This window comes from Martes martes, assembly GCF_963455335.1.
Source record: "Martes martes genome assembly, chromosome: X".
Classification (NCBI taxonomy): domain Eukaryota; kingdom Metazoa; phylum Chordata; class Mammalia; order Carnivora; family Mustelidae; genus Martes; species Martes martes.
Window position 1 is genome coordinate 76823408 of NC_137897.1, and position 72089 is coordinate 76895496.

Below are 72089 nucleotides of genomic sequence, written 5' to 3' on the forward strand. Positions count from 1 at the left end.
AAAATTGCAAGTCTAGGAAACAAAGGCGAACCAGTGCTTTCTCACTATGTGTATCCACAAACTGGCACATGTTCCAGTGCCACAGACTTGTCATGTTAGGCAAGTTATTTCACCACTCAGAGCCCCAGTTTCATCATCTACAAAAGAGAAGGGGATTGAAGGCTTAAAATCCCTTCTAATACACAGTTGAGTCTATGAAATCATTAAGAGTATGAAAAATGACTCTTGAGAAATTTTCAGTTTTCCTAGATAAGAGCAGTTTATGTACTAGATAAAATGTCAAACATTCAGTTCTTATGCTTGATTAAACAAGAGTTCATTAAAGTACTCTGAAAATCATATAAGATGTGGTAAATAGTAATTTCTGGTGTAGTCTTTCCCAAATATAACAACTCAATCTTTGATTCTTCATTTCTCCCTGATTGCAGTTTCCTTCTACAGTTTTGCTCAGTTCATGGGTATATTTTGGGCTCAAAAAATCAGTGAGAGCCATTTAATTTACTCTTTCCTCTGTTTCAGCCAGTTTCTTTAAGATTCATTGATTCCTCAAAGTTAGAAATCTGTATGTGTTGCCTGGTAGGTTACGTGAAAGGTGCCACATCTAGCTTAAGACACAGGTTTTTGGCAAATCCTGGAAGATATGTATGCCCGCCCTCGGTGAAAAGAGGGCAGATCCAGCCGTCCTTTCCTCCCACCCCGGAACTTTGCCTGGGAAAAGCGACGGCTTCAGAAGTCATAGACTCAATAACCTAAGTCTCTTGTTCAGCAAGAGATAAGCAGCCCTTATTGCTAAGTTTGCAATTTCATATTTTCCTATAAACTTCCGATACTTGAGGGTCAATCTGAGCAAAATTATCACTGTAATTACTCTTGTTAAATTCAGGAATAAGGACACTAATTGCCGCAAATTACGCAAAATGACGAATGCGAACATTATTAGGACAGTGGGAACGCCAGCCAATCAGCTAGCTCCAGCAGCAACGGCCCACAAGCCGTGGGTCCCCTACCTGGGGCGGGCGGGGCAAGAGGATCTCGGGATTGGATCTGCGTCAGCGTCGGCGCGCGCGCGCCTCCTCGCGCCGTTGAGTTGTAACCCAACCAATCAGGCTTCAGCAGAGCGCGCCGCTCTGCCTAGGGCAGCCTGGGTCTCTGAAGAAGCGCATGCGCGGGGCGGGGCCCGCTCTTTTGAATCCGGGAGGCGGCGTTCGGATTCCTGAGGCTTTGCGACTGAGGAGTGTGTTAGGTGAGGTACTTTTACTTTTAAAGACCGCGCGAAGTGGGGACTCTCAGAGCAGAGGGACTCTCCTGATTTCTGAGCAACTCTTCTGCAAGATGTGGCAGGGATCGGCCTTTTTCCCCAGCTCAGATAACTGTCCAGTGGGTCGGTCGTCCTGGCCGAGTTTGCTCTCTGTAGTGGCGGTCTGTGAGGGGCTGGGTTTCTGGGAGGCGATGGGACAGTTCAGCTGGATGGGGTGAGAAGCTGCTCTCCCGTCCTTTTTTTGGACCCCAGGAAACTACTTGGAACTCGGAACCTCCCATTGGGTTAGATACACACATCGCTCTCCAGCTCTGGCCTCATGTTCTAGGGACGTGCGATTGAGTAACTGCCATTCCAACGATTTCCTTAGTTTTTCCCATTTGAAGCCAAAACTTAAGTCTTTCTGGGTTCCTCTCTTTCCTTTTCCGTACATCCTGTTCTTTTATCCCGGCCTTGCCCAGTATATCTCCAAAACGTATCAGTCATTTTTTACCTTGTCCACCGCTATCTTAGGCCTACTTCATACTACAGTCATATTTCTTCTGGACTGGTGAAGGCTTTTAAATTTTAACTAATTATTTTTTAAAAAAGATTTTATTTATTTATATGACAGAGACAGCGAGAGACGGAATACAAGCAGCCGCTTAATCGACTGAGTCACCCAGACGCCCCCTGACGGATTTTTAAAAAAAACCTTCAGGGCACCTGGGTGGCTCAGTGGGTTAACTATCTGCCTTCCGCTCAGGTCATGATCCCAGGGTCCTGGGATTGAGCCCTGCATGGGGCTCCCTGCTCAGCTGGGAGCCTGCTTCTTCCTTTCCCACTCCCCCTGCTTGTATTCCCTCTCTTGCACACACTCTCTCTCTCTCTCTCAAGTAAGTAAAATCTTTTTAAAAAAATAAAAAAAAATAAAAATAAAAATTCGTCTGTTTTCACTCCTTGATTCCCAACATTCTGTTCTCCACACTGCAGCTAGAAAGTCTTAAATCAGATGGTGTCACTCCCCTCTCTCACACTCCTCCCACCCTACCCCCATAAGTTTCAGGAGATCAGAGACCTTGACTGTTTTATTTTATCCCTAGTAACTAAAACTGCTTTGCTTTCGATGATGTTCAATAATTATTTACTGGATAAATGACTTAATTAATGGGGAATGATTCTGTTGTGAGAGTCCTTAGTTTGGTCACCAGTTTGACTTTTGAACTAAGCTGTTTTAACTTAGCACTCATGAAGTGGAGAGTGTAAAAGATTAAAAACAAAATCAATGGGGGGTGGAGGAAAATAGTAGTGAGTGGAAAAAGTAAGATTGAATGTATGCGACGGATTCGTTTTGGACTTGATTTTGTGGTAGAGCCATTTTAAGAGAACTTGCTATGTTGCTTGTGCTTGATTTTTTTCCACAAGAAGTCCGGTTCAACTGGTGAATATTACCCTGGAGAGTTGTTTCTCCCTATTCCTGTTTAGGTCAAGGGCTTCTGTGAAAGTTAGCCTTTTTGTTGCCTGGATGGTTGTTAGGGTTTTTGTGTTTGTGTGAGTCTGTATTGTTTGTATCCTAGGTATTGTGTACTAAATGTTGGGAATACAAAGTGGATATGCTTCCTGTCTTTGTGGAGTAAAAAGGGATGGTTTGTTTAATGGTAACTTGGCACTTGTTTCTGTATAGAGTATGTGCAGTAATGTCATCTCAAAAGAGAGTTAAGGACTCTCAGGCTCAAAAGAGGACTTCGCAAGTTAGTGATAGTTATCAGACTAATCTGGCGGGGGAAGAAAAAGAAGACCTGGATGACTCAAAGTGCAGCTTGAATGATGAACAAGACAGTCCACCAGAGGATTATGGACATGCTGATGATCAAGGAGAAGATGCTCTGCAAATAGCAGTGAGATACTTTGAGAAGGGTAAGACAGATAATTTTCCTTATGAAAGTTCTATTTCTGTAAAAATGTCCTAGACTTTTTCTTATGGATTTTTAAAGGAAAGCATATTTTTGCTCAATTCATGCTTTTCTTTATTTAATAGGCATTTATTGAGTGCTTCCTAATATCAGTATGCTGGGTACTGGGGATACAACAACAAAGAAAATTCTTGGCAAGGTAGTTTCCAAGCTGTTGCACATTGGGATTATCTCGGAATCTTTTTTTTTTTAAAGATTTTATTTATTTATTTGACAGACAGAGATCACAAGTAGGCAGAGAGGCAGGCAGAGAGAGAGAGGGAGGGAGGGAGAGAGGGTGGGAGGAAGCAGGCTCCCTACTGAGCAGAGGGCCTGATGTGGGGCTCCATTCCAGGACCCTGGGATCATGACCTGAACTGAAGACAGAGGCTGTAACCCGCTGAGCCCCCCAGGAACCCCTTATCTCGGAATCTTTAAAAAACACTGATGCCTGGCATCTGTAAGACATTCTGATTTTATTGGCATGGAATGCAGTCTGGGCATCAGGATTTTTAAAAGGCTCCCTAGGTGATTCCAATTTGCAGCGAAGTTTGGGAACTACAGTCCTAGTATTGAATCTGCTTATAGTCTAAGTTCAGTACTTTTAGTTAGTTTAGAGCAGAGATGCCAGGACATGATTCAGTTTTCCTCACGGAAGGTGCTGTTCCTCTATTGCTGTTAAATTTTCTAGAATTTTAAAGGCTTTGAAAGGTTTTGGGGAAGGCATTTTTAACATAGATCTATTTGTTTAGCAGCACCTGGATGACTCAGTTGGTTAAGTGTCTGGCTCTTGATCTTAGCACAGGTCTTGATCTCAGGGTTGTGAGTTCAAGCCCCATGTTGGGTTCCATGGTGGGTGTAGACCCTACTTTTAAAAAAAAGCTATTTCTTTTAAGTATCCTAAGTTGTAACTGTTGGGGTTGAGGACTGAAAAAATTTTAAAGGTCCCACTATTTAATATTGTTCCTTTTTCCAGATTCTGCTAAAACTTCACAGAGTAAAGATAAAATCTTGGAAAAGCACTTGAAAACTGTGGAAAATGTGGCATGGAAGAATGGGTTAGCTCCAGAAGAAATTGATGTTCTATTAAATGTGGCACTCAATGGCAAATTCGGTATGATAAGGGGATATATTTGTCATCAGTTTGCTATTAATTTTGCCTTCCAGACTTTGAAATAGATTGTTTATTGGAATCAGTTGCAGTACTTTATTTGTATTATTTTCTTCATAAGACCAATCTGGTAAGATCATAAAGTGGGCCTTTTTTGTGTTTAAGTTATCTTATGAACCAGAAGTTTCTGTGTACATATACTGAGAATGGTTAGTTATTACATGTCTTTACAAATAGAATGTATAGACTCTTGTCACCAAATACATGGGAGTCATTTTTAGTATTTCTCTTAAGAAGCATAGATAAGACAGCTTAAGAGATCACTTAGTCTCTTTCATTGCTTTTAGGATCACTTACTATGGCAAGTCCCTTTTGAAACTGTCTCCATTCCATTGTGTTTGACTTTAACAGTAAAGATGCTTTTTCTTTTGTGGAAATGCTTCCTTTCCTGTTCTAAGTGCCTTGGGGAGGACTTAATGGAGAGGGAGAGGTTCTTAGAAAGAAAGAACACCTGGCCAGTATTCTTATTATTTATTTTTTCAGACTCAGAAGGTATTTTAGGCCTTGAACATCTATCCTCATTTTAAAGGCGAGGAAACAGAGACCCAGAGTTGTTAAAGAGACTTGTTTAATGTTAGAGCTAGAACTGGGGAGCTCAGATCTCCTAACTCCCCTTCTAGTGTTTATACCGCATCATACTGCTACTGGGTTTTCTACTGGTTATTTTTTTTTTGAAATATTAAGACATCTATCAAAACTTGATGCTTTATATACTCTTTCCTGGGTCTTGCATATTGGGTTCTTTTGTGTATGCCCTAACATCATGTTTTGCAGGGGTGTGTGTTTTAAAGCAATAACACATTACTAGCCGAATTCAAAATATGACTCTCAGGTATTTTAGTTCTCTACTTTTACTAGATTAGTTCTGTGTGTTTTCCTACAAAGTGAAATTTGAATTGGCTCTTATAAGTGGTTTCAGATTGTTTGGTTCTGTTATCTTCCCAGGAACCCATGTTTAACTGATGAGTGTCTATTGAGAATTTTCTCCCTTCTCTTAAAACATGTATGGGATATACAAGTGTTTTATATATTGGAATTTCTCTTTTTTGATATCTCAGAAATGAATGGTTAAAAGGTTTTCATGATGTTTGCCAGGTCTTGTGGCAAATGCATGCTTCAGCCTTGGAAACTTATATATGACAATTTTAAACATAATCTCTGGCTTTTTATTCTAACTTTTCATTTTTCCCTTAAGCTGGAATTGATGATGTCAGATAGGGCCCCCTTAATTATTTATCTCATTTTAGTTATTTCTGTGATATTTTCCGTCACCACTGTATCTTTACCTGTAGATCTTTTGCTAAGTTGAAATTCATATTCAGGGACAGGTGTGTTTGAAATGTCATATTAAGTACAAAAGGACTTCAGACACTTTAGAAGTTAAAAAGTCACTGGGAAGTAAGTATTGAGTCTGTATTGAATTCACCCCTTGAATTTGGTACGTGTGTGAAGTGTTAGTGGTCAGACTGTTTTAAACTTTAGAAGGGTTAGGGGATGGGAGTGGGGGAAAAAAGAAAATGAAAACAAGAAACCATGATGGAATACAGAAGTTTTTATTCTTATGATTCATTACCTGCCATCACTTCTTTCTTCCTTCTCTGCAGAATGATGGGGTAGAAATTGAGAATGTATGTAGCATGAGCAAATTTAGAGATCTAATGTACAGCATGATGATTATAGTTAATAATACTGTATTGAATACTGGAAATTTGGTAAGAGAGTAGATTTCAGGTACCCTCACCACACAAAAAATGGTAACAACATGAGGAGATAATATGTAAATTAGTGTGGCTGTAATAATCATTTCCACTATGTATATGTATATCATATCATCACGTACATCTGAAATATAAATTTTATTTTTCATTTTATTTTATTTTTAAAATTTTTAAAATTTAGTAGCATTTATTGAGTCTATAATATATAGCATTGAGCTAGGAAATCTGGAACATCCTACTTATCCTTGACTGGATAATAACAGTAGGTACAGTTCCTTGGGAAATTACTATCTCATAGTCAGTCATAGGCTGAGTGATGAACATTTACCATTTCACAACCCTAGGAGGTAGATACTTTATCCCCATTTTACTTATAGAAAAGCCAAGGCTCAGATGCCTGAAGAACCTTGTCTAAGATCACACAGCTTGTCAAGATGTGTAGCTAGAATTCTTTTCTTTTCTTTTCTTCTTGATTTTAGGTAGGTTTTTTTTTTTTTTGTTTTACGTTTGGCAAAGTTTATTCATTTTTCTTTTTAAAGATTTTATTTGTTGGAGAGAGAGAGTGCGAGCATGCACAAGCAGTGGGAGCAGCCGGCAGAGGGAGAAGCAGGCTCCCTGCTGAGCGGGAAGCCTGATGCGGAATTTGATCCAAGGACCCTGGGATCCTGACCTGAGCCAAAGGCAAACGCTTAACCTACTGAGCCACCCAGGCTTGCCTACACACTTTTTATTTCAAAAATAAAAAAATAAAGAGGAGTCTTTACCCTCAGGGGAAAAAAAGATGTGTATAAGATGTTTCTGAGAATGCTACTTGCAGGCAAAGTTAAGATCAGTGCTATTTCAGTGAGTGGATGTGATCATCATGCTATAATACGTATAAAACAGTGTTTAAAGTCACATATATTTCTAAGAATGCTACTTGCAGAAGTTGAGAACAGTATTATTATAGTGAATGGATGTGATCAGCACACTGTAATGCATGTAAAACAGTGGTTAAAGATGCATGGATCCAAGATGTTTTTAAGAATTCTATTTGCATGAGAAGATGAGAACAATGTTTTTTCAGTGAGTGGTTGTGATCACCACATTATAATGTAAATGAAACAATGCTTACATACCAAAAATATTGATGAGATATACATTTAATTCTTGAAGACTTAATAAGCAGAAATTGATATAGGGTGTATAAAAAGTTATTTGCAACATCACTTCTATTAACAGGTGGGAGAATACCATGGAAGCCCAGAGAGTATGATGGAAAGATTGGACCAGTATAAAATATTATTACTGCTAGCTAATTCCAAGTATAGCTATTCCATTCTGCTATCCTCCCCACTTTTTGGGAGGGATGGAGAATACAAATATATTTATTTAGTTTATTTATTCTTAAATGAACCAGCTCATGCAAGATGTCTGTCAATAGTTTTAAATAAGTCAGAATCTATTGTGCCATTAAAAAATAATAACAAAATAAGAAATAATCTTGGGGTTCCTGGGTGGCTCAGTTGGCTAAGCATCCGACTCTTGGTTTTGGCTTAGGTCATTATCTCAGGGTCTTGGGATTGAGCCCCCTGTCAGCCTCTGCACTCAGTAGGGAGTCAGTTTGAGGATTTCTCTCCCTCTCCCTCTGCCCTTCCCCTGCTCTGGGACATGCGTGCTCTCTCTCCGAAGTAAATAAATAAATCTTTAAAAAAAATCCTTGAAATTTTCTTGAGACTTTTTTTGAAGTATAATTCACATACCATAGAATTCACTTTTTTTTTTAAAGATTTTATTTATTTGACAGAGAGAGAGATCGCAAGTAGGCAGAGAGGCAGGCAGAGAATGAGGGGGAAGCAGGCTCCCTGCTGAGCAGAGAGCCCGATGTGGGGCTCGATCCCAGGACCCTGAGACCATGACCTGAGCCGAAGGCAGAGGCTTAACCCACTGAGCCACCCAGGCACCCCTGAATTCACTCTTTTAAAGCATGCAATTCAGGATATTTTTTAGCATATTCACAGAGTTGTACAACCATCACCACTCTTTAATTCCCAAACATTCATCATGCCAAAAAGAAACCTTGTAGTCATCCTTCCTTTTTAAATAGAAATACAGAGCCTAAGAATTTGCTTTATTGTTATATTAGAACTTAAAGATACATTTTTGTTTGAAACTGTTTTGTAAAGATGATAAGAGATATCAAATACTACTTTTTTATTGCCTTCAGTATAAAGTGAGATTTTAGGACTAAGTGAATAATAGTAAAGGAACAACCAATTTTCTAAAATGTAGTTTAATTTGGAGTTTGCTTTCTAGGGAGTGCTGTAAACACTCGGATATTGAAGTGTATGATTCCAACAACTCTAATATCAGAAGATTCTGTGGTTAAGGCGGTCTCCTGGCTTTGTGTGGGCAAGTGTTCTGGTAGCACCAAGGTAATCTTTTTAAACAGTTTGATGATAAGCCCTTCAGAACCACTTAAGGGCTGGTAAGGAATAGCCACTTACGGAGTAATGGCAGTGGCCTTTTGTGCAAAGGCTGTAGTTTTGGAACAATATAGCTTGATGCAGGGACTTTGCTCAAGCAGAAATTTTTACTGAGAAATAAAACCTATTATCCTGCTTTTGTGCTAGAAGCTTCTAAAACAGCCCTGAGTGGGGAATTAAGCTCTCTCCTGTGCCAGTTATATTTCTCTAAAGATAAGCATTTTGTCTCTCAATAGGTACTTTTTTATCGTTGGCTGGTTGCAATGTTTGACTTCATTGATCACAAGGATCAAATTAACTTGCTCTATGGCTTCTTTTTTGCTTCATTGCAAGATGATGCACTGGTAAGTAAAAACTGGACAACATCATGTATCAGTCAAATGGCATGTTCTTGTATGTTGACTTACCGTGTATACTTCAAAGAGCCACACAATGCATTTTTCCTTATTTTAAAATACATCAAGCATATAGAAAAGAAGAAAGCATAACGTAACAAACACCCTTGCACCTCTCATATTAACAAATAAAATGTTTTTATCATATTTCTTTATATCTTCTTTTAAGGAAATAAAAATGTTACGGATAGAATTGACTCCACATTGGAGTCTCTGCTAATTTAGAGCAATGATTGCCATCTTTTCTCTCTAAAACCACTTCAACAGGTCCTATGGGTCACTTATTCTACATTTTCTTGATTAACGCTGTAAAAACCTCATCAGAATTAATGAGAAAGAGAGGATTGCTTTTGATGAGATGCCAATGGGCTGATTTTGATTAAATAGCATAATTATTCCCATTGAAAACATTAATAACTCTAAGAAATCAATCTACTGTCCACCTGGAAGACTTTCAAGGACCATCAGTAGTTCATAGACCATGTGAATCATGGTCTATGAAACTGATGTTTTCATTCTGTTTCTTACATTGTACTAGGTGCTGTAGAAGACTCGAAGTGCTGGGGCACCTGGGTAGCACAGTTTCATAGCAATATCAAGATATTATCTGGTATTTTCATTGAGTTGACATTTGCACTGATAGCGCTAAAGTAGTGGTGAATAAAACTGCTGGTGCCTTAGCAAGAATCAGGGCAGTGGGGCCAAACTGTATTAGTGGTCATTTTATTCTTCACTATAGTTTTTTTTTATATATAGTTTTTTTTATAGTTTTTTTTTAAAAAGCTAGTTTCTCTCAGTGTCCCAAATGAAGCAGTAAAAATTCATTAATTTTATTAAATTTGAGCCTTTGAGACATGTCTTTAATATTCTGTGTGATAAAGTGGGGAGTATAAATAAATCCCTTCTGTATACTAAACTGCAGTTGTCCTCAGGAAAAGCACTTGTGTTATTGAGTTGTGAGCTAAACTAGCTGCTTTCTTCATGGAATACCATTTTTACTTGCAAGAATGACTGACATATAAACTATGATTATCCAGACATGGGTATTTGGCAGATGTTTTTTTCAAAAATGAAAAGCCAGCCTGTCATTTCAAAGAAAACGACTCAGTATTTGTTGTCAGTGATAAGATTTGAGCTTTCAAGTGAAAATTATGAGTTTGGAAAATTTGTATCTACCACTGTGAACTTGACAACTTACCAATACTTAAACTTTTCAAATGAAATTGGTAACAGTATTAATGAATGTGATTTTTAGATATTGTATAATGAAATGTGTCAATATTTGGAAGGTTGGTGTAACTTAATGAACCAATATTTTCCAGATGACCAAGTATGATGTTGTAAAATTATGCATGGATCAAAGATCAATTCACAATGAAAGATATATCAATGAATTTTATGTATGTATGTGTATATTTATTTAACATTGTTTTCAGTAGACTTTAATTTTATATAGCAATGAACTGTAATGGAATACTACAAAGAGAGTCCATTGGTAAGGTTTCAGATACTACATTGTGGCTAACCCTTAAGAGACTACCATTTATCAAGACTAATATACAGTTTTCTGAAAAAGCTACTAAAATATTGCTTTCTTTTCCAATTAGACCTATCTGTGTGAGGCTGGATTGTCTTCATGTACTTCAATTAAAACAACATAGCAGGTTTAGTGCTAAAGCAGAGAATCCAGCTGTATTCTATTAAGTCGGAAACATTAAATAGAATTTAGAAATGTAAAACTATGTTACTCTAGTCATTTTTTTGGAAAATACAGTTTTTCATCAAATATGTCATATTAACATGTAATGGGTTTATTATTTTTTAATGGATTAATAAGCATTTTTAAGTTTCTCAGGGCAAATTGGGGGGGAAGTTATAAAGGAAGAATTGACAGGATCTGATCACTAAACTGGATTAAGGGAAGGGTCAAGAGATAAAGATCTGAGGTTTTTAAGTCAGTATGGCCCAGAATGATGGTATCTTTGACCATAAAAGGAAGTTTGTGAGAAGAAGGTAGTTTTGGAAGGCATATAATGTATTTGGATTTAGATGTACAAAGGTCACGGGGTATCCTGTAGAAGTTCACTTAATGAATATTTATTAACTGTGTACTATGCCTGACAGTGAATTTAGTATTGGGAATGGAAATATGAGTAAGCCATAATAAATAATTTATGTGAGGCTTATATGCCAGGTACTAGGTGCTTTATATACACAGTTATTTTATCAACTCTAAGATGCCATCAGTTATAAGATTCATCTTTATCTTATGAACCACTACAAAATAGTACTGTCATTGAAACTCTCAGATGACATCAATTATAAGATTATTATTTTCAGAGATGTTAAAATGTAAAAAAAAAGTGTTAGACTATGTAAAGTATTTTTTTTTCTGGTCCTGGCATTCTGAAAGTTCTTTATGTTCTGACACCAGTATTCTTTAAAAATTATTTATTGAGGCTCTCCTGGCTGGCTCAGTCAGTAGAACTCAGTAGCAGCTCTTGATCTTGGGGTCGTGGGTTCAAGCCCCATGTTGGGTGTAGAGCTTACTTTTTAAAAAATATTTATTGAGCACCTACTACTTTCTGTACTTATGCTGTCCAGAATGGTAGCCATTAATTTCATGTGACTAGTGAACAATGGAAATATGGCTGGGCCAAACTGACATGTGCTGTAAATACAAAATACACACTTAATAAAATGTGGTTTTAACCCATTTAAACCTCTTGAAACCTTATGAAATATATACTTCTATCCCTATTTTATTTTATCTTTTTAAAGATTTTATTTATTTGTGAGAGAGAGAGAGCACAAGCAGGGGGAGCAGCAGGCAGAGGGAGAAGCAGGCTCCCTGCCGAGCAAGGAGCCCAATGCGGAATTCAGTTCCAAGACCCTGGGATCATGACCCGAGCCGAAGGCAGACGCCTAACCGACTGAGCCACCCAGGCGTCCCTAACCTGGAAAATCTTTTAAATGTAGCAGGGGAGAAGATAAGTACAGTGTGATAAATCCTATGATAAAATGCACAGGGTTCTGTGAGAGTATAGAGGAGAAGTAGCAAAATAAGACTAGCAATCAGAGTTAGAACTATAGGAATTTAGGGGCACCTGGGTGGTGCAGTGGGTTAATCCTCTGCCTTTGGCTCAGGTCATGGTCTCAGGGTCCTGGGATTGAGCTCCGCATCTGGCTCTCTGCTCAGCAGGGAACCTGCATCCCCCCCTCTCTCACTGCCTGCCTCTCTGCCTAATTGTGATTTCTCTCTCTGTCAAATAAATAAATACAATCTTTTAAAAAAATTTCTAAAAAACTATAGGAGTTTGCTTTCTATAGGAAGAGAGATACCTCTCCTGACAAGCAAAAAGGGTGGGCGTTGATGGTAATAAATGTGTGGGTCAGTAAGGGATACAATTGAGGGATTTCCTGCCTAGTGGTCTTGGTGATATTTTTTTCAATTTTTCACTCAAGTAGGAGGCAAAGTCTTCTGCTAACAATGAGGAGGGGATGATAAAAAATATGTATTTTAAAGATTTTATTTATTTATTTCACAGATACAGATCACAAGTAGGCAGAGAGGCAGGCACAGAGAGAGAGGAGGAAGCAGGCTCCCTGCGATGTGGGGCTTGATCCCAGGACCCTGGAATCATGACCTGAGCCAAAAGCAGAGGCTTTAACCCACTGAGCTACCCAGGCGCCCCAGGATGATAAAATATATTTGAGGAGACAGTATAAATTTTGAAATAGCTCCTGATGGAGATGGGAAGAGGAGATGATTAAAGACAAGTTTTGAAGGCCCAGATGTGATTAGAGAACATGGATATGTGATGTTACTAACATGCAAGGACAGGCAGTCCCTCTAGGGTTGGACAAGGATGCATGAGAATGATTGGGCTGAAGGACCAGGGAGTTGAGACTGAAAAGGGAAGAAGGTGAAGACAGAAGATGGCAGATTGGGAACATAACATACAGCTGAGGATTGGGATGCCTTGGTGATTGTCACGGTATATAGTGGGATTAAAAGCTGGACTAATACGAAATTGTAGCTTTGAAGTTTAAGATTTCAGGAGGGGATGGTTCAATGTAATGACAAGATTCAGAGTGACCATGGGGTGAGAGTTGTTGAAGTAGAGTGAGGAAATGAAGATTACTGGAACTGAAAATTTCTGTTTCCTTATGGATTTGTTGTTGCTACGCATCTACCAATTACTGAAGGAAAATGTTGAAAATCTCCCACGGTGAAGTATTTGTCAATTTTTTTTCAAAGTTTTGTCAATTTTTGCCATATATTTTGAATCTGTTATTAGGTGTGTACACAATTAGAGTTTTCTTACTGTTCTGATGAATCAAACCTGTGATCATGGAGTAACTCTGTTGTTAGAAATGCTTTTTGTTTTAGGCATCCCATAGATGCCTCTTTTGAATAGCATATAACTAGATTTTATTTTTAAATCCTGTTTGAGGATTTTTCCTTAACCTGGAGAATTAGTTTATTTACCTATGTAGTGATTATTGAAATAATAGGAACAAATTCAAATATCTTATTTTTAAAAACTTTTTTTTCAAATATCTTATTTTGAGCTTTCTAAATGATCTGCTTTTTTTCTGCCTTTTCCCTTCTTTCTCTCTTATTTTTGGATTGATTCCCCCTATTCTAGTTCGGAAGTAAGTTATACATCTTGTATAAGTTCTTTTAGCATATTTTAACTTGCTAAATATTTAATGTAAAAATGTACAACAATGTCACTCTTCTTACTATTTTTCTTTTAGCAGATACAGTTATTTTTCATAGAATATGTCATTTATGCTAGCATGTCATGGGTATATTATTTTTTAATGAATTACTAAACATATAAATTTCTCTCAGTTTTAATTTCTTTTTTTAAATTTTTTAAATTTTTTATAAACATATAATGTGTTATTAGCCCCAGAAGTACAGGTTGGTGAATCGCCAGGTTTACACACTTCACAGCACTTACCATAGCACATACCCTCCCCCATGTCCATAACCCCAACACCCTCTCCCGACCCCTTCCCCCCCAACAACCCTCAGTTTGTTTTGTGAGATTAAGAGTCTCTTATGGTTTGTCTCCCTCCAGATCCCATCTTGTTTCATTTATTCTTTTCCTACACCCCAAGCCTGCCACGTTGCATCTCCACTTCCTCATACCAGGGAGATCATATGATAATTGTCTTTCTCCGATCGACTTATTTTGTTAAGCCTAATACCCTCTAGTTCCATCCACATCGTTGCAAATGGCAAGATTTCATTTCTTTTGATGGCTGCATAGTATTCCATTGTATATATATTCCACATCTTCTTTATCCATTCATCTGTTGATGGACATCTAGGTCCTTTCCATTGTTTGGCTATTGTGGACATTGGTGCTATAAACATTCGGGTGCACGTGCCCCTTCGGATCACTACGTTTGTATCTTTAGGGTAAACACCCATTAGTGCAATTGCTAGGTCATAGGGTAGCTCTATTTTCAACTTTTTGAGGAACCTCCATGCTGTTTTCCAGAGTGGTTGCACCAGCTTGCATTCCCACCAACAGTGTAGGAGGGTTCCCCTTTCTCTACATCCTTGCCAGCATCTGTCATTTCCTGACTTGTTAATTTTAGCCATTCTGACTGGTGTGAGGTGGTATCTCATTGTGGTTTTGATTTGTATTTCCCTGATGCTGAGTGATGTGGAGCACTTTTTCATGTGTCTGTTGGCCATCTGAGTGTCTTTGCAGAAATGTCTGTTCATGTCCTCTGCCCATTTCTTGATTGGATTATTTGTTCTTTGGGTGTTGAGTTTACTAAGCTCTTTATAGATTTTGGATATTAGCCCTTTAACTGATATGTCATTTGCAAATATCTTCTCCCATTCTGTTAGTTGTCTTTTGGTTTTGTTGACTGTTTCCTTTGTTGTGCAAAAGCTTTTGATCTTGATGAAGTCCCAATAGTTCATTTTTGCCCTTGCTTTCCTTGCCTTTGGGGATGTTCCTAGGAAGAAGTTGCTGTGGCTGAGGTCGAAGAGGTTGCTTGCCTGTGCTCTCCTCAAGGATTTTGATGGATTCCTTTCCAACATTGAGGTCCTTCATCCACTTTGAGTCTGTTTTCGTGTGTGGTGTAAGGAAATGGTCCAATTTCATTTTTCTGCATGTGGCTGTCCAATTTTCCCAACACCATTTGTTGAAGAGGCTGTCTTTTTTCCATTGGACATTCTTCCTGCTTTGTTGAGGATTAGTTGACCATAGAGTTGAGGGTCTATTTCTGGGCTCTCTGTTCTATTCCACTGATCTATGTGTCTGTTTTTGTGCCAGTACCATACTGTCTTGATGATGACAGCTTGGTAATAGAGTTTGAAGTCCGGAATTGTGATGCCACCAACTTTGGCTTTCTTTTTCAGTATTCCTTTGGCTATTCGAGGTCTGTTCTGGTTCCTTATAAATTTTAGGAGTATTTGTTCCATTTCTTTGAAAAAAAAGGATGGGATTTTGATAGGGATTGCATTAAATGTGTAGATTGCTTTAGGTAGCATAGACATTTTCACAATATTTGTTCTTCCAATCCAGGAGCATGGAACATTTTTCTATTTCTTTGTGTCTTCCTCAATTTCTTTCAAGAGTACTTTATAGTTTTCTGAGTATAGAATCTTTGCCTCTTTGGTTAGGTTTATTCCTAGGTATCTTATGGTTTTGGGTGCAATTGTAAATGGGATTGACTCCTTAATTTCTCTTTCTTCTGTCTTGTTGTTGGTGTATAGAAATGCAACTGATTTCTGTGCATTGATTTTATATCCTGACACTTTACTGAATTCCTGTACAAGTTCTAGCAGTTTTGGAGTAGAGTCTTTGTGTTTTCCACATATAGTATCATATCATCTGCAAAGAGTGATAGTTTGACTTCTTCTTTGCCAATTTGGATGCCTTTAATTTCTTTTTGTTGTCTGATTGCTGAGGCTAGGACTTCTAGTACTATGTTGAATAGCAGTGGTGATAATGGACATACCTGCCGTGTTCCCAACCTCAGTGGAAAGCTTTCAGTTTTTCTCCATTGAGAATGATATTTGCGGTGGGTTTTTCATAGATGGCTTTGATAATATTGAGGTATGTGCCCTCTATCCCTACACTTTGAAGAGTTTTGATCAGGAAGGGATGCTGTACTTTTCAAACCCTTTCTCAGCATCTATTGAGAGTATTGTTTGGTTCTTGTTCTTTCTTTTATTAATGTATTGTATCCCATTGATGGATTTGCGGATGTTGAACCAACCTTGCAGCCCTGGAATAAATCCCACTTGGTCGTGGTGAATAATCCTTTTAATGTACTGTTGGATCCTATTGGCTAGTATTTTGGTGAGAATTTTCGCATCTGTGTTCATCAAGGATATTGGTCTGTAATTCTCTTTTTTGATGGATCCTTGTCTGGTTTTGGGATCAAGGTGATGCTGGCCTCTTAAAATGAGTTTGGAAGTTTTTCTTCCATTTCTATTTTTTGGAACAGTTTCTGGAGAATAGGAATTAATTCTTCTTTAAATGTTTGGTAGAATTCCCCTGGGAAGCCGTCTGGCCCTGGGCTTTTGTTTGTTTGGAGATTTTTGATGACTGTTTCAATCTCCTTACTGGTTATGGGTCTGTTCAGGTTTTTATTTCTTTCTGGTTCAGTTGTGGTAGTTTATATGTCTCTAGGAATGCATCTATTTCTTCCAGATTGTCAAATTTGTTGGCGTAGAGTTGCTCGTAGTATGTTCTCATAATTGTTTGTATTTCTTTGGTGCTGGTTGTGATCTCTCCTCTTTCATTCATGATTTTATTTATTTGCGTCCTTTCTCTTTTCTTTTTGATAAGTCTGGCCAGGGGTTTATCAATCTTATTAATTCTTTCAAAGAACCAGCTCCTAGTTTCGTTGATTTGTTCTATTGTTTTTTCGGTTTCTATTTCATTGATTTCTGCTCTGATCTTTATTATTTCTCTTCTTCTGCTGCGTTTAGGCTTTCGTTGTTGTTCTTTCTCCAGTTCCTTTAGGTGTAGGGTTATGTTGTGTATTTGAGACCTTTCTTGTTTCTTGAGAAAGGCTTGTATCGCCATATATTTTCCTTTCAGGACTGCCTTTGCTGTGTCCCACAGATTTTGAACCATTGTGTTTTCATTATCATTTGTTTCCATGAATTTTTTCAATTCTTTAATTTCCTGGTTGACCCACTCATTCTTTAGAAGGATGCTCTTTAGTCTCCATGTATTTGGGTTCTTTCCAAATTTCCTCTTGTGATTGAGTTCTAGCTTCAGAGCATTGTGGTCTGAAAATATGCAGGAAAGGATCCCAATCTTTTGATACCTGTTGAGACCTAATTTATGACCCAGGATGTGATCTATTTTGGAGAATGTTCCATGTGCACTAGAGAAGAATGTATATTCTGTTGCTTTGGGATGGAATGTTCTGAATATATCTGTGATGTCCATCTGGTCCAGTGTGTCGTTTAAGGCCTTTATTTTCTTGTTGATCTTTTGCTTTGATGATCTGTCCATTTCAGTGAGGGGAGTGTTAAAGTCCCCTACTATTATTGTGTTATTGTCAGTGTGTTTCTTTGATTTTGTTATTAATTGGTTTATATAGTTGGCTGCCCCCTTGTTAGGGGCATAGATATTTAAAATTGTTAGATCTTCTTGTTGGACAGACCCTTTGAGTATGATATAGTGTCCTTCCTCATCTCTTATGGTCTTTGTCTTAAAATATAATTTATCTGATATAAGGATTGCCACCCCAGCTTTCTTCTGATGTCTATTCGCATGGTACATGGTTTTCCACCCCCTCACTTTAAATCTGGAGGTGTCTTCGGGTCTAAAATGAGTTTCTTGTAGGGTTTTGTTTTTTTATGCATTTTGATACCCTGTGTCTTTTGATTGGGGCATTTAGCCCATATACACTCATATACATTGAGAGATATGAATTTAGTGCCATTGTATTGCCTGTAAGGTGACTGTTACTGTATATTGTCTCTGGTCCTTTCTGATCTATTACTTTTGGAGTCTCTCTTTGCTTAGAGGACCTCTTTCAATATTTCCTGTAGAGCTGGTTTGGTGTTTGCAAATTCTTTCAGTTTTTGTTTGTCCTGGAAGCTTTTTATCTCTCCTTCTACTTTCGATGATAGCCTACCTGGATATAGTATTCTTGGCTGCATGTTTTTCTCGTTTAGTGCTCTGAATATATCATGCCAGTTCTTTCGGCCTGCCAGGTCTCTGTGGATAAGTCTGCTGCCAATCTAATATTTTTACCATTGTATGTTATAGACTTCTGTTCCCGGGCTGCTTTCAGGATTTTCTCTTTGTCACTAAGACATGTAAATTTTACTATTAGGTGGTGGGGTGTGGACCTATTCTTATTGATTTTGAGGGGGGTTCTCTGCACCTCCTGGATTTTGATGCTTGTTCCCTTTTCCATATTAGGGAAATTCTCTACAATAATTCTCTCCAATATACCTTCTGTTCCCCCTCTCTCTTTCTTCTTCTGGAATCCCAATTATTCTAATGCTGTTTCATCTTATGGTGTCACTTATCTCTCGAATTCTCCCCTCGTGGTCCAGTAGTTGTTTGTCTCTCTTTTGCTCAGCTTCTTTCTCTGTCATTTGGTCTTCTATATCACTAATTCTTTCTTCTGCCTCATTTATCCTAGCAGTAAGAGCCTCCATTTTTGATTGCGCCTCATTAATAGCTTTTTTGATTTCAACTTGGTTAGATTTTAGTTCTTTTATTTCTCCAGAAAAGGCTTTTATCTCTCCGGAGAGGGTTTCTCTAATATCTTCCATGCCTTTTTCCAGCCCGGCTAGAACCTTGAGGATCGTCATTCTGAACTCTAGATCTGACATATTACCCATGTCCATATTGATTAGGTCCCTAGCCCTTGGTACTGCCTCTTGTTCTTTTTTTTGTGGTGAGTTTTTCTGCCTTGTCATTTTGTCCAGATAAGAATATGTGAAGGAGCAAATAAAATCCTAAAAGGGTGGCAAAGACCCCAGGAAAACATGCTTTAACCAAATCAGAAGAGACCCCAAATCATGGGGGGAGAAAGGGGATAAAAAGAAGTTCAGAAAAAAAATTAATGAAAGAAAACAAATAAAGAAAAAATATAAAAAAGAAAAAAAATATATATGTGTTAGACTGCTGACTAGAACAGCGTCACCCACTTTATTTTGGGAGTATTTTGGTCTCTTAGAAGAAACTACCTCCCAAAATTTTAAAGAATGAAAAATATATATATGAGGGTAAACACAATGAAGGGGTGGAATATGCTTATAAAGATGAAAAAAAATTTTTTTTAATTTCTAAAAAAGGTGTTGATAAAGTGGGTTGTTTGGGAGAATAAAGAAAAAGAAAGTAGAGAAAATTTGCTTGGGCTGGAGACTGGAACAAGCCCGCAACTAGACTTAGGGTATATTTTGATCTATTAGAAGAAGTTGTACCCCAAATTTTTTAGGAGAAAAAGCCTTATGTGTATACAAAAAATAAAGTTAGGTACAATGAAGAATAAAATATGACTATAATAATGAAGGTTCAAAAAAGATTATTATTATTTTTTAATGAAAGGTATTGTGAAGATAAACTAGTTAAAGAACGTTAAAAGAGGAAAGGGTAAAAGTCAAAAAAATTTAGCAGAAAAAAGAATAAAATTAAAAAAATTAATTAACTGCAAGACTAAAGAATCATGGGGAGAAAGCCATGAATTCCATGGTTTGCTTTCTCCTCCTCTGGAATTCTGCTGTTCTTCTTGGTAAGTGAACTTGGTCTTGGCTGGATTTCTTGTTGATCTTCTGGGGGAGGGGCCTGATGTAATGATTCTCAAGTGTCTTTGCCCGAGGCAGAATTGCACCACCCTTACCAGGGGCCAGGCTAAGTAATTCACTCGGGTTCGCTTTTGGGAGCTTTTATTCCCTGAACGCTTTCCATAGAGTTCCGGAGGACAGAAATGAAAATGGCGGCTTCCCAATCTCCGGCCCGGAGGAGCCGAGAGCTCGGGGCCCCACTCCTCTGTGTGCCCTCAGAGAAAAGCGCTCAATCACTCCCGTCTCCCTGGCCTCCGGCTGCGCTCCGAGCTCACCCAGCCTGTGACCAACCGTCTCTGTCTCTGGCACACAGGCCACCTGCAGTCTCCGAACTCCGCAGATCCCTGAGCTCTTCCAGGGGGTGTCTCCCCGTATCTTGTGGGGTCCCCACTCACAGAGGAGTGGCCTGTGCCACGGATTACGGTTCGAGGTAACCCCGATTTGAGAGCTCACTCCTCGGCTCTGTCTCTGTAGCCAGCTTCCTCGCTCTAATACCTGGGAGCTCTGCGACACTGAGACACCCCCGATCCTTTTGTGACCCCACGGGACCTGGGGCCACGCTGACCCTGCGTGGGCTTCACCCCGGTTTAGCCTCTGGAGCGATGTCCCTCAGTGGAGCAGACTTTTAAAAGTCCTGATTTTGTGCTCTGTTGTTCTGCCACTTGCCGGGAGCTGGCCCCTCCTGCGGTCTATCTTCCCCTCGCTTTGGATTCACTTCTCCGCCAGTCCTACCTTTCAGAAAGTGGTCGATTTTCTGTTTCTAGAATTGTTGCTCTTCTTCTCTTCGCTCTCCTGTTGGATTTGTAGGTGTTCGCAATGGTTTGATAAGCTGTCTAGCTGATCTCCTGCTACCTGATGTCCTCTCAGCCTGCTACTTCTCTGCCATCTTGACTCCTCCCCCCTCAGTTTTAATTTCTAATATGGTTTTTCTTTCCTTTTTTTAAAAGATTTTATTTATTTATTTGACAGAGAGAGAGATCACAAGTAGGCAGAGAAGCAGGCAGAGAGTGGGGGGGAAGCCGGCTCCCTCCTGAGCAGAGAGCCCGATGTGGGACTCGATCCCAGGACCCTGAGATCATGACCTGAGCCGAATGGAGAGGCTTAACCGACTGAGCCACCCAGTCGCCCTAATATGGTTTTTCTTAGGGTGTAAAGGTAGCCAGTATCTTTACCTTAATCTTAAATGAGGCAAGGACCTTAGAATGCTTTAGCTTTGATCACAGCCCTCCCAGATTGCATGCTATTGTCTGGTTTTATTTCTAGCTGGTTCTTCTCCATCCTTCTCCACATACAGGTAAAGTAGGCATCATTATTATCTTCACAGTTTGTGTTTGTTTTGATTTGCCTATATATTTACCAATATCTTTGCTTACTATTTATTTTTGTATCTTAGACCTTCAATCTGAGATAATTTTTCTGTGTAGAAATATATACTTTAGAATATTCTTTCAGTGAGAATCTTTTGCTAGTAAATTGTCTTTGTCTGAAAATGTCTTTACAATGCCTTTGTTTTGAAAGTTGGTTTTGCTGTGTGTAGAACTCTAGGGTAACAGTTAAATTCTCTCAGGACATTGACAATATTATTCCACTGGCTCCTTTCCACAGTTGTTGAGTCAGTCTAATTGTAATCTGTCATTTTTTCTTTTCTTTCTGGATACTTTTTAAGAACAGCTTTATTGAAATGTAATGCATGTATAATACAATCTACCCTCTTAAGGTATACAATTCAACTGGCTTTCAGTATGTTCACATATATATGTAACCAGGAGAATAGTGAATTTTAGGACATTTTCATCACTTCAAAAACCCCAAACCCTTTATCATTCCCCTATCTTCCTATTCAGAGGTTCCTAAATAACACCGAATCTTTTTTCTGTCTTTAAAGATTTGCCTATTTTTAATCTATTTTCTGTCTCAGAGATTTGTGTATTCTGGACATATCATATAAATGAAATCATATGTAGTCTTATGACTGGCTTCGTAACATAACGTTTTCAAGGTTCAATCATGTAGCACATATCAGTGCTTCATTTTTTAACCTGTTACATTTTTTCATAACTTAAAATTTACCACCTGAACTATTTTTTATAATATATATACATTTTAAGATTTTATTTATTTATTTGACAGACAGAGATCACAAGTAGACAGAGAGGCAGGCAGGGGTGGAGGGAAGCAGGGTCCCTGCTGAACAGAGAGCCTGATGCAGGGCTTGATCCCAGGACCCTGGGATCATGTCCCGAGGTGAAGGCAGTCACTTAATCAACTGAGCCACCCAGGTGTGCCTGTTCCCAGGGTGGGCCCTAAGCTTTACCATCAGCTACCCAGCTCCTACCTCCTTTTGTAGCTATTAAAGCTATAAATTTAAGATTTATAAGGTTTGGTAGAAATTTTAGGGAGAGAGCTTGTTCAGTATTCAGTGTTTCCTTTTAAACTTTGTTTTTGGGAACTGCAGTTTCTTTGCTTTCATGCCAGCTCAGAAATGTACTTAAACAACTGGTTACAAGGTTAAAAAAAAACATTGCTGAGTTGGCAAGAAAGGTAGGGTCATTTGGGTTGTCTAATATACATTATTTTTATAAATGGTAGTCAGGTGAGAAGGTCAGTAAGTTCTAAGGCCAAGGTGATTTGTTGATATAGATATTAAAATATTCTGGCATGTTATTGGGATTAGGATTAGAATGGAAGACTGGATCAGATCCCTAAGCCCTGTGTGAATTTTTGGAATTTACTGAGAGGTTAGTAGTGAATAGATAGGGTGTAGGTTGGTTGGAGAAAGTGAGGTTGGGTGGACTAAGGAAGTCTCTTTGTATACAAAAATGAAAGAGTAGTACCTTGAAGTAGCAAGAGAAAGTAAGGATGCTCATCTCTCCTGCTTACCCTGTGATACACAGGAATGGATGAATGATGAGTAGTATGTGATTGACTCCTTAACTTTGACATCTCTCTTAACCTCATGTTTTCCTTTTAAGATTATTTATATATTTATTTTTAAGATTTTACTTACTCATTTGAGAGAGAGAGGCAGAGAAAGAGGAAGAAGGAGAAGCAGACTCCCCACTGAGCCTAGAGCCCGATAAGGGGCTCAATCCCAGGACCTGGAAATCATGACCTGAGACAAAGGCAGATGCCTAACCATCTGAGCCACCTAGGCGCCTCTAAGATTTTTTATTTATTTAATTGAGGGAGAGAGAGAGTAGGGGGAGGGGTCCTTCGTATTATTTTTATTGATAAACCAAATTGCAGAACAGATGAATTCTGTATTTAAGCATACTTTGTAAAGAGTGAGAAATACTAAAAGCATGTTTCCCCCTTTCTTGTAATAGTTTAATAGACTGAGACTGAGATCTTTTAGGTAGGGACTGAGCCTTTTATAACCCAAGAATTAGTAACACTATTCATAGCACTTAGAATGTAGACTTCATAAGAGCAGGCCTTTTTGTCTGTTTTAGTCACTGTGCAATAAATATTTGTTTCATGAATGAATGAATGAATGGAAGATACTCATAAATGTTTGTCAAATCAGTTGCAGTATATTTGAATAGTTTTCATGATGTTGATGAGTTTCTTGCTCAGTTTGGCAAGAGGGAAGGGGACCTACTTTTTTTTTCTTTACCCTTTTTCTGTCTCTCTTAAAAATATTTATTGAGGTATGATATATGTAGAGAAAATAGCTTGTATCATAAGTGATCAGCTCAATTAGTTATCCTAAACTGAATGCGTTTGTATAAATATCACCCTGATCAAGAAGTAGGAAACCTAACTTTTAGAAGTGTTACTTCTAATAACATGCCAGAAGTGTTACTTCTTAAAGTCATTTTCATGTAATTTGGTGGGAGCCTGACTCTTTAGTGACTCAGAAGCAGTGGTTACTATTTGTCAGAAAGGCAATTGTAAAGTCTTAGATGTGTATGATGTGATTAAAAGAGAACGTCAGATTTACTACAATGCTGGAGCCTAGAGCAAGTGATTGTGTGACACTCATTTTATATCCAACATGACAAATTGTGTTGCTAATGGTTTATATCCTAGGGATGAAAGGTTGTGAGTTTTTTACTGATAGTTAACTGTATTTTGTGTAGGATATATCAAACTTGGTCATAGTATATATTCTTCTCTTTTTAAAAAAAATCCTGTATCTAAATTCATGCTTCTTACAAGTATGTCCAGAATCTGAAACCATTTCTAAGTAGAGGATAGGCAATATAGAATGCTGTACTTTGGACTTTAAAGTTTAGATTCTTGATACAAATTTGTATAAAGAAAGTCTTTGCTTTCATTGTCTTCCCTAGTTCCATTACATAATTTACTTTTTTGATATCCTAACATCTAAGGCAAGTGTTGGCAATTTTTTTCTTGAAGTGCCAGGAAGTAAATATTCATATGTAAGGGCCATACTATCTCTCACAACTACTTACTCCACTGGTGTAGTGTGAAAGCAGCTATAGACAATACATAAACAACTGAGACAGTGTTCAATAAAACTTTATTTATAATAACCAGTGCTGGGCTGGATTTGATCCACAGGTTGTTTACTCATCACTATGATAGATTATTTCCTTGTCTGATAAACAGGTGTTCTTAATTTAATGATCTCTAATTTATGGAGGGTTTTTCTTTTATGTTTTATTTTGTGGCTATCCTTTTCTTTTCTGAAAGAGAAATACTGCTACCCTCTGGTCATAAAGATTTTCTCTTATGTTTTTTTCTAGAACAGGTAGTGGTAAACTTTCCCTGTAAAGAGCCAGATAGTAAATATTTTAGGCTTTGTGGGCCATAGAGTCTGTCACAACTCTGTCACAACTGTTACTCTGTCACAACTACTCAGCTCTGCTGTTGTAGTCAGAAAGCAGCTATAGATAATTCATAAATGAATGCCTGTGGCTATGTTCCAGTAAAACTTGATTCACTAAAACATGAACTGTAGTTTGCTGACCCATGGTCTAGAATAAAACCTCAACAAGTGGACCCTCAAAATGAAACGGTACAAAGGAACCAATCATTCAGTAACCTAAGTAACAAATTTGTTGCATGTATGTTATTTGCGAAACAGAGCTAAATGGTTAATTAAATTATGGTATATCCACTCCCTGGAATACTAACATCATTGAAAATGATCATTTGAAGACCAAACAACTTGGGAAAATGCTTTTGTTTTTAGATTTTTTAAAAAATTTATTTGACAGAGAGAGAGAGATCACAAGTAAGCAGAGGGGCAGGTAGAGGGAGAGGGGGAAGCAGGCTCCCTGCCCAGCAGAGAGCCCGATGGGTGGCTCGATCCCAGGACCCTGAGATCATGACCTGAGCCGAAGGCAGAGGCTCAACCCACTGAGCTACCCAGGCGCCCAGGAAAATGCTTTTTTTAAAGATTTTATTTATCAGAGAGAGAGAGAGAGAGAGAGAGGGAACAAGCAGGGAGGAGGAGCAAAGGGAGAGGAAGAAGCAGATTCCCTGCTGAGCAGGGAGCCTGACGCAGGACTCTATCCCAGGACCCTTGGATAATGACCTGAGCCAAAGGCAGACACTTGAGCAACTGAGCCACCCAGGCGTCCCAGGAAAATGCTTTTAAGTGGGGAATCAAGATAAAAGTTTTAAGTTTATGTCATAATAAATATGGACTACTGGAGGGGGGAATACATGAATTTTTGTTAGATTGGAGGATCTTTTTCTGTTTTTCAAATTGTCTGCAATGTTTCTATATTCCAAAAGTACCTTAAAATGGTATAATGAGATACCAATGAACAATATTGGCTTTTACCACTATGTTGTAGTATGAAAAACGGAGGCTTTTAGAACTATTGTTCAACAAAATCCTGAAGCCTTTTTACTTAATCAGTAGAAGATTGACATTTGATGAAAATGTGTTGCCACTCTGTTCAAGATATATTGTCATTTTTCTTTTTAAATTTTTCATATTTTAACAGTGCCCTTATGTCTGCCATTTGTTATATTTACTTACCAAAAAAGAGAATGGTGAGTATTTTCATTCCAGTTGTATTACGTTTACTCTGTAGAATTAGCATTTGTACTGGCCTTTACAAAGTTAACTAGTAGCATTAGTTCTATGTCAAGATTTTGTGGGAATTGTATTTTAGTACTATTAGAGCATCTGCTTACTGGTTTAACTGAACAGGGTGTTTATATTTTTGATGTGTTGTAAGAAGGTGCTATATGAGCCACATAGTTTGTTTTTATTCTGAGCCCCATGTGTTGTACTTTGCTTTACCTTTTCTAGTCAAACCATTTCGGGTGAGAAAACTGCTTGATCTTCAGGCCAAAATGGTGAGTATTAAAAAGCCCTAAAATTGGCCAGTGTACTCTGTGTTACTGGGCTTTGGGGATATAAAATTGAATGAGTCATGATCTTCAAGGAACTTACTGTCTGGGGAGCTTAGTCAATGGAATAAAAAATCAGAGTAAGATTGGATTCAAGAAGGAGTGGTGATGCTTGAGAGAAATTTTAAGGAATTAATATGATTTAACTACGCCAAGAAGGAAGAGAAGGGCAGAGGGAACAGCATAAATACACATAGATGGCAAACAGCAAAACTGTTTAGGGAACTGGGTTGCCACGGCTGGAAAACAAGTGTCAGGGAGTAATTAAAAACTTCCTCTATTTAAGTAACGTGGCTGGTTTGTTTGTTTGCTTAAGTTTTTGTGGATATGGTCTAGGAAAGCATTCCTTTCTAGACACATAAACTTCAGTATATTCCCTGACTGTTATCTCTTGTCCTTACAGCTCTCTTACATTGTTATTTCCACTACACCTGTCAGGTAACAGAAGTCTATGAAGCTTTGAGTATGAAACAGTAGGAAGTTGTAGTGTCTATCCTAACTGCTGGAGTCTGCATGATCTACCTGAAGGCATTCAAATTTAATGAAAAGCACAAACACGTGTGCATATTCATGCTTCTCCAGTGCATGTAACATGCTTTCCTGTTAGTACAATTCAACGATCGTTCTTGTTTCATAGCTCCCTGTTTTGGTTCTATCAGTGCAATATCTTCTCTAAGCTCTCTGAAGATGTCAGTGATAATGTTTCTGTCCAAATTGAATTGTATTTCACAGTAATATGAATGGTGAAGAAGTTGTACATTTTTCCATGTGAACAGCAAAGTATTTCAGAGGACTACTGAAAATTCTTAGCATAAATAAGATCTTATCGATTTGTATTAACTGAAACAGCAGCATATGTTCAAGTTTAGAAAATGATTTAGTACATGATTGTATAAAACTTTTAAACCCAGACATTGAATGTATGACTTCATTAATAACATTTCATATAGTATATTATTAATTTATCCCATTATCAATGGCCATTTATAGAGATGCATTTTCAAAAGCTTTTTAATTCATTTGAGAGAGAGAGAGAGCATAAGCAAGGGGGAGGGTCTGAGACAGTGGAAAAGCAGACTACCTGCTGAGCAGGGAGCCTGACATGGGGCTCCATCCCAGGACCCTGTGATCATGATCTGAGCCAAAGGCAGATGCTTAACCAACTGAGCCACCCAGAAAGATGCATTTATAATTGTTTTAATTAGCTGAATTTTGGTGAATTTGGTTAAGTCCAACAATATCAAACCAAGAAGGCATAGTGTGCTTACATGTAACCCAACATGCCTAGTGGTTACAGGCATAATCTGCATGTTAGAGCAAATAAATTGAATATGTGAATTTCTGACACCTGCAAAGGCATGTATCCCCTCTATACCCATTCATACCCTATGATTCCTGATCCATGAACAAAACAAAATACAGAAATTGTCTTTCTGGAGGCAAACATGAGTGGTGGGAAGTGCAGCAGGCATGTTGTTATCATACATACACCAGGCTCTGTTGAGACCAATCTTTGGAACAGAGGTGGGGAGTTAGCTCTCCCCTGAGGGTTGGTAAGAATGGTTTCTAGGATTCTCCTCTCTGCCCAGCATGAGCCTATATGACTTGGGCTATGATTTTTTCCCCCTATTTCCAGCTTTGTCTCTGCTTCTTCAGAATTCCTTTCTTTAGTTAGTTTGTTCTTTCATAGTAGAGGCCTTCTCAAATGCCTGGCAAACCTTGTTTTTCCGTATTTAATAGTAAAGAACTAAAATGGTGATTGGAAGGTTTTGCATGTGAGCAGGACTTGTTCATTGTAGGATCTTGATGTTTCACTGGGGAGCCCCACAGATGGCTGTGTCACTTTCCCGGGAGAGGAATTCTCTTATTTCCTGCCTAGGGGTTGTATTAGTCTTCTCTAGAGAAACAGAACCAATAGGATGCATGTATAGATATATAGAAGGGTATTTATTATAAGGAATTGACTTGTATGATCATGAAGCTAGCAAGTCCATAGTCTGCGGGGGGGCCAACAGGCTGGAGACCCTGGAGAGCTGATGTTTCAGTTTGAGTCCAAAGGCAGTCTGCTGTAGAACCAGAAAGAGCTGGTGTTACATATACTCTTTTAAGTAGGCTGCTGGAGAATTCTTTCTTGCTTGGGGGAGGCTGGTCTTTTTGTTCTATAAGGGCTTTCAACTGATTGAATGAGGGCCACCCACATTATGAAGGGCAGTCTACTCAAAGTCTGTCAATTTAAGTGTTAATCTCATGTAAAACACTCTCACAGGAGCATCCCAAATAATGTTTGACTAAATATCTGGGCACTCTGGGACCCAGCCAAATTGACATATAAAATTTACCATCATAGGTTATAAACTCGGCTACTAGCCCCATGGGATGTAAGCAGTGAAAGGGGGTGAGGAAGGAATTTGGGGCTGTATTTCTTAATTAGGTTTTCAACCGATCCTGTTTTCTGCCTCTCTTGTACTTCTGCTACCTCCACTTTTCAGAGGTATCTGGTCCCTCAAATTCCTGAGCCTTTTTGAGAGTTCTCAAACCTGAATCTGCTGCTTTTGAGCCTTTTTCTGTTGCTACCTTAGGTTTTGTTTTCTCTGTTTTGCTAAATTCACTACTCTCTGTCCATTTTCTTTTCATTCTAGGCTCTAAAATCTTTTTGGGATCTTTTCATTTGCTGTTGTGTCTTCTCTTGTTCTCTTTGAATTTGTGCTTTATGCCTTTTTCATTCCTTTAGTTTTCAGTGGGGCTTTGGGAGGACCCAGAGTTAAATCCATATGTTCAATATGCCATGTTTAACTGGAATTCTTTTTAAAAAAGAAGAGAATGTTAACTTTTTAACAACTAAGATATGTTCATTTAACTAGACAATAAATTCTAAAGGTCTCTCCTCTACTAAATATTTGCTCTATCAAAAAACATTCCAAGTCAAAACAAACACTGATACTAATTGACAATGAGTACAGAGATTGGAAAGTATTTCAGCATAGATAAACTGGATTATTTTGGTGTTGTTATAACAAATTTAATTTCAAGAAGCTGTTATAGGGGCGCCTGGGTGACTCAGTGAGTTAAAGCCTCTGCTTTCGGCTCAGGTCATGATCCCAGGTTCCTGGGATTGAGCCCCACATCGGGCTCTCTGCTCAGCAGGGAGCCTGCTTCCCTCTCTCTCTCTGCCTGCCTGTCTGCCTACTTGTGATCTCTGTCAAATAAATGAATAAAATCTTTAAAAAAAGAAGCTGTTATAAAAATAAGAATACTGTATTTCTAAGCCCCATTTCTGCCTTCCTTATTTTGTACGGTATTTGATTCAACAAAATTGTAATATAATAAAAGCAGTTTAGTTATTTTCTTGGAATTCATTTTAGTGGTATGCTTTCTCTGGATAGCCGGATATATCTAACACAGGTATCCAGCAGTAATGACTTCTGTCATTATAATATTAATGTTTATATTAAGACTTGTTTTAGTTCTATCAAGCTGCTTAACCACTGCAGTTGTTGTATTTCCTAGTTAATTTTCCAGGAACTATGATAATAAGATTTTAATATTTCTTTTGCCCTGTTTTCTTGGCTTCCCTTTTTGTCTTCCCACCTTTCTGTCTAAATCAAGAATGAATCAACTTTGAGTCCTGAGTATGCTACCAGTGAAAGTAAGCCATGCTAGCAGGTATAAGTGGTAGATCTAAGGCATGGACAGAGAAGAAGAGAGAAAATATAAGAAGTAAAGTAGGAGAAAAGGTCATAAAAGAGAAGTCCATAGGCTGGCGAGGGTAGTTTTATGACCGTTGATTTAAATGTCTGGTTATTTATTCTTTGATTTTCTTTTCTTAAAAAAGACTTTATTTATTTATTCAACAGAGAGAGACACTGAGAGAGGGAACACAAGCAAGGGGAGTGGGAGAGGGAGAAGCAGGCTTCCCACTGAGTAGGGAGCCTGATACGGGGCTCGATTCCAGGACCCTGAGATCATGACCTGAGCCATAGGCAGATACTTAACGACTGAGCCACCCAGGCACCCCTATTCTTTGATTTTCTGTATCATCTTCCTATACCATATCACATAGTAAAATTAGGGTCTGAATATACACTTAATCTCTTTACTTTATCATTACTTTTTTTCCTTATGCCATAGGGTTGAAAATTGAAAATTTTCAATTTTCCTATTTCATTTCAGGGAATGCAGCCTCATCTCCAGGCTTTGTTGTCGTTGTATAAGTTCTTTGCTCCTATGTTGATTTCTGTATCTTTGCCTACAAGGAAGAAGGTAAGGGATTAAGGAGTGGTAAGTCATATTGAGATTGAAATGTGTTATTTTTTATTAAGTTAATTTGCAGATTTGAACTGAAATGTTTATAGCATAGTGTTTTAAGATCTAGTATTGCAGGGATGCCTGGGTGTCTCATTCGGTTAAGCATCTGCCTTTGGCTCAGGTCATAATCCCAGAGTCCTGGGATCGAGTCCCATGTCGGGCTTCCTGCTTGGCAGGGAGCCTGCTTCTCCCTCTGCCTGCCACTCCCCTGCTTGTGTTCTTTCTATCTCTCTGACAAATAAATAAATAAGATCGTTTAAAAAAAGATCTAGTATTGCAGCACTGTTTCTGGAAAGTTTTTTTAGGGATTGGCACTTTGTTTTGATTCTATTTGATGTATTTAATAGATTCTTGATCAGAAAAAACCTAAATGGATTTGCATGGCTGCAAAATGTTTCATAATTAATATGCTTTCAGTTAATGAAGAGTTTGGGATTTTATTTGCTTTGGGTTATGGGTACCTACTCATGTACTTTAATCTAATTTTTTATAGATCTATTTTAAGAATTCAGAGAATCTGTGGAAGGCAGCTCTATTTGCTGTGAGGCAAAGGAATCAGGGACCCCCTCCTGAACCTCTAAAATTGATGTTAGGTCCAGGTCAAGTCCGTCCTGTAAAAAGAGTAAGTATTTAATAGCCCAGATGATTTGTGCAGGTTTCTTTTCTTAAATCCAAACAATAAACATTCAGATGTTTGAAGAGATTATAGATGTTTAAATACATTTCAATTGCCCAGGATTCTATGCAAACCACTTCAGACCTCATTAATTGAACCACCTCAACAATTGCTTTTACATTTAGTTTGTAGTCTGTTTAGTCTATTGATAGATTGTTTTATTGTCTTTCTTCTTTAGAAATGGAATTCTTACTCAGTTATACCAGTGCTAAATTCTAGTAGCTACATTAAAGAATGTGGGAAAAAAGAGATGACTCTTTCTGATTATCTCAGTAGCAATGAATCGTTTCCACTAGAACAGCTTAAAAGCTTCCCTCAACTCTTACAGAACATCCACTGCTTAGAGGTATGTGACTGGACCATGTGCTTATCTGCATTTTTCATTTGATTTTCATACCCTTTATTTTTGTTATATATTTGCTTTCTGATGATTTCCTCGTTGCTATAACCTACTTTTCATATACTTACAGTTGATTGATCTCTCTTTGCAGCTGCCTTCTCAGATGGGTGCAGTGTTGAACAACTCTCTGTTACTTCACTATCTTAACTGTGTCAAAGATGAGTCTATCTTACTGAGGCTTTATCACTGGTTGAGTCAAACATTACAAGAAGGTAAAAATTGTTACTTAAAGCATTAGGTGAATGAGGAAGGAACAAAATAGTTCATATCTTTTATAAGGGTAACAAATTCTAAATAGGAGGAGCCTTTATATGCTGTAACTATTTCTCTGATAATCATATATTTAGAGTTGGTATGCTTTCCTTGTAATTTTAGGAGACAATAAGAAAGGAGGTGTGTTGTTAAGGAAACATTGCTGGATGGCCACCTAAACTCACTGTGTGTCTCCATTTTGATGACCATCACAATCCAAAGCCTTCATCTATATATGTCTAGAAACTTACTGTTCAGGCCCCAGAATCATCAGACTAGTGCTAAACACACTCAGAGAAGACTAATTTATAAGTCAGAATATCAACTTACTATATAATAGAAGTAATTCTTTTTGGTGACCAAAATGTTCATGTCTGCCAACAATAGTATCTCCTCTCTGCCATCAGTATAGATGAGAGCCAAATTAGTCATTAGAAGATTTCTTAATTACAGAATTGAAGGAAAGAGCAATAAGGGAGTTTTTCATCCAGGCCGTAGTAAATAAAGCCTGATCATTGTATTCCTCTAAGGGAGTCAGTTTCTCTAGAGATCATATTTCTGTTGACCGGATTGTTTCTTTCTTGGGTAAGTAACCCCTGACTCTTGAAGTATTTATTTACTTATTTATTTTTAATTTTTTAAAAAGATTTTATTTATTCATTTGACACAGAGAGAGAGAGAGAGAGATCACAAGTAGGCAGAACAGCAGACAGAGAGAGAGGGGGAAGCAGGCTCCCTGCCAAGCAGAGAGCCCGATGTGGGGCTTGATCTCAGGACCCTGAAATCATGACCTGAGCCGAAGGCAGAGGCTTAACCCACTGAGCCATTCAGGCGCCCCGTTTTGAAGTATTTAAAGTTGGTTTTAGTTAGTTCCAGGCTAATTCTCCTTTTCCTGCTCAGTTTTTTTTTTAGATTGGATATGATATAATTAGATTACCAGCTACTAAAACTCATACATGTATAGTCTTTTGGACTACTATGTGACTTAAGCTAATCACATTTATTATATATCAGTTTTACTAGTTTAGTTTTTCACTGTAAGCTTTCCCTGTATCATTAAGTTTTTTTTTTTTTTTTAATTTATTTATTTGTTAGAGAGAGAGTGAGCGAGCACAGGCAGACAGAGTGGTAGGCAGAGGCAGAGGGAGAAGCAGGCTCCCCGCTGAGCAAGGAGCCCGATATGGGACTCGATCCCAGGACGCTGGGATCATGACCTGAGCCGAAGGCAGCCGCTCAACCAACTGAGCCACCCAGGCGTCCCGTATCATTAAGTTTTTGAGAAACATCTCACTATCGCTTCCACCTACCTGTTACAGTCTGTAGTGCAAGTTGGTTAGGGTGTATAAGACTAATTACTTGTTTGTATTTGTCACGTCACTTTAGAGTAGTGGTAATTATATGTATAGTTTTTATTGTCATTCACCCAGATACTTATGTTTAATATTTCTGTTCCAGAGTGCATTTGGTACAAGATGAATAATTATGAGCATGGAAAACAATTTACCAACTTCCTGGACACTATCGTCAGGGCACAGTGCTTCTTACAAGTAAGATTCTACTTTCTTCATATATACTCCACCACTTCTTACTAAAATTTATTTAGATATCCACTGAATACCCTTTGTTGGTGTGTGGCATAATTTGTAAACAGTATTTGCTCAGTTCAAAGCTCGTTATAGATAGAGTTGAGTTGAATTGACGTTTATCTCTGTACTGTTGGATTTGAGGAAATAATTTGTTAATTTATGCAAATAAGAAAGGTCTATAATTTAAGAGAACAAACTGAAGATGTCACTGAATGCATTCAACTAATTGAATTAGCTGGTAACATAGACCTCATAGGTTAATAATTGTGTTCTCATAATCAACAATATTTTTTAATGTTTTAGCCAATTAATTATTTGGCGTACGTAAGTAACCCTAGTTGTACTTTAAGCTGCAGCTCATTTATCAGCACCATCAAGAAGCCTATACTCATTGCCCTAGTCTGGTTTAGATGTTTATTTTATGTGCTTCCTTAGTTCACTGTGCTTACCTGTATCATGGCACTTTCAGTATCTGTCTTTCCACATATTATGAGCTCCCAGCTGGTGGGAACCTTGTCTAACTTTTCTTCCTGTACAAGGGGTAAGCGTGGTAACTGGTACAAAAGAGGTGCATAATAAATTACTAAATCTTAAGGATTTGATGTGAAATCATTAAATTGGAAGTTGGATGTATATTATGGTAATGATAATAAAGGGATACGTTTAGGTTGACTTTTAGGTTTCCTGCTTGGCATTCAGTAAGAAAGGGGATATAGAAGGAACAGGCTTGGAAGGAAAGAATTTTGACTTACATTTTTGAAGATTTTATTTATTTGAGAGAGAGAGCATGAGCAGAGGGAGGGGTAGGGGACAAGCAGACTCACTGCTGAGTGGGGAGCCCAATATAGGCTCGATCCTAGGACCTTGGGGTCATTGAGGTGAGCCGAAGTCAGATGCTTAACTGACTGAGCCACCCAGGTGCCTCAGAAATTTGACTTAAAAGATGCCTGTGGGATATCTGAAAGGTTGTATCCAGTAGATAGTTAGATAATGAGTCCAGAGCTGAGGAATGAGATTTGAGCTAGATATATAGCTTTAGGACTCCTCATGATACAGGTGGTGGTTTTAGCTATGTTGTAGGTGAGATTATCCAGAGAATTCATGTCATGAAAAGAAAGTCTAGGATGGAGTCCTGGTGCATGCCATTCTTTAAGGCTCAGGGCAACACAGGGAAGAAAAAAGGAAAGCCCTAAATCTTTGGTGAAAACATAAGCAGTCTACACACTCAAGTGTTCCTTCAGATGGAGCTGCCCAGAGTTTGGATTTGGTCTATGGCCTCTAAAGAAATTATAGCCCTATTATAACATTGCATACTTTTTTAAAAGGATTTTATTTATTTCTTTTTTTTTAAGATTTTATTGATTTATTTGACAGACAGAGATCACAGGTAGGCAGAGAGGCAGGCAGAGAGAGAGGAGGAAGCAGGCTCCCGGCCGAGCAGTGAGCCTGATGCGGGGCTCGATCCCAGGACCCTGGGATCATGACCTGAGCCGAAGGCAGAGGCTTTAACCCACTGAGCCACCCAGGCGCCCCGGATTTTATTTATTTCTTAGAGAGTCAGTGAGTGAGCAGAGGGGAGGAGCAGAGCAAGAGGGACAAGCAGACTCCGCACAGAGTACAGAGCCTGACACAGGGGCTTGATTCCATGACCCTGAGATCATGACCTGAGCCGAAATCAAGAGCTGGATGCTTAACCGACTGAGCAACCCAGGCGTCCAAACATTGTATACATGACTGCATATACTCCAGAGTAGTACCATTTTATTTATATTTAAAAATATTCCATAACTTGACTTTTTACCTTCTTTCCAATTGCTATTTTATGGTATTTGCGAAGTATGTTGATGAAGATGGTAACGTATCCAAACGTTAATCATCTTGTCCTTTTTGTGAGGAACTCTGGACCTAACCCAAGGCTTTTATTATATTGATGACAAAAAATTTAGTATAAGAGTAAAACAACTATAGCACAGAATAAACAGGTTGTTTTAATTTTTTTTAACTTTAAAACAAATTTTTATTATACAAAGGTTGTCACATAATTGGATATTTCTCTACTTTGTACATAATTATTCTTACTCTCCACAGAAAGGCTGCTTCTTAACTTTTCATCTGGTGATGGCAAACACTAAAATCCTGATTTTAACAGAATAGTAGTAAAAATGCCTCAGTGATTTAAGTTGAAAGCAGTACATTGGTACATGGCTCTTGCACTCAGTTATCAGGAATGTACAAATGTCTTTTTATTCAAAAATACAAAATAAATTATCTGTAGGCATGGACAATGACAACAGTAAACCATTATATGTTGTCAACTGAAACCAGTAACTGATGGTTATAGTGATTTTCTTAAACATCAGCCAGCCTTTTCTTCAGTCATTTCCTTCAACTGATTTCTCTGAAGTTATGGTTGAGGAGCAGAGCATGAGCTTCCTCTCACAGTTCATTAATAATGGTAAAGCACTATTCTAGGAATCAGAACATGCCACTTCCCATACCCCCTCCCATCCCACCCATTCCGCCCATTGCTGGGTCCTTCTCTTCTTTAGGAATTTCGGTGACTACAACTTCTGCTGTAGTTAACAGAGAGGCCACTCCAGCAGCATCCAATAAAGCAGTTCTTACAACCTTTGTCGGATCAATGATTCCTTTTTCCACCATATTCACAAAATCTCCAAGCATAGCATCATAACCAACTTTTTGGGAACTCTGCATAATTTTCTCAACTATCAACGATCCTTCAACACCTGCATTCTTAGCAATGGTCATTGCAGGAATTTTGAGTGTTCTCTTAATAATTTCTATACCAATTTTTTGATCTTCGTTAGCTGGAGTTAATGAATCCAAGGCTGGAATGCACCGAAGCAGGGCACAACCCCCTCCCAGAACAATGCCTTCTTCAACAGCAGCTCATGTAGCATTGAGCGCATCTGTAACTCTGTCTTTCTTTTCATTCACTTCAACATCACTTGTCCCACCAACCTTCAACACAGCTACACCATCTGAGAGTTTTGCCAAACGTTCATTCAGCTTTTCCTTTTCATATTCACTAGTTGTAATATCTAACTGCTCAATGATTTCTTGAATACGTTTTTCAGTTTGAGCCTTGTCACCTTTTCCTTTTAAGAGCATGGCATCATCTTTGGTCACAATGACCTCTCCAACTTTTCCTAAGTCGTGAGGCTGAACATCTTCGAGATTTAGAGTCAATCCTTCTGTGCTCGCTTCGGCAGCACATATATAGAGTCAATCCTTCTTCCCCAAAAACTGCACCACCAGTAGCAATAGCTATGTCTTTAAGCTGGTTCTTTCTATTGTCACCAAAACCTGGAGCTTTGACTGCCACAACCTGAAGACCAACTTTCAGCCTATTCAAAACGAGTGTACTCAGGGCTTCTCCATCAACATCTTCAGCAATTATGACCAAGGGCTTACGGTGAGCTTTGGCAATTTCAAGAGCAGGTACAATGGACTGGACACTAGAAATTTTCTTTTCACTCAATAGAACATAGGCATCCTGGAATTCACATTTCTGACCTTTTGAGGTATTAATAAAGTATGGAGAAATGTAACCTCGATCAAACTTCATGCCTTCAATAATTTCTAATTCATCATTTAGTGTTTTTCCATCCTTTACTGTGATGACACCCTTTCTTCCAACCTTTTTCATTGCATCGGAAATGATGTTGCCAATTTCTTTGTCTCCATTTGCAGAAATCGTAGCAACCTGAGCAATTTCTTCAGGGGTTGTCACGGGTTTAGACTGCTTCTTAAGTTCAGCAATTACGGCATCAACAGCTAACATCACACCTCTCCTGATTTCCACAGGATTAGCACCTTTGCTAATCTTCTCGAAGCCTTCCTTGGCAATAGAGCATGCCAAGACAGTAGCAGTGGTGGTGCCGTCCCCAGCCTCTTCGTTTGTGTTATTGGCGACATCTTGAACAAGTTTAGCGCCAATATTTTTGTATTTATCTTTTAAGTCAATTGACTCTGCTACGGTCACACCATCTTTTGTTACTTTGGGACTTCCCCAACTCTGTTCAATAATCACTGTTCTTCCCTTTGGCCCCATTGTAACGGCTACAGCATCGGCTAAAAGGTCTACACCTTGAAGCATTAAGGCTCGGGCATCTGCACCAAATTTTACATCTTTGGCATAGGCCCGAGTGAAATGAGGAGCCAGTGCTCTGGACACTGGCCTAATTTGGCGAAGGACTGTGGGTAATCGAAGCATTTCTGCGGGGCAGCGGCGGAGCGTGCGCACGGTGAGGCAGGCCATCACAGACGAGTGAGGGGTTGTTTTAATTTTTTTAAAGACTTTTTATTTATTTATTTGACGGAGAGAGAAATCACAAGTAGGCAGAGAGAGGGGGAAGCAGGCTCCCTGCTGAGCAGAGAGCCCAATGCAGGGCTCAATCCCAGGACCCCGAGACCATGACCTGAGCCGAAGGCAGAGGCTTAACTCACTGAGCCACCCAGGTGCCCCTAAACTGGTTGTTTAGAGAGTAGTTATGGACCGAGGAGTATCTTTTCTTTTCTTTTTTTTTTTTAAGATTTTATTTATTTATCTGACACAGAGAGAGAGCCAGAGAGGGAAAACAAGCAGGGGGAGTGGGAGAGGGAGAACAGCCTTCCCGCTGAGCAAGGAACCCAATGCGGGGCTCGATCCCAGGACCCTGAGATCATGACCCAAGCCGAAGGCAGACGCTTAACGACTGAGCCACCCAGGTGCCCCTTGAGGAGTTTCATATGAGTTTTTACTATTGACTTTTGTTATAGGAGGGGTTTTATTCCTGTGAAACATTCCTGTACAAGAGCCTTCCTCTCTGGGATGGCTTCTGTTGTCGATCACAGTTCCTTCAGCTTGTGACCTGGATTCCTTTTAGTAGCTTCTCTGGTATGTATCATGAAAATTTGGGGTCTTTTAACTCAGTGTAATATTAATTAAAGGAATCTTGAATAATCTTTTTTTTTAATTCCTAGAGATGAAACCACTTCTTTTTGACCATCTAGCACAGCTCTTCTTTACATCAACCATTTATTTCAAGGTAAAAAAAAAACTGTCTTGTTTAAATTGAATAGGAAGTATCATTTTATGGCCAGTGGTACATGATTCCAAACCCATACTGAAGTGGTGGTTTTTCAGCAGGATTCCCTTGGACCTGGAATTGAGGTGCTGCATTACTCAGATCAAAGTTAATGCACAGAATTTTCTGTTTTAAAGGTTTTGTTGCATATAATTTTCCTGGACTGTTTTCACTTGTAGCAGATGACAAAGTGAATGAACAGGTGGCAAATTTGTGTTAATAAAAAAAAGTGGGAAATGCTTAACCTTACTTTGATTGTTGTGGTTGATATTTCTATAGATAGACTTATTTTACAAATATTTATTGAGAACCTACCATGTACTAGATGCCCTTCTTGACACTGGGAATACAATAATGGCCAAAGAAAACAAAACCCCTGTGACATTCATATTGTATATTTATTACATACTCATTTTCTGCTAATAACATTGTTCCAACCTTATACGATAAAATTAAAATGTGTTACCATTTTGGGGTATTCCCCCAAAAGACCACTGTGGCTTCCAAGAGTTTTACCCAAGTGAGTTTGAGAACCACTTTGTATGGAATGGTTATTCCTATTCCAGAGGAATGACAATAAAAGCAATGTTTCTTTTGTAACATTGTTTTCACCTTAAATCACTAACTGTTGGCCACATTTACAGGAAGATGTTTTGTCCTGGTTAGTGTTTGTCATGTTCAAATGGCACTTTATTAATTACCTGTTACAATAACTTGGGTTTGAGGTTTATTTATATTACTTGTACTTACTACCTGACCAATAGTATCATTCATGTGACAGTACATACCACTTCTCCAAGCTAATGCATTTTTAGGGACTTCATTTTGCAGCCTTTTGTGATTTTCTTCCTATCTTACAATTGGGTTATTTTTTATCTCTTCTCTTACTCCACCAATCTAGAGAGCTGTTTATCTATAAATATTAAGTCAAACCATACGAAATTGCCATTTTTAAAAAGATTTGTATTTATTTATTTGACGGGGGGGAGGGAGGGAGGGAGGGCAAGCACAAGTAGGGGGAGTGGCAGGCAGGAGAGAAGCAGGCTTCCTTCTCAGCAAGGAGCCCGATGTGGGGCTCGATCCCAGGAGCCCAGGATCATGACCTGAGCCAAAGGCAGTGGCTTAACTGACTGAGCCACCCAGGTGCCCCCGAAATTGCCATTTTTATAGGTCAAAGATGTTTGATCAATGGCAATTTCATATGGTCTAACCTAATAACTATGTATACAATTATACACATATACATATATTTGAGAACGGGAGTTTGAGGAGAAAAAGGGATAGAGGAAAGTAAATAGTTGGTGGGCCAAGGACAGAGCTCAGGAATACTCAGTATTCTTAGCTAAAAAGGTGAGTCTGTGAAAGAACCTTCTCAAGAGGTATGAAAAGAACCAGAACAGTAGTGCCAAGGAAACAAAGGGAATACAGGATATCAAGAAGTGGTGAAGGAATAATGTTGCCGTATATCCCAGGAAGATCCAGAAAAATGAAGACCAAAGAAAGTTTCTTTTGAAATTGATAATACAGAAGTTTTGTGCTACCTTTGTGAACAGTTTTAATGGAAGGTGGGGGCAGAACCAGATTTCTTTTTTCTTAAAGGGAGAGTCATTCTGATTTTATATTTACCTTCTCAAGGAAGAGGCTTATATTCTCATGTTAGCAGTGGGAAGCAAGGGCAGTGCTTACCTCCAGATGTTGAAGTGGAATAAGAAAATGTGTTCAGAGAAAACAGTGTCCTTGGGTGTTGAGGGAGAGCCAGGATATGACTATAATAAGACAGAAAGCATACTTTTTTTTAAAAGATTTTATTTATTTATTTGACAGGCAGAGATCACAAGCAGGCAGAGAGGCAGGCAGAGAGAGAGAGAGGAGGAAGCAGGCTCCCTGCCGAGCAGAGAGCCCGATGCAGGGCTCGATCCCAGGACCCTGGGATCACGACCCGAGCCGAAGGCAGAGGCTTTAACCCACTGAGTCACCCAGGCGCCCCCAGAAAGCATACTTTGAAGAATATTGAAGGTATAGGTTTAGATTACCATGTAATAGAAATTCTGGAAACTGTAATTGAAAAATTTGGGAAGGATGAGAAGGGGGAAAGAAGGATGAAAGGGGGAAAGAAGCACAGAGAAGTACAGAGTATAAGAAAGGATAAGTGACGAAAGGGGCTTTCATTTTGGTAGGTGACTAAGGATAACAGCAGTGTGACATGGTAGTAGAATTAGCTAGAGATTCAGTTAGTTTATGAGGCTTTTATTATTATTGTTGTTGTTTTAAAATTATATGGGGGGAAGAGCAGAGGAAGGGGGGAGAGAGAGAGTCTTAGCAGACTCCACGCTGTGCGCAGAGCCCGATGTGGGGCTCTATCGCACCCTGACTGAGATCGTGACTTGAGCTGAAATCAAGAGTCAGATGCTCAACTGAATGAGCCACCCAGGTGGCCCAGTTTATGAGGATTTTAAAAGGTAAAAGATTTATATGATCTGAAGAGGAACCAGAGTATAGTTTATGAGGATTTTTAATGACTTACTATTATTTTAGCTATTGTATAACTTGATTATTTAGCTTAATATAACAAATAAATAATGTTTTTAAAAGTCTATTAAAACATTTTCAGTGCTTTTGTTTATGCTTAGCTGGTTGTGTCTATCAGCAAACAACTTTTCTCACTGAAGAATTATGAATGAGAAAATTCTACAAATCTACTGTAACAATGCTATTTTCATTGTGGCATGTTAATTTTCTAATTTCTGTCCACATTGATCACATTGATTTATGTCTCCTGCATAATTACAAAAAGAGTGTACATAAATTTAAAAACTGGGATGCCTGGGTATCTCGGTCAGTTAAGCGTCTGCCTTTGGCTCAGGTCATGATCTTGGGGTCCTACAACTGAGTCCTGCATTGAGCTCCTTGCTCAGCAGGGTGTTTGCCTCTCTCTCTGCCTGCCACTCCTCCTGCTTGTGCTTTCCCTCTCTCTCTCTCTGGCAAATAAATAAATGAAATACTGAAAAAAAATAAATTTAAAAACCAGGATACAAGATTTGTCAGATATAGTTAAATCTATTCATAGTCCATAGATGTTATACCACAGTGAATTTTTTTTCTATTATTATTTCTAATTTGTTTCTTTGTAGGAGTAGATAACTATGTTGATGATCTTCATAATACATATTTCTTCATTCTTTTGGCATACATTTCCAGGAATGAAGTTTGAATATTTTTCATGACCTTGTTACATGCTGGTATTCCTTTGCCATACACAGTTCTTTGAGGGCAGGTGGATATAATGGGTAGAGTACTTAAATAACAAGGGTCTGGCAGCCATGGAGAAAGAATTGGGGTTTGGAAGATGAGACTAGAGTAAAGAAGACTGACTAGGAGGACAAAGTAATCTCAGAGATGTGAAGGCCGGGGCAAGGGTAGTTACAGTGGGATAGGAGCCGGAAAAGTTGGACATTTTGAAAAGAAAAAATGATAGGATTTGGAGACGAAGAAAAGCATGAAGGACACAAGATGACTTTATGATTTCTAGCTTGGTATAGTAAAGGAAGCAGGAATATTTTGCCTGGAGGAAAACGACTAAGATTTTGTGGGTCCTTTCAAATAATTGGTGGATTGAATTCAAGGTGTCAGTTTCTTTAAAAAGTATTAATTGAACTGTTCTGTGAAGTGAGCATCCTATCACTGGAGATACTCAGATAGCATCTAGGCCAGTATTTGTTAAGGATATGTAATAAAGGTTTCCTGTATTGGGTTTTGGGATGATGTGGAGAGCTTTCAAATTTATAGATTTATCTTCATGAATGCTCTGGGCACATCTCTGTTAAGACTGTGTTTCTATGTAAATGAGGCCCTGAGAAATCAAGGCAAAGCCTGAGAAAGGAAAGACTAGAATTGTTTGTTTTCCAGTTACAGAAGGTAAGATAAATTTTTTGACTGTCAAAAAGGGAGTAAATTATAGTTGTGACACAGGGTGAAAAGGATAGGCAACTCATTTCCATAGCAACTTCAAAGGATCTCTGAGGGGAGATAGTAAGTAGTGGGTGATACTATATTTGAAGATGTAATATATGTTATAAATGAATGTAATTTAGAGAAACAAGAGTCTGTTCCTGGGCAGATAAGCTGGGGGCAGTCTTGTAGAGAAAACGGCAGTAAACTTGTACTCGCGTTCATTTATCTCTTGGAGACTGATTAGGCTGGACTAGTAGCTATTGGGCTCTGATGCAGGATGCAATAGCTGGATGCAATCATCCCCATGATCCCTTCCATCTTTAAGCCTCTGGTTTAATTTGTTAGTTCTCAACACTAAAGTGTGTCTGAATGATTTTATGAATGACTTTTTTTTGTTTTGTTTTGCCTTCTCAGTGTAGTGTTCTCCAGTGTCTGAAAGAACTACTGCAGAATTGGCTGTTGTGGCTTTCTGCAGACATCCACATGAAACCTGTGATGAACAGTCCTCTGTGAGTCTTACAACACTCCACAAGAAATGATCTGTACAAAAATGTTTTCATGTAGAGTTTAATAGTGTGTCATGAGACCTTATTGTAAATGCTTAATCATAGTTTTCTAAAAAAATTTTTTTGGTAACTTTTCACTCTTTTCCCTACAATCCTGTGAGGAAGGGTAATTCCTCAAGTTCAGTTCTGTAAATCAGAAAACAACCCCTAAGCCTCTTAAGTGACTTGCAAGAGTTATTGTAGCAAAATATTGGAGAGGTGACATTAGAACTTACACATTTGACTTCCATTCAGCTTAGCTCACTTTAGAAAACATGTTCTTACTTATATGTAAAATCAGTCTGTTAATGGCTAGGAAAATCTGTAATTTTGCAGTACAGTTTTGGGTTTTTTTTTTTTGTTTATTTCTTTGGTGTCTTTTGATTATATATATTAATCAGTTAATTACTTGATTATGTATAGTATTTTCACTTTGGAATAAAGAGCCCCAGATTTCCATTATGTTGATTATTATTAAAGGTGTGCTTTGACTCTTTCTACTAAAATCCTTGGTTTCCCCTATATTATCAGCCACATTATTCTTTAACATTTATTTTTAAAAATCCTCTACTGTAGAAAACTGCAAACATAATCAAAAGTGTAGAAAATAGGGGGATTCTCTCCTCTGCCCCTCCCCCTGCCTCTCTCCCTCTCTGCTCCTCCTCCCTCTCTGCCCCTCCCCCCTTTCTAAAATAAATACATATTTTATTTTATTTTTTAAAGGATTTTATTTATTTTTGTGAGAGCGAGAGAGAGTAAGTGGGGGGAGGGGGGTGGTGAGAGGGAAAAGCAGACTTCCCACCTAGCAGGGTGCCCAATGTAGGACTTGATTCCAGGACCCTGGGATCATGACCTGAGTGGAAGGCAGACACTTAACTAACTGAGCCACCCAGGTGCCCCCAAATAAAATCTTTTTTAAGAAAGTATAGAAAATGGTACAGTGTTACCCCTATATGTACATCATCCATCTTCAACAGTTACCAGGTCATGATTAATTTTTTTTAAGATTTTATATATTTATTTATTTGAGAGAGAGCAAGAGAATGCACACACACACACAAGCTGGGGGAGGGCCAACCAGACTCTCCGCTGAGCAGGGAGCCTGACGCATATGACCTGAGCTGAAATCAGATGCTTAACAGATTGAGCCACCCAGGCACCCCTAATTTTTTTTTAATTTCCAACACTCCTCACTTTCTTCTTCCTCTGTTCCAGATTTTCTTTCTTTCTTTCTTTCTTTTTTTTTGCAGTGTATCTTTTTTTTATAGTGTTATGTTAGTCACAATACATCATTAGTTTATGATGCAGTGTTTCAAGATTCATTGTTCTAGATTTTCTTAAATCTTTTTTTTAAGATTTTATTTATTTATTTGAGAGAGAGAGAGTGAGAGAGAGCATGAGAGGGGAGAAGGTCAGAGGGAGAAGCAGACTACCCATGGAGCTGGGAGCCCGATGTGGGACTCGATCCCAGGACTCCGGGATCATGACCTGAGCTGAAGACAGTTGCTTAACCAACTGAGCCACCCAGGCGCCCTGTTCTAGATTTTCTTAAGCAAAAAGCAAAACCCAGACATCATTTCAGCTGTTGAAAAATGATAACCAGTATAACACCAAAAGAATTAATAGCTTTATTTTATCATCATTTAAAAACGTTCTAATTTTTTAAAAGATTTTGTTTATTTATTTATTTGAGTGAGAGAGAATGAGCAAGAGCACAAGCTGGGGGAGAAGCAGAGGAAGGGGGAGAAGCAGAGGAAGAGGGAGAAGCAGACTCCCTGCCAAGCAGGAAGCCCAATATGGGGCTTGATCCCAGGACCTAGGATCATGATCCGAGCTGAAGTCAGACACTTAACCAACTGAGCCACCCAGGTGCCCTAAAAACATTTTTTAAAATATTTTATTTATTTATTAAGCAGAGAGGCAGGCAGAGAGAGAGGGAGATGCAGGCTCCCTGCTGAGCAGAGAGCCCGATGCGGGACTTGATTCCAGGACCCTGAGATCATGACCTGAGCAGAGGGCAGAGGCTTAACCCACTGAACCACCCAAGTGCCCACCTAAAAACATTTTTAATTGAAATACAGTTGACATGCAATATTATATTAGTGTACAACATGGTGATTTGACAATTCTATATACTACACAGTACTAACCATGATAAGTGTAGTTGTCATCTGTCACCAAAGTTATTGCTATATTATTGACTATATTCCCTATGCTGTTCTTTTCAACCCTGTGACTTATTTTATAACTAGAAGTTATTATACTTCTTAATCTCCTTCACCTGTTTTGTCTCCCCCTGCCCCCACCACCTCCATCTTTTCTGGCAGCCATTAGTTCTCTGTATTTATGAGTCTGTTCCTGTTTTTTTGTTTGTTCATTTGTTTTGTTTTTCCACATATAAATGACATCATATGGTATTTGTCTTTCTCTGATGTATAAAAAATAAATAGTTCTTAATATCTTTAAATATCAAATCAACATTCAAATTCCCTATATTGTCAGTCATAATCTTACTTAATCTTATTTATACATAATCTTACATAATCTTCCTTATACAAAGTATAAGGATCCCTCAGCTTCAGTTACATGTAGTTAGTGGTTAGCTTGGTTAGATTAGCTCCTACTTTTCTTTTTTTTTTAAGATTTTTATTTATTTATTTATTTGACAGAGAGAGAGAGAGATCACAAGTAGGCAGAGAGGCAGGCAGAGAGAGAGGAAGGGAAGCAGGCTCCCCACTGAGCAGAGAGCCCGATGCGGGGCTCGATCCCAGGACCCTGGGATCATGACCTGAGCCGAAGGCAGAGGCTTTAACCCACTGAGCCACCCAGGCGCCCCAAGATTAGCTCCTACTTTTCTATATGTTCTTACCCCTATAGTGATCTTTTACTTTGAGATGAGCATGGTGAATAGAAACTTCTTGGGAGTTGCCTGGAAATTGTTTGTAGTTCTTCATATTCATTTTTGTAGTGTGTCTGTATACTATGTATGTCTTTTACTTTTAGAAGGAAATGGAGCATTATGAGTAGTAAAAGCAAAAAAAAAAAAGTAAGGCTGTGCTTCTCAAAGTCTGGTCCCTGGACCAGTAGCATCAGCATCACTGGGAACTTGTTAGAGATACAAAGTCTCAGGCCTTAACCTAGACCTACTGAAATAAACTCTGGAGGTAGGACTTAGTTATCTATGTTTTAACAAATGCTCTCATGATTTTGGTGCTAGCTAAAGTTTGAGAACCGTGATCATAAATTAATTTAAATGTTTAGCCTCTTCAGACATCTCAATTCTATTAAGAAGAGTATGTTTGAGTTTATAATCTTCGGGAAATTTACAATGTGAGTCTTAAGGCACCCTGATATAGGAACTTTACAATTCCTTTATTTCCAAAATTCCTAGCAGCCTTTTTAAATTAGTGTCATAAATTTTGGGAGGGCATTTATTTATTTTTATTTAAATTCAATTAACATATAGTGTGTTAATTAGTTTCAGAGGTACAGTTCAGAGATTTATCAGCCTTATATAATACCTGGTGCTCACTACATCATGGGAGGGCATTTTAAAAGGAGCTTTGTTAGGCACTTGGGTGGTTCAGTCAGTTGAGCGTCTGCCTTTGGCTTGGGTTATGATCCAGGAGTCCCAGGATCAAGTCCTGCATTGGTCTCCCTGCTCAACAGGGAGTCTGCTTCTTCCTCTGCCCCTCATCCTGCTCATGCTTTCTCTCTCTCTCTCTCATTCTCTCTCTCAAATAAATAAATTTGAAAAAAATCTTTAAAAAAATAAAAGGAGCTTTGTTTTCTAAAATTCTTAAACAAATGGACATAAATGTAGATAACTTTAATGTCATAATACCATTTGGCATTATATAATACAGGGGTTTTTTTGGGGTGTAAAATGGTGATTTTATTAAAGCACAGGGACAGGACCAGTGGGCAGAAAGAGCTGCTATCTATAATACAGTTCTTAGGTTCTCAGTAACTTCTTTTATTTTGGAGATATTGATGTAATGCCATGTCCCTCTCATATGACCATATGCCACATGACTGTCAAAGGGAGTAAATTGTAGTCGTTTTATGTAGGGTAAGAAACCATTCTCAGAAGTGGTCCTTCATTGGGCATTTTTGGTTGGTACAGTGAATGGGAAGAGTGTGGTACCAGTATTTAGTAGGTGGGAGCCAAGGATGGTAAATGTACTACTGTGGGTGGGGAGAGTGGGAGGCAATCCTGAATAGGGAATTGTTTCATCCAAAATGCCTCTGGTGTCCTGTGGAGAAAGACTTCAAAGGAAGTTGTTCTGAGCAGTCATCATTGTTCAAGTCATTATTTTAGACACATTTGCCAGGTGCTACCAAAAATCATAGTTAAAATATAGTTTTCAAATGGCCAGCTGAGTATATGGATGCCCACCTATGTGAATGGTCTTTTAATCTTTCCCTGCTCACTCTGGCACTGAGCCATCACAGTGGTGGGTAGTGGTAGAGTCATCATCATTTCTCTGGCTCTAAGACTATATGATGTTCTTTATTTCTTGTGCATAACCATTGTTGGCTACCTAGATCAGAGGATAAAGCTGTGAAATCACATTTCTAGATTTTTCCTAATCCACTCAACAGTGGACTGAAGGACAGGGGTGAGTAGATGGATAAATTGAACCAGTTATACCCAGGCGTAATTTAAAGAGACACAGTTCATTGATTTGGGAAGAATATGACGTATCTACATTTGCTTTTTAGTGGAAGATAGAAAGATGCCAAAAATTTTTCTAATTCAGTTTTCAGATTGAATTGAATTCCAGTTAAAGTGAAAGTATTTTTAATAGCATTTCAGCTCAGGAATTCAGCTAAAACTGGGTCTTGATTTGTATACTTAGAAACTAATTTGCTAAATGCTGTGGTTCCTGGACATAGGGAATATTATCAAAAGTCTTTGTGGAGCTTAATCCTTTATTTCTCTGGTATTTAGTAGAATGGTTGCTGAAGATGTTCTGTGAGTAGATCTTAATGATTCCCTGGAGGGCTGTGTAGCTTTATGGTTAATCACTGTGGTTTTTAAAAAAGTCAATTATACATTGGAGCACTGATTGTTTTCTGAAATCCTTAACAGATTTTTGCTATGTATTATTTACCTCTAGCTTGGAAATTGTGAAAACATTTGCTAATACGGATCTGAATGTCATGATTTCTTATTTCAGAGAGACAACTTTAGGTGGATCCATGAACTCGGTGTCTGAACTGATTCACTATGTGGGGCGGCTGTCCATTACTGCAATGCGCTTGGAAAACAACAGTACTTTCTTACTGCACTTTATTTTGGATTTCTATGAGAAGGTAGTACACATCCCAGTTTTTTTCTGTTTAGATTTTTGTGATGGTGGTCTACTTTACTGCTATATTATTTAAATTTTATGTATGACTCTTAGTTGGGTTTTGATCTTATTAGCATAGTTAAAATAAGCTACTTATTTTGAAGTTAATGATCATATTCTCACCTGAATAACTGACTTTCATAAAGTGGAGAAACAAGTGCTTTTCGTGAAGAGTTCAGGTACTGCTTTAATAGACATTCCCCGGAAGAATGTAGACCCTAGACAGAAGTCTGTCTCTAGCATCACTTTTTGCTAATTCATTGTACATCCCAGACCCCTGGCAAAAACACAAAAATACCCTGTTGTTTCTTCAGCTCTCCACTTCCACCTTTCAACTGCCTTATTTCTCATAGTACCTATAATTCTGGTCTTCTTCAATTTTTTATAGTATTTGATGTAGAGAGAACTATTATCCTAGAAGTACCCACTAATCCCAGTTTTCCTGGCTTCCACCCTGTACTAATTGTCTTGTGTTAGATATTTATATAGAAGTATGCTCCTTTGTTTTCTAGCTTGACAGCTAACTAATATGACAAATCAGCATTAGTGGGACTTAAGGTGAAAGAAGCTCTCCCTTCCTCTTTCTTCCCAATTCAAAGATCTCTTCCCAGAAAAAAATGGACTATTTTAGTAATGACCTTGTAGAAATAATCCTCTATGGCAAGTGTGATGTTTAGTGAGGTATATTTTTAAGCAGGCTTATGGCTCCCTATTCTATTTATGAATCAGTGAGGCCCAAATCTAATGTTCTATTATTGCTTATTCTCTATTGCTAATTCTTTAGGTGAACTTGGTTCAGGAGTTCTGGGGAATATTCTATATCCTAATGTTATCATTCTTTCCAAAAGGTGTGTGACATATATATAAATTACAACCTTCCATTAGTGGTGTTGTTTCCTCCGGGGATCTTCTATTCTGCTCTCCTCAGCCTAGATTCCAGTATCCTGAATCAGCTATGTTATATCATGCACAGGTACAAAGCATTTCTTGTGTTTTTAAATGAACACATCATACTTCTATCTTTGTTTTTCAACTGTACAATAAATTATAATTTATAAATATACTATAATAAACTTTAAGATATAATAAAATATTAAATACAATAAAACTATTTCCATTTTCTGCCAGAATCTATAGAAATAGGAAACATGTCTTTCTTTTGGTAATGACCTTCCAAAAGGGTCTATTTTGACTGTTTTTGAGGTGTCACTGTGGGGGATATGGATTTTAAAAATCCATAGTAAATGGGAATAAAAGGCACAGCATAGGGAATATAGTCAGTGATATTATAATAGCATTGTATGGTAACAGGTGATAGCTACAGTGAGTGGTGAGCATAGCATAATGTACAGACTTGTCAAATCACTGTGTTGTACACTTGAAACTAATGTAACATTGTATATCAGCTAACACTCATTTTTAAAAATTAAATATTCATAGTTAAAGAATTTTTTGTGCAATGGTAGTGGTGCACTCAGCATTTTTCATTCTCATTGCTGTGTCTTAAAGAAAAATTAGTCATTTACGGACAACCGATTTGGGTCTATGTAGCTTCTCTGATAAAATGAACATTTTATTGCCAATTATATGAAACTAAGTATTATTTCTAATCCTCTCTAGTTCTTTCATTTGTAGGCTTAAATTACACTTTTTAGTCCACAAGTGTTGTAGACCCTTTTGGCAAAACTTGTAGGATTATGCCAAGGTTAGAATTTTGTAAACTAATTAAGTAATAGTTCCTAGGCAAGAAAAAAAAATTATAAGTTTCTCCTTTATCCTTTCTACTGTACCTTTTTTTTACATTAAGAAAACATGTTTTAAATCAGTGACTGCTCTTTTTTTTTAAAAAAGATTTTATTTATTTATTTGAGAGAGAGAGAGACATAAAAAGCATGAATGGGGGGAGGGACAGAGGGAGAGGGAGAAGCGGACTCCCCCTCAAGTGGGGAGCCCTAGACCTCAATTCCAGGACCCTGAGATCATGACCTGAGCTGAAGTCAGTTGCTTAATCTACTCAGCTACCCAGGTGCCCCATCAGTTTCTGCTATTGAGTCTCTATTAATTTTTTTATAATGCAACATTAAAAGCATTTTCTTCATTGTTTTTTATTTTTTATTCAGGTATAATTTACATGCAGTCAAGTGCATATCTTAAATGTATAACTCAATGTTTGAGTCTCTATTAATTTTTATTCTTTGAGAAGAGTGTAGCACAGAAGAATAAAATCCTTAACTAGACAGCTGGGTATTTGTGTATGTGTACATCTGCATATATTTACATTTAAAATGTACACTTTTGTTTATGTTTACATTTCAAAAGCATTTAAAGTTCAGAATTTCATTCTGTTCTCCCTTTTAGGTATCGTAACAATTTGACAGCTGCCAAGAAAAATGAGTTGGTACAAAAGGTATGGATGATAAAGCTCTGCGTTAAATCACCAGTGTTTAAAAATTGAGTTTTGGATATATATGATCTGGGAATAAGAAGGAAGGGGAGGCTAGGTGATAATGAGAATATTCTTTTTCTTTCCCAATAGACAAAATCAGAGTTCAATTTCAGCAGCAAGACCTATCAAGAATTTAATCACTATTTGACAGCCATGGTTGGTTGCCTGTGGACATCCAAACCTTTCCAGAAAGGATTGTATATTGACCCTGAAGTCTTAGAAAAAGCTGGAATAGCAGAGTATAAAAACAGTTTAAATGTAATTCATCACCCTGCTCTACTGAGTTATGCTGTTTCCTTTCTGCTACAGGTAAGGACATTTGAAAGATTGTTAGATTTTATATAGGAATACTACAATAGCAGAAATAGGAAGTGCTATAAATTTAGTGTGTCTGAATTGTAAGACATGTTCAGTCATTCCTTTTTAAGTGTTAGCTTTATTTTGGGTATTGTGCTAGGTTCTGGAGATTCAAAGTTAATTTAAGTTTCTACCCTCTCAAGAGCTTGGGCTTGTGGCAGAGACAAACTTGTAAATGTTACTATAATACAGAGAGGTGAAATGAGAAAAGGTACAGTCGTGAGAAAGCTGGGGGAGTGATTATTAGTTCAGTTCTGCGTGGGTAGAGATGGTACCAGGTAAGATAAGGCTGTGGAGAAGTAGAAGCTCTCAAATATCCTTCTAGACAAGACAGAAAATGTAGGCTGGGTAATATTATAATTAGAGTTGGAATCTTTACCAAAGACTGCTGATATAATGGATATCAATATTCTGGAAGGGAGCGAGTATGGTCTTCTCAGGACTTTATCATCAGCCCAGTCATTTTTATTCCGTACTGTAGTGTTAGATCTTTGTTACTTCATTCCTTTATCAGTGACTTGAGGAATTCAGATGGTGTGCTTATCAAACATGTGGATGACAAAACAGGATGAGATTACAAATACACTGATAGAATCTAGATTCAGAATTCCCTTAACAGATCGGAACATTGAGGAATCAAACAAAATGAAAAAGAAATGTATAGAATGGGGGAGATATTCATTGAATAATTGCTTAATATGTACATGCAATGAACCAGGCACTGTGGTGAGTAAGACACATCTGGGTGTTGTCCTCACAGAGCTTACAGTCTAGTTGGGGAGGTAGTCATTAAATAGACATCGTAGAATAAATACTGATGAGTAATACAGGGAAAGTACAGAGGATGATGAAAAAACGTATAGGGATGCTCACCTAGTTCAGGCTTTAGAGAAATGATGCTAATCAGAGCTTTGAATGATGAGCATGATCTTGTTAAGACAGGAGAAGTATTTGAAGAAAAGTGCAAAGATAGAGCAGGAGACAGTAGATTTTTTTTCTGTTACAGGGTTAGACGGTAAATATTTTTGGTTTTGTAACTATGTTGTCTCTGTCAGGACTACTCAGCCTTGCCAGTGTAGTGTGAAAGTAGCCATAGACAGTGGATAAACAAATGGACAGAGTTGTGTGCTAATGAAAGTTTATTTACAGAAACAGGTATTGGGTTGGATGTGAGCCATGGGCTATGGTTTGCTGGTCTCTATTTAGAGCTTGTCATGTTTGAGGAACTGAAGTAGTAACTGTAGGGCTTGAGCAGGAGTTTTACCCTAACTGAGTAGAAGCATCCAGGGTGCTTTTCCAAAGTATACCTCCTTGATTGCTCCCACCCTGAGAGTCTGATTCTGATTTAATAACTCTAGGGTGACATCCAGAATCTCCTTTTTAAAATAATTATTCTGATATACAACAAGGGTTGAAAACCACTGGGCTAGCCCGTAGCATGATAGGAGATGAGGTCTTGAAATGTAGTCAAGGACCAGATAGTGAAAAAAATATACAGGCCTTCAAAAACATATTGATTGATTTCAATATTGGAATAAAAACTACGTTTTTAAATACATAGAGGGATTTCAGAGCTGTAGAGTTTAGTGATTTTTTGATATTCTTTTTTCACCTTCATAACTTGTCTGATTTATCATATATGAAAACTTGTTTCAAATTAATAGTATTTACTATTAATAATGAGACTAGTGGATGAAATTTGAAATAATTTTAGTTCTTTTTGCCTCTGGACTAAATCCTATTTATATGCACAGTGCATGTACTATATTATATATATATTTAGATATACTGATTTCAGTTTCTTATTTTTTTTGAAGATTTTATTTATTTATTTGACAAAGATCACAAGTAGGCAGAGAGGCAGGCAGAGAGAGAGAGGGGGAAGCAGGCTCCATGCTGAGCAGAGAGCCTGATGCGGGGCTCGTTCCCAGGACCCTGAGATCATGACCTGAGCCAAAGGCAGAGGCTTAACCCACTAAGCCACCCAGGTGCCCCTGGTTTCAATTTCTTTTCATGTCTTAGAGGTTGCTTTTTAAAATTTAATTTCATTCCTAGAATATGTAAAGCATTTACCTGATTCCAAATTCTAAACTATAGAAATCTTGCTTCCATCCTTGTCTCCTTCTTTTCTCTTCTTTGTCTTTAGGTTGCCATTTTTATTGCTTCTTGTTTTTCCCATCAACTGTTTCCTTTCTTTAAACTTAGTAAGCATTGTTTGGGGCACCTGGGTGGCTCAGTCAGTTAAGCATCTGCCTTCAGCTCGGGTCATGATCCCAGGGTCCTGGGATTGAGCCCTGCATTGGGCTCCCTGCTCCGTGGGGATCCAGCTTCTCCCTCTCCCTCTGCCTGCAGCTCCCCCTGATTGTGCTCTCTTTCTCTCTCTTTTTGTGTATCAAATAAATAAATAAAAATCTTAAAAAAATAAATAAACTTAGTAAACATTGTTTTATAATCTGTGTCTGATAATTCTAGTACCAGAAGTTTTCATGTGTACCTGTTGCCTCCTTTTTCTGCTGCTGCTTCCTCATGTTGTATGTCTGGTTATCTTTGGCCATGTGCTGGATACCTGGAATATTATTTGTAGAAAGGATCAGAAGATTAGAGTGAGATCTTCCTGCAGAGAGAACTTTAATTTGATTCCTGCAGATACCTAGGAGTTCTGTTTGTCTGGGACTACCCTAATCTAAGTTCTCTGCCTAAGGTTCCTTGGATCGTAGGTGATTAGACTGCCAGCCTGAGAGAAGGCTGATTTACTTCTGGTGAACTCTTACCTTGAGGGTATAGCCTTTTGGGTTTGCAGTGTAAAGTGGAGGTTGGTTTATGAGTTCCCAATTTTGGCAAACCCTGTGCTTTGCCTTTAGGTACCTTAGCCCTTTGAAGCTGTGCAAGTGCAGCTCAATTTTGCAGCTGATGCCTCTGGATTGGCAAATTGGCAAAAGCCAAGAGTAACTTTGAGAATTAGGTTTAGCCATCTTGGTTCTCATCTTCTAGATATTGGCTTGCCTTACCATAGATTTTGGCTTTCCTTACCGTAGAGTTAGGTCTTTGTTACCTTTTTTTACAAATTTTTTTTTGTGTTGTAAATTTCAAACATACACAAGTAGAGAGAATAGTATAATAGACCCCCACATACCCATCGCCCAGTTCAGTCTCTACTCCCACCCAGTTTTACCCTCTCACCCCACACAATTATTTTGAAGCAAAAACCAAATGTTATACAATCTTGCTGTAAATGCTTCATTATATACCTTTAAAAGATAGGGACACTTTTTAAAAATTTGTCTTTTTAAAACAGCTTTATTAAGATACGATTCAAATATAATTTATAAGTCACACATTTAAAATATACAGTTCATTGTCTTCCAAAGTGTACTCACAGAGCTGTGCTTCATCGTAATATATTTTATAATATTTTTATTATCCCAAAAAGAAACCCTAAAACCCTTAGCTGTCACCCCTGTCTCCCCATTCCCTGCCCCCATCCTGGCAAATACTAACCTATTTTTATATCTATGTAGATTCACTTACTCTGAAAATTCATAAAAATGAACTCATACATGTTATTCTGTGACTGGCTTCTTTCACTTAGCATAATGTTTTCAAGGTGCATCTGTGGCATAGCATGTATCTGTACTTCATTTGTTTTTATTGCCAACTAATACTTTTTAGTACAGATGTGCTTCATTTTGCTTATCCATCAGTCGATGGACTTCTGGGTTATTTCCACTTTTTGGCTATTATGATTGATCTTCTATAAAGATTTGTATACAAGGTTTTGTGTGAATATGTTTTCCTTTCTCTTGGGCATATACTTAGGGGTGAGAATGCTGGATTTTACGGTACCTCTATGTTTAACTACTGGAGGAACTTTCAGACTGTTTTCCAAAGTAGCTGCACCATTTTACTTTCCTACCAACAGTGTGGAAGTGTTCCGTTTTCTCCATATCCTCCCAACACTTGTTATTCTCTGTTTTTTTTTAATTCCAGCCATCCTAGAGGGTATGATGTAGTAACTTATTGTGGTTTCAGTTTTCATTTCCCTGATAGCTGTTTATGTTCAGTATCTTTTTATGTGCTTATTGCCTGTTGCCCATTATATATTTTCTTTGGAGAAATGTCTGTTCAGACCCTTTGCCCATTTTTAAATTAGGTTGTGTTATTATTATTTACTCATTGAGAGTCATTTCTACATTCTAGTTTCAAGTTACTTCTCAGATACATGATTTACAAATGTTTTCTATTCTGTGGGTTGTCTTTTCATTTTTTCATTGATCTCTTGAAGGACAGAAGTTCTTAATTTTGGTGAACTTTTAATTTATGAATTTTTTTCTTTTGTCTCTTGTGCTTTTTAAAAATGACTTCCTATGTCCCCATCCCCCCCAGCCCCTGGCAACCACCATTCTGCTCTTAGCTTCTATGAGTTTGATTATTTTAGTTTCAACATGTAAGTGGTATCATGTAGTATTTGTCCTTCTGTGTTGGCTTATTTCACCTAGCATAATTTCCTTCAGGTTTATCCATGTTCTCATAAATGGCAGGATTTCCTTCTTTTGAAAGGCTGCATAGTATTCCATTGTATGTATATACCACATTTTCTTGATCCATTCATCTGTTGATGGATATTTAGGTTGCTTCCCTGTCTAGGCTATTGTGAATACTGCTATAATGAAGATGTGAGTTTAGGTAGGTCTTCAAGATCCTAATTTCAATTCCTTTGGGTGTATACCCAAGAGTGGAATTGCTGGAGCGTATGGTAGGTCTATTTTTAATTTTTTGAGGAATCACCGTACTGTTTTCCATAGCAGGGCACCAATTTACATTCCCATTAACAGTGTACAAGGGTTGCCTCTTCTCTACATTCTTGCCAACACTTGTTATTGTTTGTTTTTGATAAAATTAATCTTAACAGGTGTAAGGTGATATCTCATTGTGGTTTTGTTTTGCATTTCCCTGATGATTAGTGATATTGGGCACCTTTTCATGTATCTGCTGGCCATTTATATGTCTTCTTGGGAGAAATGTCTCTTCAGTTCCCTTACCTGTTTCTTAATTGGGTTATTTGGGTTTTTTTTTTTTTTTTTTTTTTTTTTTTGCTGTTGAGTTGTAGGAGTTCCTTATATATTTCAGATATTAACCCTTTGTTAAATATATGGTTTGCAAATTCTTTTCCATTCATTATAGCTGATTTTTCACTTTGTTGATTTTTTTCTTTTCCTATATAGAAGCTTTTTAGTTTGATGTTACCCCACTTGTCTATTTCTGCTTTTGTTGTCTGTGCTTTTGGTGTCCTGTCCAAGAAATCATTGCCAAGGCCAATGTCCAGAAGCCTTTTCCTATATTTTCTTTTAGGAGTTTTACAATTTTAGGTCTTACATTTAAGTCTTTAATTTATTTTAATTATTTTATTTTATTTTATTTTTTATAACTAATAAATTTATATTTTATAAATTTTTATATTTTTATAAATATTCATTTATTTATTATTTCTTAATTATTAATATTATTTATTTAAAACTTTAATAAATTATTTTAATAAAAGACTTTATATAGAAGTCTTTGATTTATTTCAGGTTAATTTTTTTTTAAGATTTTTATTTATTTATTTTGAGAGAGAGAGACAGAGTGAGAGAGAGCACGAGAAGGGAGGTCAGAGGGAGAAGCAGACTCCCCATGGAGCTGGGAGCCCGATGTGGGACTCGATCCCAGGACTCTGGGATCATGACCTGAGCTGAAGGCAGTTGCTTAACCAACTGAGCCACCCAGGTGCCCTATTTCAGGTTAATTTTTGTGAGTGGTATAAGGTAGGGTCCAATTTCATTCTTTCCATGTGGCTGCCCAGATTTTCCAGCACCATTTATTGAAAAGACTCTCCCAATTATGATTCTTGGCACCCTTGTAATTTCTGAGCTCTATTCTGTTCCATAGGTTTGTGTCTGTTTTTATATACTACCATACTGTTTTGATTATTGTGGCTTTGTTATATATTTTGAAATCACGAAGTATGATTTCTCTAGCTTTGTTCTTGTTCAGAGTTACTTTGACTAATCAGGGTCTTTTGTAGTTCCCTATGAATCTCATGATATTTTTTCTTTCTGTAAAGAATGGCATTGGGAGAGGCCCCTAGATGGCTCACTTGGTTAAGCGTCTGCCTTTGGCTCAGGTCATGATCCCAGGGTCTGGGATTGAGCCTACTTCTCCCTCTGCCTGCTGCTTCCTCCTGCTTGTGCTCTCTCTCTCTCTCTCTCTCTGACAAATAAAATCTTAAAAAAGAAAGCCATTGGGGTTTTGGTAGGGATTGCATTGAATTTGTACATTGCTTGGGCTAGTACGGATATTTTACTAATATTAATTCTCTGAATCCATGAACATTGGCTGTCTTTACATTTTTTGCATATGTTTTAATTTCTTTTACTGGTATTTTATAGTTTCTCAGTGTGTAAGTCATTCATCTTCTTTGGTTACATTTATTCCTAAATATTTCATTCTCTTTAAAACTACTGTAAATGGGATTTTAATTTCCTTTTTGAAGATTTTATTTATTAGAGATAGTGTGACCAGGGGGAGGAGCTGAGGGGGAGGGAGAGAGAGGGGGAAGGAATCCCAAGCAGAGTCTGTACTGAGCATGGAGACTGACATGGGGCTCTATCTCACGACCCTGAGATCATGACCTCAGCTGAAACCAAGAGTTGGAAGCTTAACTGCCTGAGCCACCCAGGCACTCTCTTAATTTCCTTTGTGGATAAATGATTGTTAGTATATTAATTGTGCTTTTTATGTCATAGCTTAGAAATCACTGCCTAATCCAAAATCATGAATTTATTCCCAGGTTTTGTGTAAGAGTTTTATAGCTTTAGCTCTTTTATTTAGATTTTTAAAATCTATTTTGTGTTAATTTTTGTATAGGATGTGATACAAGTATCTAACTCCATTTTTTTTTTGCATGTGACTCTTCAGTTTTCCCAACACCATTTGTTGAAAAGATTATTCTTTTCCTATTAAAATGTATTAGAACCCTCAAAACTCAATTGACCATAGATGTATGGATTTATTTTTTGGACTCTTCATTCTTTTCCATTGATCTGTGTCTGCCAGTACAAAACTGTCTTGATTGTAGCTTTTGAAATCAGCTTTGAAATCAGGAAATATGGGATCTCCAGCTTTGTTCTTTTCCAAGATTGTTTTGGTTGTTCTTGTTCCCTTGAAATTCCATATGAATTTTAGAATTATCTTGCCAGTTTCTACAAAGAACCAGCTGGGATTCTGATAGGTAATCCCTAGATCACTTTGAATAGTATTGCCATCTGAAAATGTTGTCTTCTGATCTGTGAACATAGAATGTCTTTCCAATTATTTGCATCCCCTTTAGTTTTTGTTAACAATGTTTTATAGTTTTCATAGTATAAGTTTTATACTTCTTTTGTTAAATTTATTCCTGATTATTTTTTTATATTATTACAAATGGAATTGTTTTCTTTCCTTTTTTTGAGTATAGTTGGCACAAAAAGTTATGGTAGTTGCAGATGTATAACATAGTGATTCAACAAGTTCATGCATTAAGCTATGTTCACCACAAGTGTAGCTACTATCCGTCCCATTACATGGCTATTACACTGTCATTGACTATATTGCTTATGTTGGTCTTTAATTCACATGACTTACTTCTTTCATAACTGGAAGCCTATATCCCTCACATACCTTCACCTAATTTGCCCAACCTCCCACCCCCTCCCCTTTGGCAACTGTCATTTCTCTATATTTATAGGTCTGATTCTGCTTATTGTTTATTCATTTGTTATATTTATTCTGTAGTTTTTTTTTGGATACCACTTTTGAGTGAAATCATATGGTATTTGTCTTTCTCTTACTGACTTATTTTACTTAACATTTTACCCTCTAGAGCCACCCATGTTATTGCAAATGGCACGATCTCGTTCTTCTTTTATGGCTGAGTAATATTGCAGCATGTGTGAGATATGTGAGATATATATATATATATATATATATATATATACACACACACACTTATTATGTATCCCACATCTTTATCCATTCATCTGGATAGACATTTGGATTGGTTCCATCTGTTGGCTATTGTAAATAATGCTGCAGTAAACATAGGGGTGTATATATCTTTTCAAATTAGTGTTTTCATTTTCTTTGTAAATAAATACCTAGTAGAGGAAATACTGGATAATGTGACAATTCTGGTTTTAATTTTTTGAGGAACTTACATACTGCTTTCCACAGTGGCTGTATGAACTTGTATTTCCACCAACAGTGTACAAAGGTTTCCTTTTCTCCACACCCTTGCCAACATTTCTTATTTCTTGACTTTTTGATTTTAGCCTTTCTGAGAGGTGTGAGGTGATACCCCATTGTGGTTTTGATTTGCATTTCCCTGATGATAAGGAATGCTGAACATCTTTTCATTTGTCTGTTGACCATCTGTATATCTTTGGAAAAATATTTATTCATGTCCTCTGCCCATTTTTAAATTGGATTATTTGTGTTTTTTGGTGTCAAGTTGGTGTACATTTTGGATACTAACCACTTATCAGCTATATCATTTATAAATATCTTCTCCCGTTTAGTTAGGTTGCCTTTTTGTTTTGTTGAAAGTTTCCTTTGCTGTGCAAAAGCTTTTTATTTTGACGTGGCCCAATAGTTTATTTTTAAATTTAATTTAATTTTTAAAAAGATTTTATTTATTTATTTGAGAGAGAGAGCACGAACCAGGGAGGTGGCAAGAGGGAGAAGCTGATTGCATTCTTAGCAGGAAGCCTGATGCGGGGCTGGATTCCAGGACCCTGAGATCATGACCTGAGCTGGATGCAGACACTTAACCTACTGAGCCACCCAGGTGCCCCCAAATAATTTATTTCTGGTTTTGATTCCCTTGCCTTAGGAGACATATCTAAAAAAAATATTGCTATCGCCCATGTTGGAAATTACTGCCTATGTTTTCTACTAGGGTTTTTATGGTTTAAAGTCTCACATTTAGGTCTTGAATTCATTTTGAGTTTATTTTTGTATATGGTGTAAGAAAGTGGTCCAATTTGATTCTTTTGTGTGTAGCTGTCCAGTTTTCCCAGCACCATTTGTTGAAGAGAATGTTTCCTCATTGTATAATCTTGGCTCCTTTGACATAGGTTAATTGGCCATGTAGTTGTTGGTTCATTTCTGGACTCTTTATTCTGTTCCATTGATCTGTGTGTCTACTTTTATGCCACTTCCATACATTTTGATTAATACAGCTTTGTAGTATATCTTGGAATCTGGAATTATGATACTTCTAGCTTTATTCTTTTTCAAGATTGCTTTGGCTACTCTGGGTCTATTGTGGTTCCATATAAATTTTAGGATCATTTGTTCTAGTTCCATTAAAAATTGCTGTTAGAGCTACTCTGCGACCCAGCAATCGCACTACTGGGTATTTACCCTAAAGATACAAATGTAGTGATCCGAAGGGTCACGTGCACCCGAATGTTTATAGCAGCAATGTCCACAACAGCCAAACTGTGGAAAGAACCTAGATGTCCATCAACAGGTGAATGGATAAAGAAGATGTGGTGTACACACATACACACACACACACACACACACACACACACACACAGGAATACTACGCAGCCATCAAAAGAAATGAAATCTTGCCATTTGCAACGATGTGGGTGGAACTAGAGGGTGTTATGCTGAGCAAAATAAGTCAATCAGTGAAAGACAATTATCATATGATCTCCCTAATACGAAGAATTTGAGAGGCAATGGGGGGGGGGCTTTGGGTGGGTAGGGAAGGAAAAAATGAAACAAGATGGGATCGGGAGGGAGACAAATCATTAAGAGATTCTTAATCTCATAAAACAAACTGAGGGTTGCTGAGGAGAGGGGGGTAGGGAGAGGGTGGTTGGGTTATGGACATTGGGGAGGGTATGTGCTATGGTGAGTGCCGTGAAGTGTGTAAACCTGGTGATTCACAGACCTGTACCCCTGGGGCTAATAATATATTATATGTTAATAAAAAAATAAATTAATTAAAAAATTAAAAACATACACACACAAAATAAATCAATAAAACCTTTTTTTAAAAAAAATTTATCCTCAGGACAGAGGGGTAAACTTGATATAAATTTCATCATCCTATTTCTTTATTTTTTTAATTCCCCAAAGAGCAGATGCTGATTAATTATACTTTTTCCTACTCCCTTTTCAACTTATTGTCATGTCAGTGCCTCTTAGCTCTTCTACTTGTTGACCCTCATGCTTTTATGTCCAGACTTCCAAAATAGTTTTTCTCCTATCATAACTAGTACTCTTCCATTTTACATGATACTAAATGCCAGAAAGTTGAAGTGCCCACTCATTTAGCATCATACTCCTTAACAGTCTTTTCTCATACTTCATTTTGATTTCCACCTTATTCTTATTCTCTTAAGTACATGTTTTAGTCATTATTTGAAAAAACACTTGAGTGTGAGGGCAGGAACCCTTTCTCTCCCCTTGAGTAGTGCCTGACACTGAATGTCTATTGAATGAATTAATGACTAAGCACATACTCCACATCATTTCTCATACTTTCTTGCTTCTGTGCCTTTGTTGACTACTCCCTTCCTGTCTTTATGCCTCTAATCCCATCCTTCAAAACTCAAATTTCAGGAGCTCCCCAAACTTTTTCTTTCCACTCAGAATTGAACCTTACTTCCTCTTATAAGCATCTCATCTACCTCTATGATTGTACTGAGCCATGTGTTTTCTGTATACATCAGACTTTATCACATATGCTTTGTATATTCTGTGTGTATATCACAAAACCTAAAAAAAATGCCTTGCACATTGTAAATAACAGTAACTGTGTTAAAGTGATATATTAACTGGATGATTATGGGGAATATTCAGTGCATAGTAGTGGAATCTTAACAAATGGTTAATATTAGAAAAACAATTTGAAATTTTTATTTTTAAAAAAGTTTCTAGGGGTGCCTGGGTGGCTCAGTGGGTTAAAGCCTCTGCCTTCGGCTCAGGTCATGATCCCAGTGTTCTGGGATCGAGCCCCGCATCAGGCTCTCTGCTCAGCAGGGAGCCTGCTTCCTCCCTTCTCTCTCTGCCTGCCTCTCTGCCTACTTGTGATCTGTCTGTCAAATAAATAAATAAAATCTTAAAAAAAAGTTTCTATTTTTCAGTTGAAAACTTTGCATATAGTAGCCTATTATATATATATATCAGAAATCAATAAACCAAACAAAGTCTGATAAATGTTACCACTAGAAAAACAATTGCTGTTGGTATTTTGATGGGGATTTCATTAAATCTGTAGATTCCTTTAGATAGTATAAATATAATTAATTAATTTTTAAATTAGTTTCAGAGGTAGAACTTAGTGATTTATCAGTTGCATATAACATCCAGTGCTCATTACATCAAGTGCCCTCCTTAATGCCCATCACCCAATTATCCCTTCCCCTCACCTACCTCCCCTCCAGCAACCTTCTAGTTGTTTCCTAGAGTTAAGCGTCTCTAGGGTTTGCCTCCCTATTTTCATCTATTTTATTTTTCCTTCCTTTCCCCATGTTCATGTTTCATTTCTTAAATTTCACATATGAATGAAGTCATATGGTATTTGTCTTTCGCTGACTTATTTTACATAGCATAATATCCTCTAATTCCACCCGTGCCATTGTAAGTGGCAAGATTTCATTTTTTCTGACCGCTGCGTAATATTCCATTGTATATATATATACCACAGCTTCTTTATCCATTCATCTGCTGATGGACATTAGGGCTCCTTCCTGGTAGTATAGACATTTAAACAATATTTGTTCTACCAGTCCATGAATATGGAATGGTTTTCCATTTCTTTGTGTTGTCTTCAATTTCTTTTATCAATGTTTTATAGTTTTTAGAATATAGGTCTTTCTACCCTTTGGTTAAATTTATTCCTAGATATTTTATTCTTTTTGGTACAGTTATTAATGATGTTGTTTTCTTAATTTCTCTTTCTGCTACTTCATTATTGGTGTATAGAAATGCAATTGATTTCTCTATATTAATTTTGTATCCTGTGACCTTACTGAATTAATTTTTCAGTCCTAGTTTTTTGGTGAAAAGTCTTTAAGGTTTTCTGTATATAGTATCATGTCATCTGGAAATAGGGAATGATCGTTTTAATTTCTTGTTGTATGCAGTTTGCTCATATTCTGTGGAGGATTTTTTCCATCTGTGTACATTAGGGATATTGGTCTGACGTTTTCTTCTTTTGTGGCATCTTTGTGTGGTTTTGGTGTCAGGGTAATGCTAGCCTTGTAGAATGTATTTGGAAGCTTTCCTTGCTCTTACACTTTTTGGAATAGTTTGAGGAGAATAGGTATTGAGTTTTCTTCAAAAGTTTGGTAGAAATCAGGGTGCCTGGGTAGCTCAGTCAGTTAAGCATCCAACTCTCACTTTTGGCTCAGGTCATGATCTCGTGGTCATGAGATTGGACCTGTGATAGGCTCTATGCTCAGCACGGAGTCTGCTTAGAATTCTCTCTCTCTGCCCCTACCCCTTGCACTCTCTCAGTCTCTCAAGTAAATAAATATTTTTTATTTTTTAAAAGATTTTATTTATTTATTTGACAGGGAGAGAGAGATAGTGAGAGAGAGAACACAAGCAGGAGGAGCAGCAGGCAGAGGGAGAGGGAGAAGAAGGTTCCCCGTTGAGCAAGGAACCCAACACAGGGCTCGATCCCAGGATTCTAGGATCATGACCTGAGCCAAAGGCAGACGGTTAACTGACTGAGCTGCACAGGCGGCCCATAAATAAATCTTTAAAAAAACAAGTTTGATAGAATGCATCTGTGAAACCATCTGGTCCTGGACTTTTATTTTTTGGTAGTTGTTTTATTACCAATTCAGTTTTGTTACTTGTAATTAGATTTTCTATTTCTTCCTGGTTCAGTTTTGGAAAATTGTATGTATGGTATTTATCCATTTATTCTAGGTTGTCCACTTTGTTGGTATCTAAGTTTTCATAGTTATTCTCTTATAATCCTTTGTATTTCTGTGATGTTAGTTATTACTTTCTCTCATTTCTGATTTTATTTGTTTGGGTTCTTTCTCTTTTTCTTAATGAGTCTGGTGAGGGTTTATCAATTTTGTTTATCTTTTCAAAGAGCCAACTCTTAGTTTCATTGCTTTTTTTCCCTTTTTTTCTTCTTTTTTTAGTCTCTGTCATTTATTTCTGCTTTCATCTCTATTAGCTCCTTTCCTCTACTTACCTTGGGATTTGTTTGTTCTTCTTTTCTAGTTTTTTTAGGGGTAAGGTTAGATTGGTTTTTTGAGCTTTTTCTTGTTCTTGAGGTGGGCCTGCATGGCTATACATTTCCCTCTTAGAAGTACTTTCACTGTGTCACAAAGATTTTGGACTACTGTGTTTTCATTTTCATTTGTCTCCATGTATTTTTTATTTCTTCTTTGATTGCTTCATTGACCCATTGGTTGTTTAATATCATACTGTTTGGTCTCCCTGTGTTTGTGTCTTCTCCAGTTTTTTTTTTCTTGTGATTTTTTTCTAGTTTCATACCACTGTGATTGGAAAAGGAGCATGATATGATTTCAGTCTTTGTAAATTTATTGAGGCTTGTTTTGTGGCCTAATATGTGATCTGTCCTGCAGAATGTTCCATGTGCACTAGAAAAGAATGTGTATTCTGTTGTTTTTGGCTAGAATATTCTGTGTATGTCCATCTGGTCCAGTGTGTGACTCAAAGACATTGTTTTAGAATTGCTTTCTTAATATCATGTTCATTTTACTCTTTAATGCTGTATAGAAATGCAGTTTTGTGTATATTGATCTTATATCCTGGAACCTTGTTGAACTCATTTTTATTTTGTTAAATTCATTTTTTAGCTTGTACAGCTTTTCAGTGGATCCCTTAGTATTTTCTATACACAAGATTATGTTTTCTGCAAACAGATGATTTTATTTCCTCCTTTAAAATCTGGATCTTTTTTTTTTCTTACCTAACTAATTTCATTCCCTAGAACTTCAGGTACAATTAATGTTGAAGAAAAGTGGCAAGAATGGACAACTTTGTTTTTTTTTTTCTTGATTATTGGGGAAATAATTTCATTTTTCTGCAGTGTGATATTAGGAATTCCCGTGGATGCCCCTTATTAGCTTGAGGAACTACCTTTCTATTTTTAGTTCATTGAGTATTTTTATCATGAAACTGTTGGATTTCGTGAAATGCTATTTTCTGTATCTACAAATGTGATCATATGGTTCCTGCCCTTTCTTCTCCTGATAATATTAATCTGCTAAATATTTAGATATTTAGCCAACCATGCATTCCTGGGATAAATCCCACTTGGTCATGGAGAACAATCCCTTTTAGATGTTGCCAGATTTGATTTCTCAGTAGCTTGTGGATGATAAGGGGTATTGATTTTTCCTTGGATATCTTTGTCTAGTTTTGGTTTCAGGTTAATTCTGGCCTCATAGAAAAAGTTAGGAAGCATTCTTTCTTATACCCTTTGGAAAATCTGTGAAGGATTGGCATTAATTCTTCTTTAAATATCTGATAGATATTTATTTATTTTTTTTTAAATTTTTTTTTTAATTTTATTTATTTGACAGAGAAATCAGAGCTAGGCAGAGAGGCAGACAGAGAGAGGGGGAAGCAGGCCCCCGCTGAGCAGAGAGCCCGATGCAGGGCTCGATCCCAGGACCCTGAAATCATGACCTGAGCCGAAGGCAGAGGCTTAAACCACTGAGCCACCCAGGCGCCCCTCTGATAGATATTTAAAGTGAAGCCATCTGGTCATGGGCTTTTATTAGTGGGAAGATTTAAAAAAAAAATTTTTTTTATTAACATATAATTTATTATTATCTCCAGGGGTACAGGTCTGTGAATCGCCAGGTTTACACACTTCACAGCATTCACCATAGCACATACCCTCCCCAATGTCCATAACCCAACCACCCTCTCCCTACTCCCCTACCCCCGGCAACCCTCAGTTTGTTTTGTGAGATTAAGAGTCTCTTATGGTTTGTCTCCCTCCCGATCCCATCTTGTTTCATTTATTCTTTTCCTACCCCCCAAACCTGCCACGTTGCATCTCCACTTCCTCATATCAGGGAGATCATATGATAGTTGTCTTTCTCTGATTGGCTTTTTTAAAAAATTTTATTTATTTATTTGACAGACAGAGATCACAAGTAGGCAGAGAGGCAGACAGAGAGGCAGGCAGAGAGGAGGAAGCAGGCTCCCCGCCGAGCAGAGAGCCTGATGCGGGGCTCGATCCCAGGACCCTGGGATCATGACCTGAGCCAAAGGCAGAGGCTTTAACCCACTGAGCTACCCAGGCGCCCCTGGCTTTTTTTTTTTAAATAAAGATTTTATTTATTTATTTGACAGACAGAGATCACAAGTAGGCAGAGAGGCAGACAGAGAGAGAGGGAAGCAGGCTCCCCACTTAGCAGAGAGCCCGATGCAGGGCTCGATCCCAGGACGCTGAGATCATGACCTGAACTGCAGGCAGAGGCTTAACCCACTGAGCCACGCAGGCGCCCCTCTGATTGACTTATTTTGCTAAGCCTAATACCCTCTAGTTCCATCCACATCGTCACAAATGGCAAGATTTCATTTCTTTTGATGGCTGCATGGTATTCCATTGTGTATATATACCATGTCATCTTTATCCATTCATCTGTTGATGGACATCTAGGTTCTTTCCATAGTTTGGCTATTGTGGGCATTGCTGCTATAAACATTCGGGTGCACGTGCCCCTTTGGATCACTACATTTGTATCTTTAGGGTGAATACCCTGTAGTGCAATTGCTAGGTCGTAGGGTAGCTCTACTGTTTGAGGAACCTCCATGCTGTTTTCCAGAGTGGTTGCACCAGCTTGTATTCCCACCACAGTGTAACAGGGTTCTAGTGGGAATATTTTTAATTACTATTCAACCTCTTGTTACAGTTCTGTTCAACTGTTCTGTTTCTTCTTGAGTTATGCTCAACATTTAGTTGTTTATCTAGAATTTGTCCATTTCATATACTTTATCCTAATTTATTGGTATACCTTATGATACCTTTTATTTCTGTAAAGTTGGTAATGATTTCGCCCTTTCATTCCTGATTTTAAGTGATTTGAATTTTCTCTCTTTTTTGTGTGTTTAACCTAGCTAGTTTGTCAATATTGCTGAACTTTTCAAAGAACCAGTTTGGTTTCATTGCTTTTTCTCTACTTTTTTTTTTTAATTTTAATTGTAATTAAATATACATAACATAAAACTTACCATCTTAACTATTTCTAAGTATATAATTTGGCGATATTAAATACATTTACATTGTTGTGCTACCATTACCACTGTCCATCCACAGAACTCTTTCATCTTGTAAAACAAACTCTACCTGTTAAACAATAACTCCCTATTCCCTCCTCCCCACAGCCCTTTGTAGACTTTATCCTATTTTTTGTCTGAGTTTGAGTCTACTCTAGGTACTTCGTGTAAGTGAAATCATACAGTATTTGTCTTCTTGTAAATAGCTTACTTCACTTAGTATGTCTTCAAGGTTCATCCCTAATATAGCATGTGTAGAAATATCCTTCCTTTTTTAAGGCTGAATAATATTCAATGGTGGTGTTTACCACATTCTGTTTATCTGTTTATCCATTTGTTAAAAAAGATTTTATTTATTTATTTGACAGAGAGATAGAGAGAGAGCACACTCTGGCAGAGAGACAGGCAGAGGGAAAGGGAGAAGCAAGCTGTCCGCTGAGCAGAGATCCTGATGCGGGCCTTGATCCCAGGACTCTGGGATCATGACTTGAGTTGAAGGGAGCTGCTTAACTGACTGAGCCACCCAGGCACCCCATGTTCATCCTTTTTAAAAATCTCAATCCCTCTGTATTTAATTTTTTCATTTTAGTATAGTTGTCACACAATGTTACATTAGTTTCAGTTGTACAACATAGTGATTCATCTTCTCTATACATTATGCTTTGCTCATCACAAGTGTAGCTACCATGTGTCACCATACAACACTATTATAATACCATTGATTATATTCCTTAGACTGTAACTTTTATTTCTGTGATTCATTCATTTCATAAGTGGAAGCCTGTATATCCTACTCCCTACCACTCATTTTGCTTATCTGGCTTCCCTCCTTCCCTCTGGCAGCCATCAGTTCTCTGTATTTATAGGTCTAATTGTGCTTTTTGTTTGTTTATTCATTTGTTTGGTTTTTTAGATACCACATGAGTGAAATCATGTGGTATTTTCCTCAGTCTGATTTATTTCATTTAGCATAATAACCTCTAGGTCCACCCATGTCTGTTTTATCTTTTGATGGACACTTGGATTACTTCTTATTTTTGGCTCTTAAAAATAATGCTGCTATGAATATGGGTATAGAATTATCTGTTCAAGTCCTTGCTTTCAGTTTCTTTTGGGTATATGCCCAGGAATGAAATTACTGGATCATATGGTAATTCTCTTTACATCTTTTTGAAGAAACACTGTAGTGTCTTCCATAAGTGTTTCCATATTGAGTTTATATTCATACCAGCAGGGCACAGGGGTTCCAATTTCTCCATGTCCTCACCAGCACTGCTTATTTTCTGTTTTTGTTTGTTTGTTTGTTTTTTAAATAGCCATCCTATAGATGTGGAGTGGTTATCTCACTGTTGTTCTGATTCTCATTTCCCTAATGATTTATTATATAGAGCATCTTTTCATGTGCTTATTGGTCATGTGTAAAGTTTTGGAGGAATGTCTATTCAAGTCCTTTGCCCATTTTTTCAAATCAGGTTGTTATTTTGTTGTTGAGTTGTAGGAATTCTTTATATAAAAAGTCTTGATATTTACCCCTTATCAGATAAGTGATTTACAAATATTCTCCCTCATTCCATAGGTTGCCTTTCATTCTGTTAATTGTATCCGTTGATGTGTAGAAGTTTTTAAGTTTAAGTTAGTTTTGTTGTCTTTTTGTTTTGTTTTGTTTTTACTTTTGTTTCCTTTGCTTTTGGTGTCATATCCAAGAAATCATTGCACAGTCCAATGTCATAAAACTTTCCTCCTGTGTTTTCTTGTAGGGATTTTATAGTTAGGTTTTTAATTAATTTTGAGTTAATTCTTGTCTGTGGTATAAAATAAGTGGTCAACTTCATTCTTCTGTTTGTGGATATTCTGTTTCCTCAGCACTATTTTTTGGAGAGACTGTTCTTTCCTAAGTGGTCTTGACACCTTTGTCAAAGGTCTTTTGACCGTATACTACACGAGAGTTTATTTCTCAGCTCTCTATTCTGTTCCACTGATCTATAGGTCTGTCTTCATGCCAGTACCACACTGGTTTTGGGTTTTTTTTTTCACAGTGTTTTAATTACTGTAACTTTATGGTAAGTTTTTAAGTCAGGAAGTGTGAGACTCTTTGTTTTGATATTCTTTTTTTTAAGATTTTATTTATTTATTTGACAGAGGGAGACACAGGGAGAGAGGGAACATGAGCAGGGGGAGTGGGAGAGGTAGAAGCAGGCTTCCGTCAGATCAGGGAGCCCAATGTGGGGCTCGATCCTAGGACCCTGGGATCATGACCTGAGCCAAAGGCAGTCGCTTATCGACTGGGCCACCCAAGCACCCCGATATTCTTTTTTTAAAAAGGATTTTATTTATTTGAGAGAGAGAAAGAGAACATGAGTGGGGGGAGGAGCAGAGCGAGCGGGAGAAGCAGATCCCATCCCCTGCTGAGCAGGAAGCCCGATGTGGGGCTTGATCCCAGGACCCCAGGATCATGACTTGAGCTGAAGGCTGATGCTTAACCAACTGAGCCACCCAGATGCCCCTGTTTTTTATTCTTTATTTCATTTATATCTTGCTCTAATCTTTATTATTTATGATTGACCCTTGCACAATAGAGGTTTGAACTGCATGAATCCACTTCATGCAGATTTTTTTCAGTAAATACAGCATAGTACTATAAATGTATTTTCCTTATGATTTTTATAATAACATTTTTTTTAAGATTTTATTTATTTTTTTATTTGACAGGCAGAGATTACAAGTAGGCAGAGAGGCAGGCAGAGAGAGAGAGAGGAGGAAGCAGGTTCCCTGCTGAGCAGAGAACCCGATGCGGGGCTCGATCCCAGGACCCTGGGATCATGATGTGAGCTAAAGGCAGAGGCTTTAACCCACTGAGCCACCCAGGTGCCCCTAAAATTTAAATTTTTAAAATTTAAGAATTTTTAAAAATTTTTTTAAAATTTAAATTCAGTTAGCCAATATATAGTACATCATTAGTTTCAGATGTAGTGTTCAATAATTCATCAGTTGCTTATAACACCCAGTGCTCATCACATCACATGCTCCTTCTTTTCACTACATCTGTATCATTGGGGTAAATACCCAGTAGTGCAATTGCTGGGTTGTAGGGTAGCTCTATTTTTAATGTCCTGAGGAACATCCATACTGTTTTCCAGAGTGGCTGCACCAGCTTGCATTCCCACCAAGAGTGTAAGAGGGTTCCCCTTTCTCCACAACCACTCCAACATTTGTTGTGTCCTGCCTTGTCGTAGCCATTCTAACTGGTGTAAGGTGGTAACGTTTTCTTTTCTCTAGCCTACTCTGTTGTAAGAATACAGTATATAATGCATATAAAGTATGTGCTTATCAATTATTTATGTTATTGGCCAGGCTTCTGGCCAACAGGCTGTCAGTAGTTAAGTTTTTGAGGAGCCAAAGTTATACACAGATTTTTTTTGAAGATTTTATTTATTTATTTGACGGAGATCACAAGTAGGCAGAGAGGCAGGCAGAGAGAGAAGGAAGCAGTCTCCCTGCTGAGCAGAGAGCCCGACGCGGGGCTCGATCCCAGGACCCTGGGATCATGACCTGAGCCGAAGGCAGAGGCTTTAACCCACTGAGCCACCCAGGCGCCCCTCCTGTTTCTGGTTTCTTGAAGCAGTAGGTTAGGTTGTAGAACTGAGATCATCCTTCAGAGACTTTAAATGCTGGGTTTTTAAAAATAGTCTTTGCCAAGTTTTCTCATTTTCTGGGGAGTGGGTCCACAGAACTCATGATCTCATCCTGGAAGTGGAACTCTATGTGGACACTTTTTATCATAAAAGCAACCACATTCAATTTCTTGAATATCCTTCTAGAGACATACTGCATATTTCTGTGTAAATGATCTTTTACAACACTATGTACCATATTTACTTTTCTGCCTTTTGAATTTTTGACTTAATGTCTAGACTTTTGTTTCATTTTTGTATGTCAAGGGCTGCCTCATTCTTTTTGATGTCTCCATAGTATTCTCTCTTATGAACCTATGTTAAAGTTAAGAATGTAAGTTGAGCATTTAAGCTGTTTCTAGTTCTTTTATGAAGTTGTGCTCTAATGAATATTCTTCAACCATATACATCATTTCATACATATATAAGTGTGGATAAAATTGCTCTAAGTGGAATTGTTTTCAAAGTGTCTGTCTTTTTTTATTTTGTTGGGTGTCCTTAAATATTAGCTTTTACGGGCACCTGGGTGACTCAGTCGGTTAAGTGTCTGCCTTCAGCTTGGGTTATGATCTCGGGGTCCTGGGATTGAGAGCCGTGTTGGGCTCCCTGCTCAGTGGGAGTCTGCTTCTCCCTCTCCCTGGACCCCTCCCCCTGCTCATGCTCTTTCTCTCTCCTCTCTCTCAAATAAATAAAAATCTTTAAAAAAAAACAAATTTTAGCTTTTAGTAGAAGTTATTCGAATTTACATTACTGCTAACAACGATTGATTTGTTGGTTTCTCCATACCCTGTCAACGTGTTTGCATCCAGTTCTTAATTGGTAAAGCCTGTAATGAATTACATATAGAGTGGAATTGATTTTCATAAATGAAATAATTTTTCTTATAGACTGTGTGTGTGTGTTAGAAGACTCAGTCTCTAAAGTAGTAAAAACCAACTTGAACATAGGTAAGCAGGCTCATTTTGGGGGATCAGGAATTGATTGATATATTCTTTTAAATCAGAAAACAGTTTTTAAAATGTTTAAGGAAGGTTAGTTCTGACTAGAAGTTTTAAATTCTA

At 37.8% G+C, this 72089-nt stretch overlaps 2 protein-coding genes across 2 annotated transcripts; one reads left to right on the plus strand and one right to left on the minus strand.

Annotated features, from left to right (window-relative positions):
- Nucleotides 1-1187: 1187 nt before the first annotated feature.
- CENPI (centromere protein I) lies at nt 1188-42848 on the plus strand (the record flags this gene model as incomplete). Its single annotated transcript, XM_080831290.1, has 15 exons — nt 1188-1243; nt 2922-3154; nt 4166-4303; nt 8374-8492; nt 8780-8887; nt 25664-25712; nt 25975-26021; nt 30246-30335; nt 30874-31002; nt 31235-31402; nt 31548-31668; nt 33164-33255; nt 38077-38194; nt 38281-38345; nt 42750-42848. The coding sequence occupies exons 2-15, from the start codon at nt 2935-2937 to the stop codon at nt 42846-42848; spliced, it is 1563 nt and encodes a 520-aa protein (XP_080687416.1). The 5' UTR covers nt 1188-1243; nt 2922-2934.
- On the minus strand, nt 35770-37539 carry LOC308359950 (60 kDa heat shock protein, mitochondrial-like; the record flags this gene model as incomplete). The annotated part of the gene is given in 3 exon segments (XM_080831289.1): nt 35770-36204; nt 36208-36510; nt 36512-37539. Coding segments are annotated over 3 exon segments (1758 nt in total). The 5' UTR covers nt 37532-37539.
- Nucleotides 42849-72089: the final 29241 nt, after the last annotated feature.